Raw genomic sequence first — 72,089 nt, 5'->3', positions numbered from 1 at the left:
TCTACATCGTGATCTCCTGAACTTAGGTCATCCCTCTCTATTGCGCTAATACCATCATTAATTAACAGAGCTACCCCACCACCTTTTCCAAGCTTCCTGTCCTTCCTAAATGCCATGTAACCTCCAATATTCACATCCCAATCGATGTCGCCCTGCAGCCAGATCTCTGTAATGACTATCAGATCGTACTTATTTATTCTATTTGTGCTCTCAGTTCATCTGTTTTGTTTCGAATGCTCCATGCATTCAGATACAGAGCATTTAGTTTTGTCCTTTTATTATTTTTGTAACCTCTAGCCTTATCTGTTGATTTACTCTTAGATTTGTCTGCTCTGTCCCTTCCTGTCACAGTCTGTTTATCATTTCACATATTTATACCTTTCTCTCTTGCCTTGTCTCTCCTCCTTGATTCACCATATCTTCCCAAATTTGATTCCTTGCCCCCACGATTCAGTTGAAAACTGTCTCTACTTCCCTCGTTATGTGGCTCGCTAGAACACCGGCACCAGCACGGTTCAGGTGTAGACCGTCCCAACGGTACAGCCACCACTTTCCCCAGTACTGGTGCCAATGTCCCACGAACCAGAACCCACTACTACCACACCAGTCTTTGAGCCACGCATTAATTTCTCTAATCTTATTTGTCCTATGCCAATTTGCACATGGCTCAGGTAATAATCCAGAGATGATTAACTTTGAGGTTCTGCTACTTAATTTGCTGCCTAGTTCCTCATACTGATTTTGCAGAACCTCTAACCTTGTCCTGCCCATATCATTGGTACCGACATGGACCACGACGACTGGATCCTCCCCCTCCCATTGTATGTTTCTCTCCAGCCCTGAGCAGACGTCCTGAATCCTGGCACCGGCAGGCAACACAGCCGTCTGGACTCTTGCTCTTTGCTGCAGAGAACAGAGTCAATCCACCTGACCATACTGTCCCCCACTTCCACTACATTCCTTTTTTCTCACTCTTTGATCCGCGAACTTTTTTTTTATTTCCAAAATATACTTTATTCATAAAAACCTGTAACAATTACATTGTCAAACAGTTCAAAACAGCATCAAAAAATACAAACATTTCAAGGGAGATCAGTTTCCTTCAATACTGTCATGAGTTTCTTCCCAACCCTTCCATTTCACAATTGTCATGTCAATTGCAGTTTTACATTTACAGCAATTGAGAATATTAACGATACAGTTCGAGGGGTTTCCCATGGATCCAGCCCCTCAGTCCAGCTTGGTGGGGGAACATTACACTGTGGTCTTTCCCCATTGAGCCTTTGCTGCGGCTGCGCCAAGCTTTAGTGCGTCCCTCAGCACGTAGTCCTGGACCTTGGAATGTGCCAGTCTGCAACATTCGGTGGTGGACAACTCTTTGCGCTGGAAGACCAGCAAGTTTCAGGCAGACCAAAGGGCGTCTTTCACCGAATTGATAGTCCTCCAGCAGCAGTTGATGTTTGTCTCGGTGTGCGTCCCTGGGAACAGCCCGGAGAGCACAGACTCCTGTGCTACAGAGCTGCTTGGGATGAACCTTGACAAAAACCAGTGCATCTCCTTCCACACCTGCTTTGCAAAGGCACATTCCAGGAGGAGGTGGGCGACCGTCTCTTCCCAACACAGCCAACGCGGGGGCACTGTGCGGAGGGGGCGAGACTTCGGGTGTGCATGAAGGATCTGACGGGGAGGGCCCTTCTCACCACCAGCCAAGCTACGTCTTGGTGCTTGTTTGAATGTTCTGGTGAGCCGCAAACTTTTTTTTTTTATTTCCAAAATATACTTTATTCAGAAAAATATGTAAAAATTACATTGCCAAACAGTTTCCAAACAGCACCAAAAAATACAAACATTGCAAGGGAGATCAGTTTCCTTCAATACTGTCATGAGTTTCTTCCCAACCCTTCCGTTTCACAATTGTCATGTCAATTGCAGTTTTACATTTACAGCAATTGAGAATATTAACGATACAGTTCGAGGGGTTTCCCATGGATCCAGCCCCTCAGTCCAGCTTGGTGGGGGGACCTTACACTGTGGTCTTTCCCCATTGAGCCTTTGCTGCGGCTGCCCCAAGCCTTGGTGCGTCCCTCAGCACGTAGTCCTGGACCTTGGAATGTGCCAGTCTGCAACATTCGGTGGTGGACAACTCTGCGCTGGAAGACCAGCAAGTTTCGGGCAGACCAAAGGGCGTCTTTCACCGAATTGATAGTCCTCCAGCAGCAGTTGATGCTTGTCTCGGTGTGCATCCCTGGGAACAGCCCATAGAGCACAGACTCCTGTGTTACAGAGCTGCTTGGGATGAACCTTGACAAAAACCACTGCATCTCTTTCCACACCTGCTTTGCAAAGGCACATTCCAGGAGGAGGTGGGCGACCGTCTCTTCCCCAACACAGCCAATGCGGGGGCACTGTGCGGAGGGGGCGAGACTTCGGGTGTGCATGAAGGATCTGACGGGGAGGGCCCTTCTCACCGCCAGCCAAGCTACGTCTTGGTGCTTGTTTGAAAGTTCTGGTGATGAGGCATTCCGCCAAATGACTTTGACGGTCTGCTCGGGGAACCATCCGACAGGATCCACCGTTTCCTTTTCCCGTAGGGCCTTGAGGACATTCCGTGCAGACCACTGCCTGATGGACCGGTGGTCAAAGGTGTTTTCCCGCAGAAACTGCTCCACGAAGGATAGGTGGTACGGCACCGCCCAACTGCATGGAGCGTTCCGCGGCAATGTGACCAGGCCCATCCTTCGCAACACCGGGGACAGATGGAACCTCAGCACGTAGTGACACTTGGAGTTTGCGTACTGGGGATCTACACATAGCTTGATGCAGCTGCACACGAAGGTGGTCATCAGGATGAGGGCCACGTTGGGTACATTTTTCCCGCCCTTGTCCAGAGATTTGAACATCGTGTCCCTCCGGACCCGGTCCATTTTAGATCCCCAGACGAAGCGGAAAATGGCTCGGGTGACAGCCACGGCGCAGGAGTGGGGTGTGGGCCAGACCTGCGCCATGTAGAGCAACAACATGAGCGCCTCGCACCCGATGACCAGGTTCTTACCCACAATGGAGAGAGATCGCTGCCCCCACATGCCCAACTTTTGTCGTACCTTGGCTACTCGCTCCTCCCATGTTTTGGTGCACGCCCCGGCCCTTCCGAACCATCTCCCCAGCACCTTCAGGTAGTCTGACCTGACGGTGAAGGGGACAAAGGATCGGTCAGCCCAGTTGCCAAAGAACATGGCCTCGCTCTTGCCGTGGTTAACTTTGGCTCCCGAGGCCAGTTCGAACTGGTCGCAGATGCTCATCAGTCTGCGCACGGACAGCGGATTCGAGCAGAAAACGGCGACATCATCCATGTACAGGGAGGTTTTGACCTGAGTGCCTCCGCTGCCTGTGATTGTCACCCCTCTTATGCTCGCATCCTTCCTAATATACTCAGCAAAGGGTTCAATACAGCAAACAAACAAGACCGGGGACAGAGGGCAGCCCTGTCTGACTCCAGATTTGATCGGGAAACTTTCAGATTCCCACCCGTTGATTGAGACTGCGCTACTGATGTTTGTGTAGAGCAGTTGGATCCAATTGCAGATTCCCTCCCCAAACCCCATTTTGGAAAGCACGTCCATCATGTAGGTGTGCGATATCCTGTCAAAAGCCTTCTCCTGGTCCAGGCTGATGAGGCAGGTGTCCACCCTCCTGTCCCGTACGTAGGCGATCGTATCCCTGAGTAGCGCGAGACTATCAGAGATCTTCCTGCCGGGTACAGTACAGGTCTGATCATGGTGGATCACCAACTCCAGAGCAGACTTGACTCGACTGGCTATGACTTTGGACAGAATCTTGTAATCAACATTAAGCAGTGAGATGGGCCGCCAATTTCTGATTTCTGCCCTCTCCCCCTTCTGCTTGTAAATGAGGTTGATGATGCCTTTTCTCATGGATTCTGACATGCTGCCGGCCAGGAGCATACTCTCGTATACTTCCAGCAGGTCCGGGCCGACCCAGTCCCACAGGGCCGAGTACAACTCGACCGGTAAGCCGTCGCTCCCGGGAGTTTTACTCGTCTCGAAAGACTCGACGGCCTTTGTCAGCTCGTCCAGAGTTAACGGCTTGTCCAGTCTCTCCCTCCTGCTGTCATCTAAGACCTCTGTGATAGATGACAGGAAGGACTGGGAGGCTCTGCTGTCTGTGGGCTTCGCGTCATACAGCCCAGCATAAAAGGATTTGCTGATCCTTAGTATGTCGGACTGCGAAGACGTTACCGAGCCATCTTCTTCCTTCAGGCTGCTGATAACAGAGCTCTCTCTGTGTACCTTTTGGAAGAAGTAACGCGAGCACGTCTCATCCTGCTCGATGGAGCGGACTCTGGACCGGAAGATGATCTTGGAGGCCTCCTTGGCAAAGAACGAGGCCTGCTGGCTCTTCACCTCTTGGAGGTCCTCCTTGACCTCGACCCCCATTGACTGCAACCGGAGTAGATTTTGCATAATTTTCTGGAGTCGGGACACTTCCCTCTGTCTCTCTCTCGCCTTCTGAACACCTTTGTGGATGAAGAACCTCTTGATGTTCTCCTTAATCGCTTCCCACCAGTGAACTGGAGACTCAAACAGGGGTTTCACGGTCCTCCAACCATTGTAATCCCTTTTGAGTTCCTCAACGTTCTCTGGGGTCAGCAGTGTCGCATTGAGCTTCCACGTCCCTCTGCCAACCCGCTGGTCGTCCTGTAAGTGACAGTCGGCCAGTAAGAGGCAGTGGTCGGAGAAGAACACCGGCTTGACGTCGGTGGATCCGACCGTGACAGCACGGGACACAAACAGGAAGTCAATCCTGGAACGGGCAGACCCGTCCGATCTTGACCATGTGTATCTGCGCTGCGCTCCGTCTGCAGGTTTGCTGAAGACGTCGTGTAGTTTGGCATCTTTAACTGTTTCTATTAGGAATCTGGACGTAGCGTCCAGTTTGCTGTCGTCACTGCCGGATCGTCCAGCCGCATCGATGATGCAGTTGAAGTCACCGCCTAGGATGACCGGCCTGGACGTCGCCAGCAGCAGTGGGAGCTGCTGGAAGACGGTCAGCCGCTCGCTGCGTTGCACCGGGGCGGACACGTTGATCAACCAGAGCGGAGCTTTGTTGTACATCACGTCTGCTACGAGGAGGCGGCCGCCCACCAACTCCTTAACTTCGGAGATGGTGAAGTTACCTCCCCGCAGCAGAATACCCAGGCCGGAGGAACGGCAGTCATTACCCCCCGACCAGATCGATGGCCCGTGGGACCACCATCGCGACCACTGCCTGTAGGTGCTGAGGTGTGGTATTCCACACTCCTGCAGAAACAGTAGGTCAGCTTTGACCTTGGCAAGGTAATCCAAGGTTGAAATACATCGCGTAGTAGATTTAATGCTACGCACATTAATGGAAGCAATTCTTACACCCATTTTTTACTAAAAATTAGTTGTTGCTTCCCATACCGTTTGTCCTCGCTAGTCCCAGTCCTTCCCCTTCGGGATGTTCCTGCATACCCATCGTATGCGCAAGCAGTTTCACGTTGGTTGGGCTCAGAAACCCCTCCTGATTTTTCATGCAGGGTTTGTGCCGCTCGGGTGACATCGGGGGGGTCTTGTAGGCAGAGAGGATTGGATTGTCCTCAGCTGCTTCCATCTGTTCCTCCTCGAAAACATCACAGCTCCCGGTCTCCAACAGCTCAGGTGCGCCAGACGTGTCTTTGCTCCCGGTGTCCCGGAGCTGAGATGCGTTGGACACGTCGTTAGGTGTGGGGCATTGGGGTTGGGGCACGCCGGGCCCATCACAGCTTCCAGTGCCCGGGGGCTGGGATGCTCCATCATCCATCTCGGAGTTCTGCCGCCTCTTTTGAAGGGGCTGTCGCTCCAGCATTTCCCCGTCCAGTGAAGAGGAGTTGTTGCAGTCTGATTCAGAAGAGAGCCTCCTCTTGCCACTGGTTTGGGTGGTGGCTTTGGGATGTTTTTTCTTTGTGGTTTTCCTCTGGACCACTTGCCACTGACCTGTTTGTCCATCTGCTGCCTCCTCCTCCATTGATTCTGTCTGTGGAGGAGGGGTTTCCGGGCGCTGGATAGGTGCTGGGTCGTTGGTTTCAGCTGCCTCCCCTTCCTTCTCAAGTTGAAGTTCCTCGCTGCGGAGAAGGTTGCTGGTCTCCTTTCGAACAGCGGACGCCTTCGTCGAACCTTCTCCCGGCCTTTCCTTGGACCTTGCCGCCTGAGCATAGCTGAGGCAACGTTTGGGGCAGGTCTTGTAGAGATGGCCTGCCGCACCGCACAAGTTGCAACACTTAGTCTGCTTACAGTCCTTGGTCTGATGGCCTTCCTCCTTGCAGTTCTTGCAAACAACCGTGCTGCAGTTGACTGCCATGTGACCAGATTTGCGACAGGTGCGGCAAACTCTGGGCTGCCCAGCGTCGACCAAGAAGCCTCGACTTCCCCCGATAGCGAAGGTGGAGGGAGGGTGGATGATGGCTCCTCTGGGATCTACCTTCAAGGTCACCTTGACCTGCCGCTTGCTGGTCCAGTTCCCAAAGGGGTCCTTGACATCAGTGCTGCTGCCGGCCACCTCGACGTACCTGGCGAGAAAGGTGAGTACATCCACCACCGGAACATGGGGGTTGTAGAGGTGAATCGTCACCACCCGGTCCCGTTGTGACGGAAGCGTGAAGAGCGGCTCCGCCGTGAGGATCGACAGTGGCGCCCGGTCCCCTTTCTCCTTGAACGCCTTCAGAAACTTGATGCATCCCGCCACGTTCCGGAACGTCACGTCGAAGTATCCACTGCTGGGGAATTCCTGCAGGCAGAAGACGTCCGTCGCTTGAAATCCGCAGCAATCGAAGAGAATTTTCTTGATGAAGAAGGTGCGATCGACCGGTGCATCTCCTTCCTTGTCCTTCACGACCACCCGAACAGTGTTGCGCACTCCCTGGCCCGAAACGCGAAAATTGGTTATAGCCATTTCAATCAAAGTTCCCCCAGGATCAAAAGGCATTGATCATGGTCTCTTCTCAATCAAATAAGCACTGATAAGAACAGATACTACACTTGCTGCAGATGTGTTTGCTCTGGATCACACTGGCATCCAGGAGCTCCCACATGCTGCAGCTGTGACACATCACCTGTCCTGTCATCCTGAACGTGTTTCAATTAACTACTTAATTATTTTATTCAATTGTTTATTTTATTGTATATTTTATTAAGCTTACTACTAGTTTGTTTACTATTTTAAACATTAGGACTAAAATGGACCTTAATCACTTACCAGATACTCATCAAACATGCAGCTTTTTCCAAACCAATCAACTACCTGCTTGCCTGTGATGTCACAGCTTACCAGATCCTCACCAAACAGCTCCTTCCACTGCACCGAAGCAAGAACCAAATCCTGTAAACTCACCCCAGCGGCTCTCTGTTTCCCTGCTCTCACTCTCCATTGTGATGTCACTCCTTGATTTTTTTTACCCCTGCTCTGCTCCTCTCTCTCTCGCTCTGTCTCTGAGTCGGTGCTTTTAACACACTTGTGAACTCTCTGTTCCGTTGTGCTCTTCTGTGACTGGTCCAAAATCTGACTCTGGTGGGATTTGAACCCATAACCTTTGAATGCCTTGTTTATCATTATTTCGAAGTCCAACACGCTATCCATTGCGCCACAGAGCCGCACTTATTGTGAACAACATCACCAAGGCCTTTGATCTTGTCAGCAGAGACGGACTCTTCAAACTGCGATGGAAACTCGGCTGCCCTCCTGAACTCTTGGGCATCATCTCTTCTTTTCACGAGAACATGCACAGTTCCATCAGTTACAATGGAGCAACATCAGACACTTTCAAGATCAGCAGTGGGGTAAAGCAGGGCTGCGCGCTGGCGCCAACTCTCTTAGGAACAGAGGAACATAGGAGTAGGCCATTCAGCCCGTCGAGCCTGTTCTGCCATTCAATTCGATCATGGCTGATCATCTACCTCTATCTGCCCCTTTCCCGTGCTATCCCCATATCCCTTGATTTCCTGAGTATCAAGATTTCTAACAATTTCTGTCTTGGACATGCTCAATGATTGAACTGCCACAGCTCTCTGGGGTAGAGAATTCCAGTGATTCACCACCGTCTGAGTGTAGAAATTCAACCGTATCTCAGTTTTAAATGGCCTACTCCTTATTCTGAGACTTGGTCCCCTGATTTTAGACTCACCAACCAGGGCAAATATCCTATCTACATCCACACTGTCACACCCTGTAAGAATTTTATCAGTTTCAATGAGATCACCTCTCATTCTTCGAAACTTTAAGGAATACAGGCCCAGTTTCAGTCCCACCATCCCAGGGATTAGTCTGGTGACCCTCTGTTTCACTCCCTCTATGGCAAGTATATCCTTCCTTAGATGAGGAGACCAAACTAAACAAAATACTCCAGCGCGGTTTCACCAAGGCTCTATACAATGGCAACAAGACATCTTTACTCCCGTACTCAAGACCCCTCGTGTGAAGGCCAACATACCATTTGCCTTCCTAATTGATTGCTGCACCTGCACAAGAGCTTTTAGTGTCTCATGAACAAGGACACCCAGGTCCCTTTGGGCATCAACACTTCGCAACCTCTCACCATTTAAGAAATACTCTGTCTTTCTGTTTATTCCACCAAAGTGGAGAACTTCACACTTATTCACATTATATTCCATCTGCCATGTTCTTTCCCATTCACTTAGCCTCTCCAGGTTCCCTGGAAACCTCTCTGCATCATTCTCACAGCTCACACTTCACCTAGCTTTATGTCATCTGCAAACTTGGAAATATTACATTTAATCCCCACATCCAAATCATTTATTTCGGTTGTTAACAGCTGTGGCTCCAACACTGATCCTTGCAGTACCCCAATAGTAACAGCCTGCCATCCTGAGGAGGACCCGTTATTCCTGCTCTCTGTTTTCGGTCTGTTAACCAATTCTCAATCCACACCAGTATATTATTCCCAATCCTATGTGCTCTAATTTTGTTTACTCACCTCCTGTGTGGGACATTACCAAAGCATCCACTGGTTCTCCTTTATCTGTTCTACAGGTAACATCCTCAAAAAACTCAACGGGTTTTTTCAAGCCTGTTTTCCTTTTCATAAATCTATGTTGACTCTGCCCAATCATATCATTATTTTCTAACTGTCTAGTTATCACATCCTTTATAATTGGTGTATTCTTCTCCATGCTGCTATTGTACACAGATGGGGGTGTTCACCTGTATATCAGAGCTGACGACAAGCTGTTCATCTTGGCAAGACTCCAGTTGGACGTAGAGACTTGGACGTAGAGACTCCACTTTCCATCAACATTGACAACCTCACTTTGGAGGTTGTCAACAGTTCACATACCTTGGATCAACAATCACCAGCAATCTGTCCCTTGATGCTGAAATCAGCACCAGGATTGCCAATGCTGCAGCTGTCATGTCAAAGTTGAGAAGATGGGTGTGAACCGACAGCAAACTGACCGAAAATACAAAACTCCATGTGTACCAGGCTTGTGTTCTCAGCACCCTCCTTTATAGTAGAGAAGCATCAACAACTGATACAAGCCAAGAAAAGCAGCTGAACAGCTTCCACCTCCACTGCCTCAGATGGATATTGGGCATCTCCTGGCAGGACAGAGTGCCGAATGAGGAAGTACACCAGCGTGCAGGGATCCGCAGCATGTTTGCCCTTTTGAGTCAGAGGCGGCTCTGTTGACTGGGCCAAATGAATGACAGTCACATTGCCAAATACATGCTCTGTGGTGAGCTTGCTATAAGCACAAGACCAACAGGTCAGGGAAAAAATCAAGTCATTTGGAGAGGTTTGAGTTAATTAAGGAGAGTGGGCATGGATTTATAAATGGAAGTTCATGCTTGATGAATCTAACTGCATTTTTTGATAAACTATCTGAGAAAGTTGATGAAGGGAATGCAGTGGATGTTGTTTATATGGATTTTACAAAAGCATTTTATAAAGTACCACATAAAAGGGTGGTTAACAAAATTGAGGTTCATGGATTAGGAGGGTCAGTGTCCATTTGGATAGGAAATTGGTTTAAGGACAGAAAACAGCGAGTCATATGAAATGGTTCTTGGTCAGACCGGAGGATAGTCGACAGTGGTGTTCCCCAAGGGTCAGTGCTAGAACCATTGCTTTTTTTTGCAACAGATTAATGACTTGGATCTTGGAATATCGAGTAGAATCTCAAAATATGCCGATGACACCAAACTTGGAGGAGTGGCAAACAGTGAGGATGATATGAACTGCCTGAAACAGGATAGTTATCCGCTAGTAGGATGGGCAGACAGGTGGCAGATGGAATCTAATAGTGACAAGTGTGAGGTGATGCATTTTAGCAGAAGAAATAGGGAGAGGCAATATATACTCAATGCTACAGTTCTGAAGAGTGTGCTGGAATAGAGGGACCTGGAGTACATGTCCATCATTCTTTGAAGTTGGCAAGACATATTGCGAGAGTGGTTAGCAAAGCATGTGGGATCTTGGGCTTTATAAATAGAGACATTGAGTACAAAAGCAGGGTTGTTATGCTGAACTCTGGTTAGGCCCCAATTGGAGTGTTGCATCCAGATCTGCTCACCAATCTTTAGAAAGGATGTGCGGATTCTTGAGAGGGTGCAGAGGAGATTTACCAGAATAGTTCCAGGGATGGAGGGTTTTAGTTTCAAGGTTAGGTTAGAAAAACAGGGTTTTTTCTGGCTGTCTCAAAGGAGATTGAGGGGAGAATGGATAGAGGTGTCGAAGGCTATGACAGTTTTAGATAAGTTGGCAAGGAAAAATTGTTCCCATTAACTATTGGTACAAGGACTAGGGGATTCAGATTGAAGGTTTTGGACAAGAGACGCAGGGGGAATGTGCGGAAGAGTTTTTTTACACAGTGATTGGTAATGATCTGTAACTCGCTGCCCCCGAGGGTGGAGGAAGTGGAGACAATCGTTGGTTACAAAAGGAATTTCGATGGGCATTTGAAGGAAATAAATTTACAGGGCTAGGGGGATCGAGCAGACGAGTGGGACTGACTGGATCGCTCCATGGAGAGCTGGCCTGTTCTTGATGGAGCGAATGGCCTCCTTCTATACCACAAATGACCCAATGACTCGATGAGTCTATGTCACTCTCAGAATCAAGACAACAGAGTGACAGATTTAACACAACATTATAACATATGTTTGGTTTGACAAATTCAGTAATAACTCGTCTCCACTCCTAGTATTTCTAAATCCCACACATTCACTACAATGTCAACAATTATTTCCTGTTGTGTCTCTCTCACATTTGTAAACTTCACGATATTGGAGTGAGGTGACATCTACTGGCGGGAAGCAAGAACTGCAATCAAGCAGCAGAAACTCCACAGTCTGTCAGGGTTAAAGAAACATTGCAATATGAGGAAATAGTGAAGGGGTTTGATCGGGTTGATGGAAACATGATTCCACTTGTGGTATTGTATGAAGCAAGGGCCGGAAATATAAAATTGTCATTAATAAAAGAAATGAGGACTTCATGAAAAATGCATTTGCTTAGAGAATGGTTATAGAGATATACAGCACTGATATAGGCCCTTTGGCCCACTGAGTCTGCACTGACCATCAACCACCCATTTATACTAATCCTATGTTAACCCAGAATTCCCTACCACATCCCCACATTTCTCCTATCACCTACCCTGGGGCCAATTTACAACAGTCAATTTATCTATCAACCCACAAGTCTTTCGTTGTGGGAGGAAACCAGAGTACCTTGTGAAGCCCACATAAACAACTTGCAAACTCCACACAGGCAGTATACAGAACTGAATTGGGGTCATTGAAGTTGTGAAGCTACAGTGCTCACCAGTGCACCACCCTTAGAATGTGGATAGAGTAAAAAGTGAGATTGGATGGACAGAAGCAGTCTGAAAAGATGGCTCAAACAAAAGGTGAAAACCCTGAAATGTTAACTCTGTTTCTCTCTCCACAGATGCTGTCAGAGGTGCTGAGTATTTCCAGCACTTTCTGTTTTTATTTCAGCTTTGTAGGATATTGTTTTGATCTGAAAAAAATGCATGATCGGCTGTGGGTGCCAGTGAAATTCCACAGGAGCGAATAAAAACCATGCCAACGGTGGCTCGTTGATCTAGGGGTATGATTCTCGCTTTGGGGATATAAGTGATTATTATGTGAGAGGTCCTGGGTTCAAATCCCAGACGAGCCCTTCTCTGTTGCCATTTTTAGTTTAAGGTCATCGATTGCTTTCAGCCTTCCAGAAAGCGGAATCGATTTCCAAACTGAGCCTGCTTGAGGACCGGGGAACTGGATTCAAAGAGCTTGTCGACAAAATTGAAATGAACAAAGTATACAGATTGTCAAGTGGGAATATAAGGTTGCAACAGTAACTAAAGGCCTGCTCGGGTCAGCAAATGAAACCCGACCCAAGCCTGACAGCACCACATCCGACCTGGTCCGAGTCCTTTCATTTTTTTCCCGTGCCCGAACTGACCACCAGAATGTTCAGTTAAACTTGCTTCCGTTTTTCACTTTTTAAGCTTGTGCAGGTAAGGCAACAAAAACTGTAACTGGACTTGAAAGGTTGTTTAAATGTGCATTAAGATTAGAGCTACGTACCGGAGTTGATGAGCTGAAGATTGTTACCATAGAAGTTAGTGATTGTGAGGTCACTAGTTAAAGAGAAAGTCATGGAGTTGTGCCCAGACAGGTTGTCCCACACTGTATTGATTAAAATATTGCCCGAAGGCTAGAAAATATCATTATACATTCCCTAGACTCCTGCTTTACAGGTTGAAATACTTTCTGCAAGTTTATCCAGAAAGCAGCTGAGATGCAGAGACCAGGAAGGTCTTGAGTGATTAATTATTATAAAATATACATTCTTATATTAAAGAGATTGTGCTCTACCTTCGATGGAATCGCTCACTGCAGACTAGTGCGGAGTGTTTCCCGCCTTGACGTCCTGGCTGTCACTGGATCTTGAGTCCAGGCCTCTGGATTACTGGTCCAGTAATCTTTGAAATTTCTCCCTTGATCTAATATTTTAATCTGGTAAGTCAGATTTTACAAAAAAAAATTAAATGATTTAAGACTGCTTCATGTTCAGCAGTGCCAAATGAATAAAGAAATTCAAATATATTCAAAATTATATATCAACTATTAAATACTAATGCCCAGCTTTGAATACAAAAATGCCTCTAATTGTGTTCTGGTCTGGAATGGAATTCTTCAGTGTTTCTGTTTAGCTTGGATTGACTCATCGATTTTCTTGTTTTTCACTTTGTCGATGCCTTTGAATAATTGTGGATCCTTCTTCAGGGAGTCTTCTTTCACCAGGTAGTTCTGACCTCTGATGATGTTGATCGTAATCAGCTTCAATTTGCTGATAGTTTTGGAAGTGAGCAGATTTCCTTTGCTTGAGTTTACAACATGGAACTTAGTCTGACGTGTGGACCCATGGGAGGATTTGAAAGCTGCCCTTGCATTGGATCATACAGTTGCATCCATCCAAACAGAGGTACAGTAGAAGTGACATATTCAGTTCAGTCTGTCGATCATGGGGCTTTCAATCTCAGGGTTGTGAGTTTGAGCGCCATTTAGTTTTTCCATTTTTTAGGCTTCATTAGCAGAGAGTACAAGGAGTGTTTGAAATGAAATTCAACAACAGTATGAGAAACGCTCTCTTTCATTCGGGACTCTTAACTCTCTGCAGCATCTCGCTGTGAAAGATTGAACTTTATCTCATTTCTTTTTCAGCTGGGAGTCAGTGCGGCTCAGTGGGACTTCTGGCTGTCTCCCACCTCACAATCCATCAGTGCTGAGAAAGCAATGGGAAATATTACTCATGGCTGAGTAAGCAGAGGACACCGATTTAAGGTGAATGGGAAAAGAATCAAAGGCAACATGAGGAAAAACCTTTTTTATGCAGCAAATGGTTAAGATCTGATATGTACTGCCTGAGAGTGTGACGGAGGAAGATTCAACCATAGCTTTCAAAAGGATATATGATAATTATCTGAAGGGAAAAATAATTCAGGTTTTCATGGAATACATGAGGATGTGGCATGAGCTGAGTTGCTTGTGCAGAGAGGCAGCACAAGCACGATGAGCTGAATCCCTCCTTTTGTGCTGTAAGTATTCTGTGATCTATGATTCTATACAAAGTGAAACCAACACTCACATATGAGAAACTGACAGGTACAGTGTAAACCCCACACTAACAAACCAGCAAATGCCAGGGACAGAGTAAAACCAACAGTCCCAGACATGAAACTGACAGATACTGTGTGAAACCCAAAAATCACTTCTCAGGATTTGGCAGTTAATGTGTAAAAACCTCTCTTCAATATCCATACTGCAAGATACAAAGAAAATTAGGTACAAACCCAGGCTCATACTTCGAAGACTGAGAGATAAAGAGCAAAACACAGACTCACCTACAAGAGGCTGACAAGTACAGAGAATAAAATAGAGGGGGTGCAGATTCAAAACACATGCATGTAACGGATACTGATAGGGATAGAATCAAACCCTTTCTCACACATGACACGAAAATTGGTGGTGTCGTAAATAGTGAGGAGGAACGCCTTAGATTACAGGCCAATATAGATCGTCCGAGGCAGAGAATATAAGAGCAGGGAGGTTATGACGGAGCTGTATAAAATGCTAGTTAGGCCACAGCTGGAGTACTGTGTACTGTTCTGGGTACCACACTATAGGAAGGATGTGATTGCACTGGAGAGGGTACAGAAGAGAGTCACCAGGATGTTGCCTGGGCTGGAGCATTTCAGCTATGAAGAGAGACTGAAAAGGCTAGCGTTGTTTTCCTTAGAGCAGAGAAGGCTGAGGGGAGATAAGATTGAGGTTTACAAAATTATGAGGGGCATTGATGGGTTAGATAGGAAGAAACATTTTACCTTAGCGGAGGGGTCAATAACCAGGTGGCATAGATTTAAGGTAAGGGGCAGGAGGTTTAGATGGGATTTGAGGAAAAAAATTTTACCCAGAGGGTGGTTGGAATCTGGAACGCACTCCCTGAAGAGGTGGTAGAGGCCGGAACCCTCACAACATTTAAGAAGTATTTACATGAGCACTTGAAATGCTACAGCAGACAAGGCTACGGGCCAAATACTGGAAAATGGGATTAGAATAGTTAGGTGCTTGATGGCCAGCACAGACACAGTGGGCTGAAGGGCCTGTTTCTGTACTGTATAACTCTATGACTCTATATCAGAAACTGATAGATCTGGACAAAAGCTGATGTTCACATACAAGTTGTTGAAAGATATGTGTTGAAACTCACATTTTTTTTTATTTCCAAAATATACTTTATTCATAAAAATCTGTAAAAATTACATTCCCAAACAGTTTAAAACAGCATCAAGTCAAAAAATACAAACAGTGCAAAGGTGATCAGTTACCTTCTGTACAATCATGAGTTGCCTCACAACCCTTCCATTTCATTGTCATGCCATATACATTTTTACATTTACAGCGCACAAAATTTCTCCGATACAGTTCGAGGGATTTCCCATGGATCCAGCCCCTCAGTTCTGCTTGGTGGGGGGACCTTACACTGTGGTCTTTCCCCATTGAGCCATTGCTGCGGCTGCCCCAAGCCTTGGTGCGTCCCTCAGCACGTAGTCCTGGACCTTGGAATGTGCCAGTCTGCAACATTCGGTGGTGGACAACTCTTTTCGCTGGAAGACCAGCAAGTTTCAGGCAGACCAAAGGGCGTCTTTCACCGAATAGATAGTCCTCCAGCAGCAGTTGATGTTTGTCTCGGTGTGCGTCCCTGGGAATAGCCCGTAGAGCACAGACTCCTGTGTTCCCGAGCTGCTTGGGATGAAGATCAACAAAAACCACTGCATCTCTTTCCACAAAGTTAACTCACATAGCAATAGCAGAAACAGTCACAAACCAAAAACTGAAACATACAGAGTAAAAACCCACATTCTCACACCAGAAATTCACGGCTACAAAGTGAAACTGACTCTCTCCTCCCAGGCACTGACAGGTACAAAAGAAAACACGCACGAACATACCAGGAAATGAAATGTAGGAAATAAAACCTGATTATCATGTCAGAGATTGGCATTAATGACAGTTGTGGTACCCAGAATGCTCTGCGCTCCAGAATTTGCCTTGTCTCTGATAAGGAGCAGGCGCGGTAGTGCCTGAGCTCCATCTGCAGCTGGAGCGGAATATTCACAAAGTGCAGGGAGACCGCGCCCGTAGCGGGTGCACACAGCTGGAGCAGGGCATCAAGGCCACAATAGGATGGAACAATCCCGTTTGTGTCCCTGCGGGTGGCGGTGAAGCTTTTCCCTGTGAGGCTTCCCAAAACTGCCCGCCAGCAAGGTCAACTGGTCAGAGAGCGTCTGTAAATGGATAGGAATTGGGGATTGAGCAGGGAGCGTCTCTAAATGAATAAGATTTGGGGACTGGGCAAGGAGCCTCTGTAAATGGATAAGAATTGGGGATTTGGCAGGGAGCGTTTTTTTATCCATTCGTGGGATGTGGGTGTCGCTGGCTCGATCTCAGCTGCAGTAATGTGTCCAGTTCTGGGCACCAGGTTTCAGAAAGGACATCAAAGCTTTTGAGACAGTTCGGAGGAGATTTACGAGAATGATACCAGAGATGAGGGGTTTCAGTTCTCTGGACAGGGTGGTGAAGCTGGGATTGTTGGCCAAAAATGTCAAGGGGAGATGAGGAGAGATCTTTTTACCCAGTAACTGATTCGGATTTGGAATGAATTGTCTGACAGGGTGCTGGAAACAGATTCAATTATAACTTTCATAAAGGAATTGGACAAATATTTCAAAGTGAATTTCTCCAGGACTATGGGGAAATAGGCAGGGGGTTGGACTAATTGCATCATTTTTTTCACAGATTCAGCACAGGCACAAAAGACCGATTGGCCTCCTTCTGTGCTGTATGATTCTATGAAATAGTGACAGTCAGGGCAAGTCTGTATAAGAAGGAGAAATGGAGACAGGTCAGGGAGAGCACATCACCAAAACTGGGGGATACTACATTGGACAGGGAGGGTCGGAGGGGGAGAGAGCATGTACATACAGTCAGAATCAGCACCTTCAGGGGAGGAGAGAGAGAGGAACCAGTGAGTGTAGAACTGAACCCAGCCAGAGTCAACCTGCTGAAACACCAGTGAGTTCACACTGGGGAGAGATCATTTACCTGCTCCGTGTGTGGGAAGGGGTTCACTCAGTCATCCAACCTCACTGAATATCAACTTGTTCACACTGATCAGAGACCTTTTCAATGTCCTGACTGTGAAAAGAGCTTGAAAAGCGGTAATGATCTGCTGAAACACCAACACATTCACTCTGGGGAGAGGCCATTCCCCTGCCATGTGTGTGGGAAGGGATTCACTCAGTCATTCAATCTGCTGCAACGTCAGCAAGTTCACATGTAACTGCAGGGGTTGGATTCTGCTGTTGTTGCTGCTATTCATCACTTTCAGAGACAAAGTTGGGTCTTACTTTATAGCCAGTGTAGTCCAGAGCAAAGGCGTCTTCTTAATGTTGAGATAAACGGGAGAAGAAACCGGGAAGTGGCGGCGAGGATGGGGGAGGTGCTGCACCATCACTTTAATGGTGCACCCTCCCTCCCCCGGGATCCTTGCTGCACGTCCGCCAGGCCTGGCGGCTCTGATTGGGGTCGTGAGAGCCCCTGAGACTCGGTGCAGCTGAGGCTGCGCTCACTCCCGCTCAGCTCTGTTGTGATATTTAAAATACGAAAGGCCTGTTGGACTGAGAGCTGATCTGGAATTTAGAAAGCAGCATTACTGGAGGCTCATTGCTGCTCAGCACAATCTCACCCCCGATCCTGGGAATTGTTGATTCTACACCCTGCAGTTCAGTTCTTCACTTAACTAGAGGGGGAGATGTGTGAGAAGAAAAACAGAGCAAATTAAAAAACACAGCTGGACAGATGTGCAACAGGTCAATCCACTGTTACAATAACTCGATCACTGACTCCCTCCTGACAATAACCAGCCCTTTCACAGAGACTGTGGGTGGCTCTGAAAAGAGCCTTTGGTTTATTAGATGTCATTTTGGCCGCTTTACTTTTTCTGGGAGCTCTGAGCGCTGGTTTGCTTGGGCAGCAGCAAGGCCTGGATATTAGGCAGCACCCCGCCCTGAGCGATGGTCACGTCTGACAGCAGCTTGATGAGCTCCTCGTTGTTGCGGACGGCCAGCTGCAGGTGTCTGGGGATGATGCGGGTCTTCATGTTGTCCCGGGCCGCGTTACCGGCCAGCTCGAGGATTTCAGCGGTCAGATACTCGAGCATTTTGCAGCGCCAACATCATCACATTTCCGCAACAAATCCATCTTCGTGCATGCGTGATAAAGCATCATTGGGTATCTAGCCACCCCATCCCCCCACCACTTGGCTGGAGGAAGTGGCTGAATGGGAGATTTTGAAGCTGTCGCTCTCCCCCCTCGGCAACTCACTCCAGGCCTCGACGAATCCCCCCCTCAGCCGCTCGCTCCAGACCTCGCTGCTCCCCCACCCCCCCACACCCCTGGCCAGTTGTTCCTCGCTTCGCACCACCCCACTCTCTGGCCACTCGCTCCAGGCCGTGCCACTTCCCTCCTCTCAGCCACTCACTCCTCCGTCGCCCTGTCACTCCTTGCGGCCCTCCTGCTTCTATAGGGGGTGCCTGGTGAAGAAATGTGGGAGCGAGTGTCACGGCCAGAGCTAGCAGCTGTGGGCTGGGCTGGGACAGGGTGGGGGGTGGGGGTGCGGAGAGCGAACAGCCAGAGTGCGGAATTTCACCAGTAGGGAGGAGGGGGAGAAAGCGAGTTGCAGAGAGGGGGAGAGCGGTCAGTGGGGTGGGAGCTAGTAGCTGCGTTCGGGTGAAGTCAATCCTGGTCAGTTATATAAACAAATCACAATAACGAATTGGCAGCACATTTTATCCTCTGCCCGATTTTCCTTTCCATCGATCGGGGTGCTAATTCACTATCTTCCAATGGAAATTCAATCATAAAATTCCTTTTGTATTTAATAGGATTACTGAAATGTTAAATGGATCTGAGGATGACAGTTAGTATTAGCAAACGCACCCGAGTGAATTAGCACCCCAATCGATGGAAAGGAAAATCGGGGAATGTAGAGAATGTGCTGCCAATTCGTTTTTGAGATTCGTTGAGTAATTCGATTCTGCCCAACACTGAAATTGGCGGCCTTTTTGATTTCAACCTTTCTGCCAGGACGACAATTTAAGCCAATGATTTGCTGTATTTTCTAATTCGAGGCTCGGCAATTGGTTAAGACATGCGAATGGGAAGAGGGTGACCAATCAGAAGTGGGCTCTGGATAGCGCGGGCTCAAACTGCGGGAATTCCAGGTCCCTGAATGAATGAACTGAAACTGATCAGTTTCACAAACCCTGTCAGTTTCAGTGCAGGAAACACCGTCTCGGGGGAAATAACATCACAAGTGGGTCTGGTTCCAGTGACCGATTTAACGGCTGCTGCAAAACTCCCGGATTCCCTCATTGCAGCGAAATCATTTTGAAATTCTAGGAAAACAATGAGTGATTCTGGAGGAGTGATGTGGCTTTTCACTGAGGGCATGTGTCGACTGGGGAAATAACTAACTGTAGAGCCTCGGGCACTGTTTACACAGCCCGTTTAGAAAATCAAATCCACTGCACATCCTTGCTGCAAATGAAATGTCAAATTTGGGGATTCTAGTTTTGTATCTCGAACACAGCACAGATTTATTCCAGGCAGTTCTAAACAGCCTATCCCAGCTCCCGTTTCTAGGTCACTGCTCTCTCTGTGAGGCGGTGGGTGGCTCTTAGAAGAGCCTTTGTTGTGTTTGCAGGAAAGGGTCGAGTTTTTCAGCCGCTGAATCCGTAGAGAGTGCGGCCCTGCCGTTTCAGAGCGTACACCACATCCATGGCAGTGACCGTCTTGCGCTTGGCGTGTTCAGTGTAGGTGACCGCATCCCTGATCACATTCTCCAGGAAAACCTTCAACACCCCGCCAGTCTCCTCATAGATCAAACCCGAGATCCGCTTGACCCCGCCACGGCGAGCCAGGCGGCGGATTGCTGGTTTGGTGATGCCCTGGATATTATCACGAAGCACTTTGCGGTGCCGCTTTGCTCCGTCTTTGCCCAGTCCTTTCCCTCCTTTACCTCTGCCAGACTTTCTTTTATTAATTTCCAAAATATACTTTATTCATAAAAATCTGGAAAAAATAAATACATTACAAAACAGTTCCAAAAAGCACCAAGTCAAACAATACAAAGAATGCAAAGGAGATCAGTTTCCTTCAATACAGGAGTGAGTTGCCTCACAACCCTTCCATTTCATTGTCATGCCATGTACATTTTACAGCAAACAAATATTTTCTGGCTACAGTTCGAGTGGTTTCCCATGGATCCAGCTCCTCAGTTCAGCGTGGTGAGGGGAGCTTACACTGTGGTCTTTCCACATTGAGCCTTTGCTGCGGCTGCCCCAAGTTTTAGTGCGTCCCTCAGCACGTAGTCCTGGACCTTGGAATGTGCCAGTCTGCAACATTCGGTCATGGACAACTCTTTGCGCTGGAAGACCAGCAAGTTTCGGGCAGACCAAAGAGCGTCTTTCAATGAATTGATAGTCCTCCAGCAGCAGTTGATGTTTATCTCGGTGTGCGTCCCTGGGAACAGCCCATAGAGCACAGACTCCTGTGCTACAGAGCTGCTTGGTATGAACCTCGACAAAAACCACTGCATCTCTTCCACACCTGCTTTGCAAAGACACATTCCAGAAAGAGGTGGGCAACGTCTCTTTTCCACCACAGCCACCTCGAGGGCCGCGTGTGGATGGGGTGAGACTTCGGGTGTGCAGGAAGGAACTGACAGGGAGGGCTCTTCTTGCCATCAGCCAGGCTACAACTTGGTGCTTTTTGAAAGTTCTGGTGATGAGGCATTCTGCCAAATGACTTTGGACTTCTGCTCAGGGGACCATCCGACAGGATCCACCATCTCCTTTTCCCGTAGGGCCTTGAGGATATTCCGTGCAGACCACTGCCTGATGGATTGGTGGTCAAAGGTGTTTTTCCACAGAAATTTTTCCATGAAGGATAGGCAGTACGGCACAGTCCACCTTGATGGAGCATTCCGCGGCAATATGACCAGGCCCATCCTTTGCAACACTGGGGACAGATAGAACCTCAGCACGTAGTGACACTTGAAGTTTGCAAACTGGGGATCTACACACAGCTTGATGCAGCCGCACACAAAGGTAGCCATAAGGATGAAGGCGACGTTGGGTACATTTCTCCCGCCCTTATCCAGAGGTTTGAACATCGTGTCCCTCCGGACTCGGATCATTTTGGATCCCCAGATGAAGCGGAAAATGGCTCAGGTGATCGCCACAGCGCAGGAATGCGGTTTGGGCCAGACCTGCACCACGTACAGCAATGTGAGCGCCTCGCACCTGATGACCAGGTTCTTACCCATAATGGAGAGAGATCGCTGCTCCCACATGCTCAGCTTATGTTGTACCCTGGCTACTCGCTCCTTCCAGGTTTTGGTGCACGTCCCAGCCCTACCAAACCATATTCCCAGCACCTTCAGGTAGTCTGACCTAACGGTGAAGGGGACAAAGGATCGGTCAGCCGAGTTCCCAAAGAACATGGCCTCGCTCTTGCCGTGTTTAACATTGGCTCCCAAGGCCATTTCGAGCTGGTCGCAGATGCTCATCACTTTGCGCACAGACAGTGGATCCGAGCATAAAACGGCGACGTCATCCATGTACAGGGAGGTTTTAACCTGAGTGCCTCCGCTGCCTGGGATTGTCACCCCTCTGATGCTCGCATTCTTCCTAATAGACTCAGCAAAGGGTTCAATACTGCAAACAAACAAGACAGGGGAGAGAGGACAGCCCTGTCTGACTCCAGATTGGATCGGGAAACTTTCTGATTCCCACCCATTGATTGAGACTGCACTACTGATGTTTGTGTAGACTAGTTTGATCCAATTGCAGATTCCCTCCCCAAACCCCATTTTGGAATGCACATCCATCATGTAAGTGTGCGATGTCCTGTCAAAAGCCTTCTCCTGGTCCAGGCTGATGAGGCAGGTGTCCACCCTCCTGTCCCGTACATAGGTGATCATATCCCTGAGTAGCGCAAAGCTATCAGAGATTGTCCTGCCTGGTATAGTATAGGTCTGATCAGGGTGAATCACCAACTCCAGAGCAGACTTGAATCGACTGGCTATGTCTTTTGACAGAATCTTGTAGTCAGCATTAAGCAGAAATTGGGCCACCAATTTCTGATTTCTGTCCTCTCCCCCTTCTGCTTGTCAATGAGGGTGATGATGCCTTTCCTCATGGATTCTAACATGCTGCCAGCCTGGAGCATACTCTTGTTTACTGGCAGACATGTTGATTCTTTCCTCAAATCAGTGCACAATAAAAGAGACTGATTCTGTCAGGCTCCTTTTTATACAGGCCACCTGGACCTGGCTGAGAAAGGCAGAGTGAGAGCAGGGAGGGGAAGAGACAAGAGTGAAGATTAAACAGAGAGCTCGATGGAGGAGACACCCAGAGTGACAGACAGAGAGAGAATGGCCCCTCATCTTTCAGCTCCGCCTCCAGTTTCCCCCGGGCTGCCAATTTCAAACCCTTTATTAACAGCAGAACCGAAACCCAGCTCTCCACACAAACCCTTCCAGACTCGGCCTTCATAGTCAAGGCTTTCCAGAAAGCCGGAGCTTTTAAATATGGTCCCGATGCAATTAACACTCAGTAATATTCCCACCAAAACATAGTCCATTCTATACTCAGAAACCTCCTCAGTAACATCACCATTTCCACACACATCAACTTCCAGCAGTTTACAGCACCTTACTGCAGCTGTTTGGGGAATCTCCTGTGTTAAGATTGGAGTTGGAAAGCGGCCTTTACCCGGCAGTGTTATTGTCTCACACTGAATCTGCCAGACATCCTGTTCTCTTTATTGTGAGAGAGACAGCACGGATTTACGAAATGTTCATTTGAAATGATCTCTATTGAGAACGAGCCCGGCCGTGGGACAGGTATTCCAGTGCAAAGAGCTGTCCATGACCGAGTGTTGCGGACTGGCACATTGCAACGTCCAAGACTATGTGCTGTGGGACGGCATTAAAGCTTGGGGAAGCCACCATGGAGACTCAATGGGGAAAGGCTGCAGTCGAAGGCCCGAGTAGGCCACAGTACAGTGAGGGGCTGGAACCCGTGTAAAACCCCTCGGGCTGTTTGCACCAGAGAATGTTTGATGTGTAATGTAAATACTGTAAATATAACCTGTGCAGGCAGGGATAGTGAGATACATCATGTACATTATTGAAGGAAACTGATCTGTATTGTACCTTATGTAATATTAAATTTGAACTGCTTTGCAATGTAATTGCACAAATTATATGAATAAAATACATATTGTGCAAAAGAAAGCAGCTTTCCTGTCAACACACACCTTGTCTCAGGGCACAACCTTCCTGTGATCTTGTCATACCCAACTTCGCTCTATATCTTCTGACACACACACTTTACAGTCTGTCATTTCCAAAAACAAGCATTCTAAAATCAAAAGACCTTTTGTTTATTTCTCCTTTCTTTTCATTTCTCCTCTATTCTTCTCAATCACTCCCTTCAACAGTCCTGTTCAGATCAAGGTGGAATGTGAATCGTGTCACAACTCACCTGACACTATTATTACCCTTCTTTTCTCTTGTCTCATTCAATGGGAAAGTTTTATTCACCAGTCTGTTGCTGTTTTACACTCTTGCCATACCATCTGGTATTGCATCCATCTGAATTCTGTGCTTTCATGGCCTTATATTTCTTTTCCACTTCTGGGTGATTTGTTTTCTTCAGTTTCATTCAACCAGGCTGGACCACAGGGAAGTTTAGAACCTTTGCCTTGGACGGGTCCACGTTGATCCATTGCATTCAGAATCACCTCCTTGAAATAACTCCATAGTACAACTACAGTAACCACACAGCATCTGCTTCAAACACTCCTCCACATTTTATCTGTTCTGACCGTCAACACCTCCAGCTCTTTTGTTTAAGTGGAACCCATCAGGTGTGTATAGGCTCCTTCTATTCTGAAAGCTGTAGCACTGGTTCAGGGAATTCAGCCCTGTTTCTCTACTCGAAAGGATCAGCCATGCTTGATCTGCCTCGTATTTTGCTTTTATTGCAACGTTACAAGACCTCCAATCCTCTGGCACCACACCTGTATCCAGTGAGGGATTGGAAAATGATGGTCAGACCTTCCACTATTTCTTCCCTGGCTTCTTTCAACAGCCTGGGGTACATTTCATCTGGTCCTGGTGATTTTTCCACATTCAAGGATGCTCATCCCATTTATACTTCCTCTCTCCTTAAGTTATCACGTCCAATACTTCACACTCCTCCTCCTTCATAACAATATCTGCATCACCCTCTCATTCGGGAAAACAGTAAAGTATTCATTCAGGATATTGGCAACATCTTCCACCCCGATACAAAGGTTACATTTTTGATCTTTTATGTGCCCTGCTGTTTGCTTCGTTGCCTCGAACTCTCATGTTTTGTTGCAACATCTTTGGGTCCATTGTTCGTCCATGTTCTTTCCTGCTTTCTCTTTGCTTTTCACCGCTGCTCCCAAACGCCTCCAGTGCAGTCAAAACACAAGGCGTCAGACGTAGAATTCGAACCCACGCCTCCAATGGAGACTGCGACCTGAACGCAGCGCTTTAGACCGCTCGGCCATCCTGACTACCTGCGACATGCTATCAATGCTAAGGAAATTATTCATTCTTTGTGAAAGTATTTGTGAGATTGTGGAAATGTCTGGAGGAGGAAAGACCAGCGGGAAAGCTCGAGCCAAGGCCAAGTCTCGCTCCTCCCGGGCTGGACTGCAGTTCCCGGTGGGCCGTGTTCACAGGCTCCTGAGAAAGGGTAACTATGCTGAGCGTGTGGGTGCCGGAGCCCCGGTCTATCTGGCTGCTGTGCTCGAGTATCTGACCGCTGAAATCCTCGAGCTGGCCGGGAACGCAGCCCGGGACAACAAGAAGACCCGCAACAACCTCAGACACCTGCAGCTGGCCGTCCGCAACGACGAGGAGCTCAGCAAGCTGCTGGGAGGAGTGACTATCGCTCAGGGCAGGGTGCTGCCTAATATCCAGGCCGTGCTGCTGCCCAAGAAAACCAGCGCTCAGAGCTCCCAGAAAGAGTAAAGCGGCCAAAATGTCATCAAATAAACCAAAGGCTCTTTTCAGAGCCACCCACAGTCTCTGTGAAAGGACTGGTTACTGTCAGGAGGGAGTCAGTGATGGAGTTATTGGAACAGTGGATTGACCTGTTTCACATCTGTCCAGGTGTGTTTTCAGTTCCCTCTCTGGATTTCGCTCTGTTTCTCTGCTCACACATCTCCCCCTCTCGTTAAGTGAAGAAGTGAACTACAGGGTGTCAGAATCAACAATTTAATAAATCCCGCTGCCTTCGATTTTATAAATCCCGAGATTATCCCGGTACATTAACGGGAACTGGTTCGGAGCTGATGAATTAATTTAATAATGGAAGTGTCTGGGTTAATTCTCTGTTTTTCATTTGGACAGTTTGAATTGTGTTTTTTTTTCTCTCTCCGGTGATCTGAGCGCCGCTTCTCAATGAGAATCTGCTCCCGGAACAGAGTAAATGCAGGAAGGAAGAGGCCATTCTCGGGCTGTGTGTTTCTCTCCTAACCTGATCAGTTTAGACCGCACTGTTCCCAGAGGACGGAATCAGTGAGAGTTGTGCACACACAGGAGCTGAGTCCATTGCAGCGCTTTCAGGTGTGCCTTCCCCCCGGCCCTCCCTATTCTGCGGACACAGAGCTGTCTGTTTCCCCCGGCGGCGGGATAGAGTCGGGGATTCTCTCCCCGCAGTGTCAGGGTCTGCAGCCCCGGGGAACTGGCGGTTTCAGTCAGAGTGACCGAGCTGCCTTACATATCCTGTGTACTGATCTCCAATGGATTCAAATATTAGTGAACTCATTGGGTAATGTTTGTAAATAACCCTCATGTGAACGGACCCGGCTCCATTAATGCCTTCCAAATAAAACTGGGATCCATTTCTTTTCCCCAAATGCCAGCTAACGGATCCCAGGAGCGGGGTTGAGATTGTGCTGAGCAGCAATGAGTCTCCGGTAATGCTGCTTTCTAAATTCCAGATCAGCTCTCAGTCCGACAGGCCTTTCGGGGAAGTGATGTGACAAAACAGAAACCATGTGGCCGCCCCTCCAATCTAATGGGTTTGATGATGAACAGAGATGGCAGCTCTTTCCTTTGCTGATTTGGTGGCTCTGAAAAGAGCCCTTGTTACACTTGTTACTGAAGCTGGGTTTTAGGTGCGTTCCCCGCGGATGCGGCGGGCCAGCTGGATGTCTTTGGCCATGATGGACCGGGATCATTCTGGTGAATCTGCTAATTTTCCGGCAGAAGCATCAGTCGCTGTTTGAACTGTTTAAAGTCAGGGATGTATTAGCAGCCAGAAAGTGAAGGTCAGTTCATTGCTCCCTGCAGCATTATCCGCCTCTTTCAGGAGAAAAGATCAGAAACCGCTCGTTTCTGTCAGTCCCCGAGAAGCCTGTGAGAAGCGGTTAGTCGCTAATTTGTTCCTTTTACAGAGTGGAAGCTGATATTTGTCCCGTTTTAAATTGCTGAACCGGACCATCCTCCCGCCGCTTACAGTTAACAGATTGACAAATGAAAACGATTCCTAAAATCGCGTCAGGATTTTGTGACGGTAAATACAGTAAAACAGAACAGAAAATGAGAGGTTTTAAAATTGTTGCCTGAAAATTGAAATTTTCCATCACTTCAATTCCTTCCTGCTCTGGAATTGCCAGGCTTTTTCCAATTGGAAAATCTAAGCCAATGAGAACTTCTATTTACTGATATGTGATTCTCCTATTGGTTAAGAATTGGATTGAGAAGCGGGTGACCAATCAGAGACAGAGTCAAACTGCGGGGATTCCAGGCCCCCAGTAACTGAGCTGAAACTGTTCAGATTGACAAACCCTGTCAGTAGCTTCACACATTGGACACTTCACACTGAGTCATTCAAGGGCTGGTGTGAGAAAAGCTTCAGATCCTGTCATTACTCTCTGAATCATTATTCATCTCGAACCAAACAATTAATAAATTTGAAGCAGTGAAGAGACTTTTCACTCTCACTGCAGAATGTGTCATCTGGGGAAATAAGGAACTATTATTTTGGGAGATTCCAGGTACGTTCCTCCCTGAACAAATCCATTCCTAACATTCCCGATCACAGCCTATCCCAGCTCCTGTTTTCACCCGACTCCAGCTGAATTGGAGAAACTCATGTGTTGGGGTTTGAGTTGTGAGGTGGGGTGTCTCCGCCAGTGTTACTGTCTTACAAACTCTCCCCCTGAATTTGTGAACTGAGACTGCACCGAACACATCCCCAGTTAGAGTGAGGGCCGGACATCCCTCTGTTTTATGACAGAGAGTGGGGAAAGGGCTGGGTGGAGGGGAGTCACCAGGGATCCTGGATTTACTCCAAATCATTTCCATGTGGAATCTGCAGGCGGGGCCTGGACAGGGATCATTTGATCAGGGGATCAGCTCTTTCCTGAGAGATGTGGGTGGCTCTGAGAAGAGCCTTTGTGTTCAGATGTTTACAAGTTTCCCGCGCTTTCACTTCTTTCCAGACCCTGCTTTCTGAGGCTTCGGTGCTTTCGGCTTGACCTTGCTCTTCCATGTCTGCACTTTCTTCAGCGCCTTTCCACCCGCCGCACTCTTGCCTTTTTTGACCTTCTTCGCAGGAGACTTTTTCTGAAGCGCTGCTTTCTTCACCGCCTTATTTGGCGTTGCCGCCGCCTTGCTGCTCGTTTTCTTGGCTGTTACTTTCTTTGTTGTCACTTTCTTGTCTGCTGGTTTCTTCACTAAAGATTTCTTGTCTGCTGGTTTCTTCACTGAAGATTTCTTGTCTGCTGGTTTCTTCACTAAAGATTTCTTGGCTGCTGGTTTCTTCACCTTCTTTCCCACTTTACCCTGGGTTTTCCTTCTTGCTGATTTTGAAGGAGCGGGAGGCGCCCTGTCCCTTGTTCTGCACCAGGGAGCCTTTGTTCACATTCCTCTTGATACTTTGCTTGATCTGGGTCTTGAGCTTCTCCTGAGCGGTGGCAGACCTGCAAGGAATCAACTACCAGCGAGCGTATAAAGCGAGACCAAGGCTCAGGGCCTTCAGTTACCTGGAGGGGAGTCGGAGAGGCAGCGAATCCTGTGAGGAACCACAATCCAGGAAGGATGAGAAGGTCATTGTCAGGGTACAGAGGAGATTAAGTTAAAGATTTACCAGTTTATAAGCAAGCGCAGAGCCAAGGAACGGTGCTGGGGCAGATCAAATAATAGGAAGCTGTGATCAGTTGGAAGGCAAGAGTGATTAAATGACAGAAGAGATGATGGTGCAAGGCAAAAGTCAGGGAAATAAAAAGTAACATTTTGTAAGCACAGATACCAGGAGTGGGGTTTGAACCCACATAGACATTTGTCTATTGGATTTTAAGTCCAACGCCTTAACCACTCGGCCATCCTGGTACATTAGCCCACCACTGAAAATGAAATTTAATGTGATCCGGGTGCCATCTGGCCTTTTCCAATATAAAGTTATGACTCCTCTCCCATGCTAAATTGGACTCTTCATTATTTATGAACCTCAATCGGATCACCCCTCATTCTAGGTTTCTCTAAGGTGTAGGGTCCCAACTCTTTTAGTCTAACTTGATAACCAAGATGTCTTATGCTGGGAATTCGTCGAATGTCTCTCCTCTGTACCCTTTCCAAAGCCTCAATATCACCCATCATGTGAGGAGACCAAGACTGGATACAATATTCCAAGTGAGTCCTGACCAAGGTTTCATAAAAGGACAAATTCGGGACATCTCAGATACTGAAGGAGTCCGTGTCCAGAAGCAGCAAGACCTGGACAACATTCAGACTTGGGCTGCTAAGTGGCAAGTAACATTCACATCACATAAGTACCAGGCAATGACCATCTCCAACAAGAGAGAATGTAACCATCTCCCTTTGACGATCAACAGCATTACCATCGCTGAATCCCCCCACCATCAACATCCTGGGGGTTACCATTGACAAAAGCTTAACTGGACCATTCATATACATACTCTGGCTACAAGAGTAAATCAGATAGTGGGAATTCTGTGATGAGCAACTCAGCTCAAGGCACGTGGTGAAATGCTCATTAGGAGAGCTGGAGAAATGGACTGGTCAGGTGGGCAGAAAAGTGGCAAATGGAACTCAACTTGGAGAAGTGTGAGGTGATGCCTTTGGTGAGGTCAAACACAGCAAAGGAATACACAATTAATGGGTGAATGCTGAGAGGTGTAGAGGAAGTGAGGGACCTTGAAGTGAATGTCCACAAATCCCTGAAAGTAGCAGGACAGGTTGATAAGTTGGTTGAGAAGGCTTATGGAATCCTTTCCTTTATTAGCCGATGTATAGAATATCAGAGCAGGGAGGTTATGCTGGAACTGTATCAATCATTAGTTAGGCCACAACTTGAGTTCTGTGTGCAGTTCTGGTCACCTCATTCCAGAAAGGATGTAATTGCACTAGAGAGGTTACAGAGGAGATTTACGAGGATGTTGCCAGCTCTGGAAAAATGCAGCGATGAGGAAAGATTGGATCAGCTGGGGTTGAATAGAGGAGGCTGAGGGGAGATTTGATTGAAATGTACAAAATTGTGAGGGTCTGGATAGAATGGATGGGAAGGGTCTATTTACCTTAGTAGGGAGGTCAGTGACTAGGGGGCATAGATTTAAATTGATGTGTTGAACAATTAGAGGGGAGATGAGGAAAGGTTTTTTCACCCAGAGGGCTGTGGGAGTCTGGAACTCACTGCCTGTAAGGGTAGCTGAGGCAGAAACCCTCAACTCATTTAAAAGGTGTCTGGATGTGCACCTCAAGTACCTGAACCTGCAGGGCTACGGTCCAAATGCTGGGCAATGGGATTCAGCTGGGCGGCTCGTTTTTCGGCCTGCCTGTGCTGTAAACTTTCTATGTTCTATAATTCTATGCAGACACAATGGGCCGAATGGCCTCCTTCTGCACTGCAATAATTTTGTGATTTTTGAATCTCCAAAACTTGTCAACCATCTACAGGCACAAACCAGGATGAGTGCAGCACCAACAATACTCTGGAAACCCGACACTGTCCAGGACAAAGCAGCCGCCTTGATTGTCACCCCATTCACCACCTTAAACATTCACTCCCTTCATCACTGACACACAGTGGCAGTAGTGTGTACCATCTACCAGATGCACTGCTGCAACTCACCAAGGCTCCGCAGACAGCACCTTCCAAACCGAAGACCTCCACCACCTTGAAGGACAAGGGCTGCAGATGCATGGAAACACCACCATGTGCAAGCTCCCCTCCAAGTCACACACCATCTGATCTGCAAATATATCGCTGTTCATGCACTGATGCTGGGTCAAAATTCTGGATCTCCCTTCCTAACAGCACTGTGGGTGTACCTACACCACATGGAGTGCAGCAATTCAAGAAGGGAGCTCACCGCCACCTTGTCAAGGACAATTAGGGATGGGTAACAAATTCTGGCCTTGCCAGTGTCGCTCACATCCCATGAAAGAATATGCCTCATTTTATACTCAATTGTCCTCTGAATGCAGCCCAACCCTCTATTTGCTCCAACTATCACTTCACAGCATTGCTGCTGTAACTTTAGAGATCTGTGCACTAGAACATTCAGATCTCTGCTCAAAATTATTTTCTTTCTCCATCTGCTTTAATGTTTTTCCCTGAAGGGTGTATGAATGTTGAGCATTCGCCCTGTCCACATGAATAACACTGCATTTACCCAAATTAAACATCATTTACCAGTCATGAACCCAATCTCCCAACACATTAAGATCAGCCTGAAACAGTCGAGTATCGTCTACAGTCTAAACACTCGCACAGATCTTCAAATCATCTGTCAATTTACAGATGGTGCGCCCTACACCTACATCCAGATCATTAATAAAAATAGTAAAGAGCAACAGTCCCAACACCGATCCCTGTGGGACACCACTGGTAACTGGTCTCCAAACAGATCCAGATCCATCTGTAACTACTTTCTGCCTACGTCTGCCGGTCAGTTCCCAATCCAGATCAATATATTACCACTGATACCAGGGCCTTTAATCTTATCGAGAAGCCTCTTGTGTGGAACCTTATCAAAATCTTTTGGCTGAGATCTGCTAATTGAACACAGGCCGGGGATGAGGCCTAGGCCTGTCCTGCTTTGTGTGTGGGTCTCAGGACCACACAAGGTGAGATCAGCTCACTGAGCACAGGCCCATCCTGCTCTATATGGTGCTCAGTACCTCACCAAATGAGAATAACTAACACACCACAGGCCATGGAGCCTCGGCCCATCCTTCCCTGATTGCGGTTCAGTGCCAACCAGGTCAGATCAGCTAATTCAGCACAGGCCGGAGATGGAAGCTGGATCTTTCCTGCTCTGGGGACTCCGTACCATACCAGGTGCGATGAAGTAAAATACCACAGGCCGGGGATGGAGCCTGTGATTTCCCTGTTCTGTGTGGGGCTCTGGACAACAACGTGTGAGAAGAACTATCATCCCTCAGGCTGAGGAAGGAGCCTGGGCCCAGTCTGTTCTGTGTGGCTCCGACCACACTGAGTGGGATCAGTTAACACAACACAGTCCATGACTACAACCAGGCCCTTTCCTGCTCCGTGTGGCTCAGTATCACACCAGGTGGCATCAGCTAACACAGCACAGGCTGGGGCTGGGGCTGGAGCCTGGGCTCGCCCTGCTCTGTGGGCTCAGTAACAACCCGTGAGATGAACTTTTTTCAAAAGACTTCAGTGTATTTATCTCTGTCCAACACTCTGAGGCAGCTTTCTGTGTTTATAAAGAGTGTAATTTATTGACTATTCTCTTGGATCAAACAGGGTAACAGACAGAGGTCTGTGTGCAGAGGGTTTGGGGGTGAGCTCTGATTCCTAACCCTTTCTGGATTGTGAGGAATAAACAATGAATGAGAGAGAGGGAATGTGGGAGAAGGGATGATGGAAGAATTTGTCCGTGAACCTGATTAAAAGTGGCTCAAACGCAAGATAATATTAAGATATCAAGAGCAGAACATTAACATAATCTGAGTTCCGCGCTCTGGTCTGGTCCCATTCCCCTGAAGTGAGGAATGAACGGGTGGGGAAATTCCGCCTGGTGTTATATTTGTCTCCAATGAAGATGAGTTCACAGTGAGGCTGGAATAGCTCAGTTGGGAGAACACTAGATTGAAGAACCAGGATACAATCCCTGGTTTCATCAGTTTTAATTTGGTGTCTCCTTCATTTTAAGTAGAGAGAATCAGAGGGGAGATTTTCCACTCTTGACCCCATGGGCTGAATTTTAAACTAACGGTGCGGATCTCGGCAGAGGCACCGGAAGTGGGTGTCGTCACCACACGAGTGAAATGTGGCCGACCGACCCCGATCACGGAGCAGCCGACCAATTAATGAAGGGGAGGCGTGGGGCCCATGTAAACAAGGACCAGAGGTAGGGAACGAGGCACCGATGGCACCGACATCTGACACAACGGCAGGTGCTGGCACCATATTGAAAGGGCTGCCAGACCTGCATTCACTGCTGCCTGGTTTAAAGGAGTGTCTTCCTGAGAGCCCTCTGCTGCCCCAGGTCCCGTTCTGCTTCCTCTGATGCCCCAGGACCCATTCTGCTGCCTCTGCTGTCCCAGAACCCGTTCTGCTGCCTCTGCTGTCCCAGAACCCGTTCTGCTGCCTCTGCTGCCCCAGGTCCCGTTCTGCTGTCCCAGGACCCGTTCTGCTGCCCCAAGACCCGTTCTGCTGCCTCTGATGCCCCAGGACCCGTTCTGCTGCCTCTGCTGCTCCAGGACCCGTTCTGCTGCATCTGCTGCCCTAGGATCCGTTCTGCTGCCCCAAGACCCGTTCTGCTGCCTCTGATGTCCCAGGACCCGTTCTGCTGCCCCAGGACCCGTTCTGCTCCCTCTGCTGCTCCAGGACACATTCTGCTGCCCCAGGACCCGTTCTGCTGCCTCTGATGCCCCAGGACCCGTTCTGCCGCCCCAGGACCCGTTCTGCTGCCTCTGCTGCTCCAGGACCCGTTCTGCTGCCCCAGGACCCGTTCTGCTGCCTCTGCTGCCCCAGGACCCGTTCTGCTGCATCTGCTGCCCTAGGATCCGTTCTGCTGCTCCAAGACCCGTTCTGCTGCCTCTGATGCCCCAGGACCCGTTCTGCTGCCCCAGGACCCGTTCTGCTGCCTCTGCTGCTCCAGGACCCATTCTGCTGCCCCAGGACCCGTTCTGCTGCCTCTGATGCCCCAGGACCCGTTCTGCCGCCCCAGGACCCGTTCTCCTGCCTCTGCTGCTCCAGGACCCGTTCTGCTGCCCCAGGACCCGTTCTGCTGCCTCTGCTGCCCCAGGACCCGTTCTGCTGCCTCTGATGCCGCAGGACCCGTTCTGCTGCCCCAGGACCCGTTCTGCTGCCTCTGCTGCTCCAGGACCCGTTCTGCTGCCCCAGGACCCGTTCTGCTGCCTCTGCTGCCCCAGGACCCGTTCTGCTGCCTCTGCTGCTCCAGGACTCATTCTGCTGCATCTGCTGCCCCAGAACCTGTTCTGCTGCCTCCGCTGCCCCAGGACTTGTTCTGCTGCATCTGCTGCCCCAGGACCTGTTCTGCTGCCTCTGCTGCCCCAGGACCCGTTCTGCTGCATCTGCTGCCCCAAGACCAGTTCTGCTGCATCTGCTGCCCCAGGACCTGTTCTGCTGCCTCTGCTGCCCCAGACCAGTTCTGCTGCATCTGCTGCCCCAGGACCTGTTCAGCTGCCTCCGTTGCCCCAGGACCTGTTCTGCTGCCTCTGCTGCCCCAGGACCTGTTCTGCTGCCTCTGCTGCCCCAGGACCTGTTCTGCTGCATCTGCTGCCCCAGGACCTGTTCTGCTGCATCTGCTGCCCCAGGACCTGTTCTGCTGCCTCCGTTGCCCCAGGACCTGTTCTGCTGCCTCTGCTGCCCCAGGACCCGTTCTGCTGCCTCCGTTGCCCCAGGACCTGTTCTGCTGCCTCTGCTGCCCCAGGACCAGTTCTGCTGCATCTGCTGCCCCAGGACCTGTTCTGCTGCCTCTGCTGCCCCAGGACCTGTTCTGATGCATCTGCTGCCCCAGGACCTGTTCTGCTGCCTCCGTTGCCCCAGGACCTGTTCTGCTGCCTCTGCTGCCCCAGGACCTGTTCTGCTGCCTCTGATGCCCAGGACCCGTTCTGCTGTCACTGATGCCCCAGGACCCGTTCTGCTGTCACTGATGCCCCAGGACCCGTTCTGCTGTCTCTGCTGCCTGATAGGTAAGGGGCTGAATGCGAGCCTGCAGTGACCATGGTCCAATGGTTTGGCGATGCCTTCCTGCAGGTTTGCCTCCAGGTGACAACAGATAGGTGGAAGATCCTCTTCCCCAGGGATGGGAGGTGGTCACCTGTCCACCTGACCAAGCAAAGCTGCTTTGAGATAGTAGGTGAAGTCAGCAGCCGTGGGGTCACCCCCAAGACATGGATCCAGTGCACGAAGTGGGTCAATGACCGGATCCGGGCTGCTCAGGCGCAAACTCAAAACACTTTGGACCCTTTGGACATTGCGCATGGCAGAGTGAGAGGGAGTGTTTGGTGGAAAGGGAGTGACCACCCAGTCATGTGTATTGGGGAAGTACAGCAAGACATGCTGCCTGAGGCTTGGCTGCATCTCGGTGGGAGGTGCACATCAGTCATTGTATAAACTCACACAGTCCCTCGAGAGGTGCCACATGCAGGAGGAATCTGTGTGTCCACATCATGGACTGCTGGACTATCACCATCAGAGATATTGGGTTTGTCCCCGCTGGGAGACTAACTTTGTTGATCATAGTGGCTGCAGGAGAAGTCAGGCCACAATCGGAAAGAGCATGTCAAGACTGGCAGTGGATGCCTTATCTCCATGTCCTCATCCCGATGGAGGAGGAGGCCATGGAACAGGGCGGGCAGCAAAGCAGCTGCTCCATAGCTGATGGAGAGACAGGGACACCTACCTAAGAGAGTGAGTGAACATCTCCTGGGGCACAAGGGAGCATCCGCTGCAAAGGAGCCATACTGCTCATCTGTTCACCACTGCATCAATGGAGCTGCACAGTAGGGGTGGTTGGAATGTCACGATGGGCAGACCCTAACCCTTCAATGTCCCTGTTTTCACATGCAGGCTAGGATGAACGACAAGAGCGAAGAGCTGGAGAGACTGTGGGACAGCCAGACACCTCTGAGGAGGAGGAGGGAGCCTCAGAGGGTGCACCATCACCTCATTCCCCTGCACCCTCCACCAGCACAGAAACCCTCACTCGGTGGGTATCCACTTGCTGTTAGATTTGGGCACACAAGCTGGTGAGCACGTCACAGACAGGCCCGGGCAGCTGACGGAGGCTGTGACAGCCGAGGCCACTGGCAGTTGGAAGTCTGTGGGAGGCCAGGCCCATGCTGAGTCCCAGGCTGATGACGTGCCTCTGGTGTCACCAGCAACACGGGAAATACTGCAGCTGCAGCAAGAGGTCAGGCAACATCTGGCAGAGTTGCCAGAGGTTATGTGTACCCAAGTTCGGATGATGGAGGAGTCCATCCAGGCCTTCCATGCTGCACTGTCTCTGATGGGGGGGTGTCTGGCTTCCTTCCTTGAGAGATTGGTGACTCTGATGGAGAGCCAGATCCAGCCGACCAATCAGTGGCTGCCGGAGATGCGCGCAGACCTGCACTCCAACGCTTTGTCCATGAGATCCATCCAGCGGTGACAAGGTGAGAGGGGGGACGAGGCACCTGAACTCTTCACCAGGTCCACATCCCTCTCAGGTCAGCAGCGAGGTACAAGTGTGTCTTATAAGGGGGAGGAGCAGCTGGCTGCTACATCTGGGGTCTCCTCTCAGGGTGCTCCTGGTGTGGACAGTAGCTCCAAAGCCCCTCTGCCAGTGACACAAGTGATGCCAGTGCCTGCCTCCATCATCCTTGATGACAGAGGGGGGTCCCTGTACCTGTGCAGGAGGCCCTCAGTGTGCCGGGGCCCTCCAGGCCTCAGGCAGTAAGAGGACGGCCACCAATGTCATCCCAAGCCATGGGGCAGCAAGGTCAGCAGCCTGTCTCCATCTCAGCTGACAGAGCAGGGGGAGCACCACGTAGGAGCACCCGGAAAAGATTTAAGAAGAGCACCTAGATTCACTGAGGGGTTCACGGGTGAATGTACATTCCAGATGGATAGGGTTGTGTTTGGTGTCACACGGCATAAAGAAATGATGTTCTCTCACTATGTCTCCTTCTTATTGTTGATACCCTTTGGGACTTCATTTAAACCCTTCCTCCCAAGGGGCTGGAAGTGAGGGACCAAGCCCTGAGTTTACAAAGCTTCGGCCTTGTCACTGTGCGATGTGTACCTGGACGCTGCAGAACAGAAGGAAGGAGGTGACAACAGGGCTGCTTAAAGCTAAGACTTTATTGCTGTGGTTCCAGAAGGTGGTAAGGCTCAAAGGAAACTTGAATGTATAAGGGTGTCTCATGTCTCCCTTGTGTGTATCTCATGGCCCCTTTCCTACTGTGCCTGAGGTTCTTCATCTGGCACTGCTTGGGCAGCATCCTCCTCCACATCCCCATCATCAGAGGAGACATCACACTCCACGATATCCTCACTAGTCAACACCTCACCTCTCTGTAATGCCAGATTGTGCTGTGCACAGCAAACCACCACGATATGCGAGACCTTCGCAGGGACATACTGAAGGGCTCCACTGGATCGATCTAGGCACCTGAATCTCATCTTCAGGAGACCAATGGCCTCCTTGACGGTCGCTCGGGTTGACCCGCAGCAGGTGTTGTACCTCTCCTCTGCATCCGTGCGTGGGTTCCTCACAGACGTCAGTAGTCATGTCCTCAGTGGGTAGCCCTTGTCTCCAAGGATCCATCTCTGAAAGCGGATGGGGCCGCGAAAAGGTTCTGGCACCTGGGAGTGCCTTGGTATGCAGGCGTTGTGGCTGCTTCCCGGGATTTGTGCACACACCTGTGGGATCCATTTGCAGTGGTCGCAGACCAATTGCACACTGAGCAAGTGGAAGCCCTTCCTGTTGAAGGCTGCTGGCTGGTCTGCAGGAGCCTTGATGGTCACATGGGTGCAGTCAATGACACCCTACACCTGGTGGAATCCAGCGATGGCCCCGAATCCTATCGCTCTCTCAGCTTGACTGTTTGGATCAATGTGCACATAGTCACCGGCCCTCCTGAACAGGACATTGGTGACCTCCTTGATGCACTGATTCACTACAGACTGTGAGATTCCACACATATCTCCAGTGGATCCCCGCAATGATCTGGTGGTGAAGAAGTTCAGTGGCACGGTGACCTTCAGTGACACTGGCATCAGGTGCCCACCAAGTCGCATGGGGCACAGCTGCATCATGGCAGAGCGATCAGTGACGACCTCCGTGGAGAGGTGCAGTCTGCGGAGACACTGTCACTCGGACATCTGCAGGTCGTTGAACCTCGGCTGAGGTGTTCCTCTGCCTCCTTCTCCAGCCTCCTGTTCGAGGCTGGCCTTCCTGTGGGCCCCCAAGCTGCTGTGGTGCCCCTGCTGGTGCCTGCACCTCCCTCCCTTCCTCTCTACTTCTCCTCCTCCTCCTCAATGGGAGCCTCGAATCCAATGAGAGCCTCGAATGAGGCCCATGACAGGTTGCCCCTCCCTGAGTGCAAGGCCTTCACAGTAAACAACACCCAGCCACATTTACCTCACTTGTCACCCTCAATGAAGTGGCACTGCCCCAATGGCACCCTGGTGTTGTTCCCTCTGCAGAGCTGGCACATTGGCCCCCACTCCTGACAGTGTTTCCCGATGCCCTTTCCCCCTCCACCCTTGCTGCCAAGTTTTGCTGCCTCACCCGATAGCTTCCCAGTGAAGACAACACTCAGCTCCCACCTCCCAGTCACCTCCTTTAACCAGGCGAGGCTCTGAAGCCCCGTGGTTCCCGTGTGCTATTAGTTCAATTGGATCCAGTGAATAAAATTGCTGACAATTGGACTCATAAATACTTTAAATGCCTTCTTGCCGAGTGGATGTGCGAAGTCTGCCCTCCATGTCAGCCGCCGACAGAAAAATCCGGTCCAACGTCTTCCATCCCTATTTTATACACCCCTCTCCCCCTCCCCGGCCTCCATTCCCGTCTCCAACGGTCCCTTAAAATTCTGGCGCATGTCTCTAAGACTAATGGGAGTGAAACCAGATCTGCTCCTTAGACTGAACAGGGAGAGCTGCTCTCTCTGTGTTTAAAGTGAATGAATCTGCTCTTTACCTTGTCTTACTGGAACGTTCACTGTCTGGAGATGTCTGTTTGAAAATGTTTTCCTGTTATATTAATGGAGCAGAGGAGCAGATGTGAGGTACTGTTGAACAGAGAGGTTTGGAAGTGGGTGAAGGGGTGGAGTGACGGTGTGAGTGAGAGGCGCAGTGAGTTGGCCATTCTCAATAGAGTGTCAGGAATGAAGGTCAGAGGAACAGACCAGGCAGGAAACACAGAAAGAGCGAGGAGAAGCTGGTGTGAAAAACAGAGATTAAACAACAGGCTTGTTCATTTGGTTTGGGTCTGGTGTTTAGAATACCCGGAATCTGGGTTCACTTCCCTTCCAACTCAGCGAATTGTATCAACATTATGTTCATAAAACCATAGAATGATACCCAAAGAAGGAGACCATTTGGTCCATTGTGTCAGTGCTGTCTCCTGTAATCTGTACATTTTTCCTTCCAGTATTTATCCCTATCGCTTTTCAAAGTTACTACTGAATCTGCTTTCAAGTCCTGATCAGACAGTGCATTCCAGATCACAACGCATCACTGTATAAAAAATCATTCCTCATTTCGCCTCTGGTCTTTTCTCAATCACCTGATAAATACCTCCTCTGGTTACTGACCCTTTTGCCACTGGAAACAATTTCTCCTTATTTAACTTATTGAAAACCTTCTTGAAGATGTCACATACTAGACTGCCAGTAAAACTGAAGCCCATGGAATAAAAGGGACAATGACAGCATGCATATGAAGTTTGCAGACTGATAGGAACATAGGAGCAGGAGTAGGCCATTCAGCCCATCGAGCCCACCCTGCCATTCAATATGATGATGACTGATCGTCCACTTCAATGCCTTTTTCCCACACTATCTCCATCTCCCCTATGTCATTTGTATTTAGAAATCTGTCAATCTCTGCTTTAAACATACTCAATGACTGAACTTCCACAGCCCTCTGAGGTAGAGAATTCCAAAGATTCACAACCCACTGAGTAAAGAAATTTCTCCTCATCGCTGTCCTAAGTGGCTTTCCCCTTACGTTGAAATTGTGTCCCCTGGTTCTAGACTCCTCAACCGGGGGAAACATCTTAGCTTCATCTACCTGTCTATCCCTTTAAATATTTTGTAAGTTTCAATGAGATCACCTCTCATTCTTCAAAACTCTAGAGAATACAGGCCCAGTTTCCCCAATCTCTCTTCATTTGACAGTCCCGCCATCCCGGGAACAAGTCTGGTGAACCTTCGTTGCAGTCCCTCGATGGCAATGATATCCTTCCTAATGTAAGGGGAACAAAACTTCACACAGTATTCCAAAGTGCAGTCCAACCAAGGTTATATACAATTGAAGCAAGACTTCACTACTCCTATACTCAAATCCTCTTGCGATAGGGGCGAACATATCATTCGTCTTCTGAATTGCTTGCTGCACCTGCATGTTAGCTTTCAGTCACTTATTGACAAGGACACCCAGGCCCCTTTGTACATTCACACTCTTACCATTTAACAAATAATCTGCACATCTGTTTCTCCTGCCAAAGTGGATAACCTCACATTTTTACACATTATATTTCATGTGCCACTTTCTTGTCCACTCACTAAGTCTGTCCAAATTCCCTTGAAGCCGCTTTGCATTTTCCTCACAACACACATTCCCACCTAGTTTTGTGTCATCTGCAAACTTTGAAATACTACATTTGGTCCCCACATCCAAATCATGTGAACAGCTGGGTCACAGTGTGGTGGTGAACAGTTGTATTTCTGTCTGGAGCAAGGTTTACAGTGGGTTCCCCATGGTTCCTCATAACATCAGTTATGTGCAGAGACTGGAAAAGCTGGGGTTGTTCTCCTTGGAGCAGAGCAAGTTCAGAACAACTTTGACAGAGTTAGAATCAAGGAATCAAATGGTTACAATACAGAAGGAGACCATTCAGTCAATCATGTCCATGACAGCTCTTTGCAAGAGCAGATCAGCGAATTCCACTCCTCTGCCCTTTCATTGTAGCCCTGCAAATTTTCTCTATTCAGGTGATTATCCAATTCCCTTTTGAAAGCCACGATTGAATCTGCCTCCAGCACACTCTCAGGCAGTGTATTCCAGATCCGAACCACTCACTCTGTCCCACACCCCTGGTACCATTGCAGAACATCTTTTCTGTTCATTTCATCCCTCATAAATAATTGAAATGAAATGTTTATTAGGAAATGCACAACATAAAAAGGAGAGAGAAATAAATGCTGAGTAAAATAGAAGTCAATGTTTGGAAGGTAAAAAGAGCAAAAGATGTAACTTTTATTCTGGATGAATGAGAGGAATATATCACACTTTGGGGATTTTGTAAGAGGATTTACTGATAAACCTGGGATTTGAAAGGAAGCTGGTTCATGGTTTACAGAACAAATTCAGCCCCTGGGGTGGAGCCAACAGCTGCACCGTCCAATAACAGACAGGCCGGGGACACTGTCTCAGGCCTAGTGAGCTCAGTCGATGAAAGCATGAAACTCTGAATCTCAAGTTTTTGAGTTTGAGCCCACAGTGGGTGTTTTCTATTTCCTTTTTAGGCTGATTTTACAGGCGTTATCCAGCTCTGAATTCCTCGGCAGGGAGTTCAAGGAGTGTTTGAAATGAGATTCAACAGCAGTATGAGAAAGTCTCTCCTTGATTCAGGACTCTTACCTCTCTGCAGGATCTCACTGCTGAAGACTGAACTTTATCTCATTTCATTCTCAGCTCAGGGTCAGTGTGGTTCACTGGGACTTCTGGCTGTCTCCCACTTCACAATCCATCAGTGCTGAGAAATCAATGGGGAATATTACTCACATGTTGTAATGTTTTATAAATACTTGAATGTATTTCACACTGTGTCTAACAGTGTGAATCTCCCCTGGTATATCAGCTCACCAACACTTCAACAGAACATTCACATCATGTGAGCTCTGAGATCTGTTCAGATCCCTTTCCCAAGACCTGGAAAGTGGGTTTGGGCTGGATCACTCTTTTTCAGCTGGCACAGACACGATTGCTAAATGGTCTCATTCTGTGCCATAAATTTTCTCCATTTTCTATGTTCTATGAAGTGAGGTGTGATTGGGAGGGGCAATTCCACCAGGGTTATATTTTCTACCAAAACAATGACACAAGGGATACTTCACTTTTTTATTCATTCATTCATGCGATGTGGGCATCGCTGGCTCGGCCAGCATTTATTGCCCATCCCTAGTTGCCCATGAGAAGGTGGTGGTGAACTGCCTTCTTGAACCGCTGCAGTCCATCTGGGGTAGGTACACCCACAGTGCTGTGAGGAAGGGAGTTCCAGGATTTTGACCCAGCGACAGTGAAGGAACGGCGATATAGTTCCAAGTCAGGATGGTGTGTGGCTTGGAGGGGAACTTGCAGGTGGTGGTATCCCCTGCATTTGCTGCCCTTGCCCTTCTCGGTGGTAAAGGTCGCTGGGTTTGGAAGGTGCTGTCTAAGGAGTCTTGGTGCATTGCTGCAGTGCATCTTGTAGACGGTACGCACTGCTGCCACTGAGTGCCAATGGTGGAGGGAGTGAATGTTTGTAGATGGGGTGCCAATCATGTGGGCTGCTTTGTCCTGGACGGTGTTGAGATTCTTGAGTTGGAATTGCACCCATCCAGGCAAGTGGAGAGTATTCCATCACACTCTTGACTTGTGCCTTGTGGATGGTGGACAGGCTTTGGGGAGTCAGGAGTCATGGTTGAGTGAGAGGAATATATCACACTTTGGGGCTTTTGTAAGAGGATTTATTGTTAAATCTGGGATTTGAGAGGAAGCTGCTTCATGGTTTACAGAACAAATTCAGCCCCTGGGGTGGAGCCAACAGCTGCACTGTAATTACTCGCCTCAGGATTCCAAGCCTCTGACCTGCTCTTGTAGTCACGTTATTTGTATGGCTCCCCATGGTAACCTCCATGATGTTGATAGTGGGGGATTCAGTGATTGTAATGCTATTGAATGTCAAGGGGAGATAGTTAGATTCTCTCTTGTTGCAGATGGTCATTGCCTGGCACTTGTGTGGTGCGAATGTTACTTGCCACTTATCATCCCAAGCCTGTGAGACTGAAATAGCTCAGTTGGGAGTGTGTGAGACTGAAGATCCCTGGTTCAATCTGGGGTTTTGGCAGTTCTCCTTTATTCTGCATCGCCCTTTGGTTTTGACTCTTGAGCTGCACAATTTACACTGAAATTATTTCCCCAACTCTGAAGGTTGGATTGGAATAGAGAGATATCAAGGATTGGAAATATTTACATTGTCTGCTTTAGCTTATTCTCTATCTCCTTGTGTCCTTTTCCCCAGTTTTTGAATCTTTCGGGGTCGGGTGAACATTTGATTTGCTGCATTTGTCCCAAACTGAAGCCTTTTCCACATCTCTGGGCGGTCAGACTCACTCTGTCTGTTTTTGCTGCTCGTGACCTTTAACGAGAACAGGCCACGAGTTCAATGTTTATCAGCAAACGGAAGATAACTGGAAAGAATTCTGTGTTACTCCAGACCAGTGACAAAGATGCAATGGATGTTATCCAAAATAAATTCCCTCTGACATTTTATGTAAACTTGTTTGCATCTAAAAGTTGGATTTTAAGTGTTACAAAAATGTGTCAAATTAATGACTGACCATGTGACAGCGCACATGGGGATCAAATCCACAACCTTGTTGTTATCAACACTGCGTCCTAACCAACTGAACTAAGCGGCCTATAGACAGAGCCAGGTATGGGTTTGAGCCGCACGCTGGGCGGTTTGTGTTTTATTTCTCACACTGGGTGACAGAGCGATTGTACAAACAATGGACACATCACATCCCTGAAACATTGTTCTGATATAAAACAGTGTGAAATAAGAACTGAGCATGGAAATGGAACGGTACCAGAAATCAGGACTTTAATCTATTGAAGTTGATCTTGAAATTCAACCATTCACTGAACATTCCAATCGATCGAACTCTCTTCTGATATAAAATCCAGGAACTTGAGCTGCTGTAAAACATAACTGAGACTGACGTGATCTGAATACACAATCTTCTGATCTGTAGTCAGACGCGCTACCATTATGCCACTAGCTCACAAATAAAATAAAGTGTTTCATTCCTGCCAGATTTACTTCTTGTTTAGATTCAGTGATTGAAATTAATTCAATCCTCATCTGATCTCCACTCTGTGAAGGCCTGCTACCCGACCTGAACCCGACGAGACCCGCGACCTGTGTCGGGTCCGGGTCATGTCGGGTCGCTCTTCCGGGTCTGGCTTTCGGGCTCAGGTCAGGTCGGGCCAGGTTCGGGTCGGGCTGGGTCCAGTTCGGGCTGTGTCCGGGTCGGAAACAGACAGGAAGTATTACATTTTGCTCTTCTGGGAAGTTGAGTTTAGTAAGTGTCAAAAGTTGAAAAGCCAACCTGAGCTGGGAGTCCGGGACATCAAGGAGGGAAACACTGAGTCTGCTCAGTGAGCAAGTGAGCATCTCAATGATGTCATTGCGCTCATGCTGCAGCTTCCTGTAGATTCGGAATCGGGAGGTAGGTAAAGTGAACATTCCGGTTGTCGGGTAAGGCTCGGGTCGGTTTGGGCGTGGGAATAAATGGAGATACTCGGGCCGGGTCGGGCTCGAGTCCAATGTGGTTCTGTCAGGTTCGGGTCGGGTTTTTTTTCCTGACCTGAGCAGGCCTTTACCGCTCTGTCAGTGCCTTATTTAAGCTATTACTTGGAGTTCTGTTTTACAGGGTCTCGGCTGTTTAAGTGTTTCCCAGACCCACTACTCTGATTAATCAGACATTTTGCTGCTAACTGCTGCTGCTACAATTGAAATGTAAAAAAGAATTTCCAGTGACCTGCAACCAATGGACAAATACATTTCAGAAAGATAAAGCTCATTCATCAATCCACAAATGTGTCTTTCTGCTTATATTTATAAACAACTCCTTCTCTCCACTATGAGAACTATACAATCACTACAGTTATTTGAAAGTTAGTATAAGATGTTCCAGTTCATCAATTTTAAAACTGCAGCAGGTATTTTCCAGAAAACTTCTCTGTTGGAACCTCAGTCCCATTTAGATTGAAAGTGGACAATTAATGTATTCACTTGTTCATTGTGGACAGGTGTCTGACTTGGAATAAATCTCATTAACTTTCAATGAGGTGGCAGTATTTCTGTGCTCCCATTTTACACAGTCTGTCCTGTTCATGCACCATGTTTTTATTCTCCTCTTCCCATTCTCCACAGGATACAGATTACAAGCATCATCAATCTAGTTGTTGAAAAGCATTGGAAGAATCTGGTCACACAGGTATTGAAACATTCATTATCTGCCATTTTACAAGTTGGTTGCTTTAAACACAATACAATGTGCAATCATCTTGAAAAGAGATTCTCTTCAATATCCAATACAAATTGAATTACAAACCTGACAGACAAACACAGGAGAACAAGTGACTAGTGAACACAAACCTCATGGTGCTCATTTTCAGATTTATTGCAGTCACTTACAAAACAAGTGAAAGAATATTACAGTGAAATGATTTGGAAAGTAGGTGTGACTTTTGTTGGTGCCTTTCTTTGCTCTGTTGGTGAAACTTTCTTGCACCTGACTCCTGTTCATGTCTCTGTTTCCGCTATTGAATGAGGAAGGAGGTATTTGATCAGAAATCAACTGGATTGTGTACCTTTGAGAGGGGATTTCAGCACCGTCAGGGCTGGAAACAGGAGTGAGTGAAAGACAATGTGTGGAGTTTGATTTTGTACAGAGGGAGAGCAAATCTAACAGGACTGTGAGATATTGGCCTGGATTTTGCAGCCCAATAGTGGTGAACTCTGAGACTTTCACTGCTATTGAGGTCTGAACAGCACTGCAACTGCCAGTACATGCACACACTAACACCAGCATCTGGAAGTTGTGGTGGTGAGAAATGTGCTTAGAAGGAGCCTCTGATCATAATCGCACCAGCCCACTCTTTAAAGTGACAGGGACCTGTAGTTCAGCAATTTGGGCTCATTGCCCACAACGTACCCTGATTTTTACCTGGGTTGGATTAGAGCCGGTACCAAAAGGCTCAGGGGTGCTCGGGAAGGACTTTTCTGTTGACACAACAGCTCCACTATTCCAGGAAGACACCGGCAGCAGCAGGGGTCAACTTTCAGAGGGAGTTCAGACATTTTAAATGTTGTATTTTGTTTCTTAATTGTATGTAACTTTTTAGCATCGCCTTATCAGAGTTCTTAAATTTACATCTGACTTTTTATGAACAAGATTGAAGTGCTTTTAAAAGATCTCTAAATATATATGACTTTTTATCGAGATTTATCTGGCTTCTTTGTAAAGACTCGAGTAAGATTGAAATGACTTTTAAAAACTACATCTTATCCTTTAAAATCCTGCTTACATGTCGATGACATTGGAAGATGGCTTCAGAATAACTTAGACTATCTTTCTAACAGGTACTGCAACAGCTTCAGTCCTACTTTCTGCAAAAGCTGGTGAATTACAAAGAAACAATGTATTGAGCATTTTATAATCTGTTGATGCAGATGGGATTCAAACTCATACATGTAAAACAGAAGGAATTAATAATCCATCATCTTAACCTCTCAAACACTTCATCACCCAGCTTTGTGCCAGCAACCCATCACATGTCTTTTTTGCCTCTATGGAAATTTGGGCAGGATGGTCACCTTCAGCTCAGATCCTGACTGTGCATCCAGATGTGCAATGATGGAAATGTAGCTTCTTTTAGTAAATGACATTTCCATCACATCAGGTCATGGCCTGTTGGGAATGGAGTGGTGTGAAACATTTCCAGACCATGTCCAACACGTTTCTACTCAGTGTGAAAATCCACCACGGAAAGACTGGAACATACAATCATTTGATCACATCATGATTAACATCACTCAGACACCTGAACCATTAGGTCACTGACGAAGTCATGATGACTTCGAATTTCTCATGAAATGACAACTGAACTAACTGACTGGAAGAATTGCTTTAACTCCACGTGATCAGAGAGGCACAGCCTCAGACCGACTTGGCAGATGAATATTGATTGAATAATTTCTGTGTGAGGAATGTTCCAGCATCATAAACCAGGGGAACGTGCTGACTGAGCTGTGTCTTCATCTCTTCTGGGCAGTCGGACAGTTCACCCTTCATTCTGCTCTGATTCACTTTCCCAAAGCGGATCTACAGATTCTCAAATCTGGAGACGGGGTTTTCTTATTTTGTTCCTTTTGATTTTTCATGCTCCTGAATGATAATATATTCTAAACCTCGGATCAACCCTCCCCTTTGCGTCGTCTTGGTTAAAATAGACACAAAATGGCACAAACACTCTGAAACATACAACACGGTCACACTTTCCTTCAGTGAGATTAATGTTGAGCTGTTTTCCAGGTTAAATGCAACTGCAAACACATTGCTCTCAAAGAAATTGTAGGGGATTGAGTTGCCGTTGTAATATTAGCACTGGACATCTGTACGAGCAGGAACAGCCATTTCAAACTCACATCCTTCACAAAGGCAACCACTGAGCTGTTTTCTTTTGTGAATGAAATTCATAAGAAAAGTTAAAGTTCACAAGAAAATGGATGTAAATGATTGATAGCTAAACTTTTGAAGCAAGGATATGAATCCAAGATTTTCTGATTAGAAGACAAACACTCGAACCAATTAAGCTACTGAGCCAGATCACAAGTGCTGTGACAACTAAGGGCAGAGGAGGGAACTCTTTATTCTCATCCCACTTCTCCACAGGTCACAACATCTATGTGAACTTTTCCCACATACTGATACAGTCAATCATGTACTCTATTTTTCCCAGAATAGAAGACACTGACCAGGTTTCTTCAATGAACAACAAAATTATCCATTTATTGTCGAACAAGTTTTAACTAGTCATGAAGTAAAGCATAAACACACAGGTGGAAATTTTAAAAGTTCCTTTTTCACCTTTGCCAACTTTTAAAGTCCTTTTTTTTTATCTTCGAGCCACATGCACACACACACACACACACCGGATAGCTGAAAAAATAAAAGGGATTTTTAAAAAAATTCAGCACTCTGTTACAGACAAAAACAACCTCTTGGGCTGTTTATTTGCTCATTTTTGAAGAAATCATCAGATGAGATATGTTGCTCCAAAACTGGAATGCAGTCTAACTTCCGAGTATACGTAGACTGGTCACTAGGGTATTTTAGAACAGTTCTTTTCAGAAGGCATTGAGAATTAATTTTAGCAGGCCTTCTTCAAAGACATGCGACAAGATGAATTAACTCAGTGGACTTCTCAGGGTCTTTTAAAGATTTTCTGGAAAACAAACTGGGTTGTGGTCTTCTCTCCTTCGTTGACGATTCTTCAGGCTAACTTTATCAGCTGCTCACTCCAGCAGGTAAAACACACTGACTGCTACAACCAAAGGTTGTGAGTTTTCTGCTGTCTAAGGTTTGCGCTGCTGCTGCCAAGCTTGTCCAATCAAGGGGCATGACTGATTTCTCTGTCCACATTTCTCCCTGTTACCAGGGTTTCTGTTCTATACTTAACTTGAATCATGTGACAACCAGTAAACATAGTTGCCAAATTGGTTCTTTTGGTGCCCTCTTGAAAAAGAACTGGTCCTACACTTATTCAGTTTGATTATGACTTCTTCAAAAAATATTTTAACAAAAGAAACAGAATCCCTTCCATAACATCATGTACTTTCGCTGAGCTACAGGTTATTGCAAGTCTCTCTGGCAGTTTTTATTTTAGGTGATTTTGTACTCAGGTTCTTTTGGAATCCATGTGTTTGCAGATCTTTGTGAGTGAGAGATGTGGTAATATGTTTAAAAGATTTCCCCTGTAAATTATTCATATCTCCATCTTTCCCCGAACTTTGTACAACCACATTAATATGGGAATCACACACATCAGGCCGTCAAACCTGTCCGCTAAACATTGAAAGGTGACAGTGTTTATTGTGACGGGGTTCCATTTACGAAGACACATCTTGATGATTCACACATGTAAAAATTTGTATATTCTGTTCATGACATAATGACATAAATAAACATTTCCTTGCACTTGCCATGCTTGTTGAACATTTTCTCTGCTGATGCCCCTGAATATATTAGAGAACATGGTGACGAGGTTGAGATAAAAGTCTGTAAATATAGGCAGCAAACAGCAGCAGGGACAGCAGTGAACAAGATTTACGTGACATATTTGTGCTTATATTGGTGGGTGAAATAAGATACTAAACACACAAAATCCTACATTTGAGCTTGCGTAAAAGATTGCTCTGTCGATGGAGATAGCATCAAAGAATGCTCAGGAATTTTGTCCTATGCCAGTGACCGTAACACATTTCAGGAGAACTTAAAAAAAAATGGTAAAATGGGCTTTCACATAACAGATGAAATTTTACACAGAGAAGTGTGAAGTGATACAATTTGGAAGGAAGAATGCCATATAAATGAAAGGTTACAATTCTAAACTGGGTGCAGGAGCAGAGAGACAATGTACACCAATGTTAGAAGGATTGAAAAGGTTGCTTAGAGCAAACAGGACACTTGGCTTTATTAATAGAGGCATAGAGTAAAAACATATAAATTATGCTAAACCTTTATAAAATACTGGGAATGAATGGCCTCTTCCTTTACCTCCACAGAAAGCTTCCATTCCATGTTTGCAAACACTCGTCAGGATCACTCTCCACAGATCCTGCCACTCCAGGCTCGGACACCCACTTCAGGATCACTCTCCACAGATCCCGCCACTCCAGGCTCGGACACCCACTTCAGGATCACTCTCCACAGATCCCGCCATTCCAGGTTCGGACACCCACTTCAGGATCACTCTCCAAAGATCCCAGCACTACGGGCTTGGAGACCCTCTTCAGAGATCCTAAATCTCCAGACACGGGCATCCTTTGAGGAGCACTCTCCACAGATTCTGCCCTCCAGGCTCAGACACCCTCTTCAGAATCACTCTCCATACATCCCGCCGCTCCACGCACGGATATCTCCCTCAGGATCAGATCAAAGAATGTTGCTTGTCACTTATCAGCTCAAGCCTGAATGTTGTTCAGGTCTTGCTGCTTGCAGGCACAGACTGCTTCAGTATCTGAGGAGTTGTGAATCATCAGTGAACATTCCCAGTTCTCACTTATGTTGAAGAGAAAGCCATCAATGAAACAGCTGAGGATGTTTGGGCCTAGGACACTGCCCTGAGAAACTAGGTATCCAGTCATGAATGGTGGTCGACAATTAAATAACGAACCAGATGAGGAGGCTCCAAAAACATCCCTATCCTCAATGTTGGTGGAGCCGAGCACGTCAGTGCAAAAGATAAAGCTGAAGCATTTGAAACCGTCTTCAGTCAGAAATTGCTCAGTGGATGATTCAACTTGGCCCCTTGAGTTCCCCAGCATCACAGCTTCCAGTTTTCAGCCAATTTGCTTCACTCCACATAATGGCAAGAAACAGCTGCAGGCACTCGATACAGCAAAGACTATGGGCCCGAACATCATTCCGGCTCTAGTACTGAAGACTTGTGCTCCAGAACTCGCTGCGCCCTCAGCCAAGCTGTTCCAGTAGAGCGACAACACAGGCATCTACTTGCTGCCCCATCAGTCTACTATCAATCATCAGCAAAGCGATGGAAGATGTCACCAACAGTGCTATCAAGCACCACACACTTAGCAATAATCTGATCATCGATGCTCAATTTAGGTTCTGCCAGGGTCTCTCAGCTCCAGGAAATAATTTGGCAGATAGAGGAGAATGTGGGAAAATGTGAGGTTATCCACTTTGGTAGGAAGAATAGAAAAGGAAAATATTATTTAAATTGTGAGAGATTACAGAATGCTGCGGTGTAGAAGGATCTGGGTGTCCTCGTGCATGAATCACACAAAGTTACCATGCAGGTACAGCAAATAATTAGGAAGGCAAATGGAATGTTACCCTTTATTGCCAGGGGGATGGAGTATAAAAGTAGAGAAGTCTTGCTACAAATGTACATGGTGCTGGTGAAACCACACCTAGAGTACTGTGTACAGTTTTGGTCTCCTTATTTAAGGGGGGATATACTTGCATTGGAGGCAGTTGAGAGAAGGTTCATTGGATTGATTCCTGTGATGAAGGTGTTGTCTTATGAGGAAAGTTGAGCAGGTTGGACCGATACTCATTGGAGTTGAGAAAAATGAAAGGTGAACGTATTGAGACATACAAGATTCTGAGGGGGCTTGACAGGGTAGATGCTGAGAGGATGTTTCCTCTCGTGGTGGAATCTAGAGCGAGGGGACATCGTTTCAGATTTAGGGGTTTTTCATTTAAGAAGGAATTTCTTCTCTCAGAGGGTCATTAATCTTTGGAATTCTTTACCGCAGAGAGCAGTCATTGAATGTCTTCAAGATTTTTATCTACAAGAGAGCCAAGGGTTATGTGGGCAGGCAAGAAAGTGGGGTTGAGGTCATGATCAGGTCAGCCATGATCCTATTGAACGGCGGAGCAAGCTCGAGGGGCCAAATGGCCTACTCCTGCCTACTAGTTCTTCTGATCTTATGTTCGTATGATCTCATTGCAGCTTGGTCCAAACAGAGACGTAAGAGTGGAATTCCAGAGGAGAGGTGAGTGTGATTGCCCTTGAGTGAGTGTGGCATCAAGGATCCCCAGCAAAATTGAAGTCAATGGGAATCAGGGGGTAAACTCTCCACTTGTTGAAGTCATACCTCGCACAAAGCAAGATGTTGTGGTTAGCGGAGGCCAATCATCTCAGCCCAGGACATTGCCTCAGGAGTTTCTCAGGGTAGTGTCCTAGACACAAACATCCCAGCTGTTTCACTGACGACTTTCTCTTCAACATAAGTCAGAAGTGGGAATGTTAGATGATGATTCACAACTCTTCAGTCTGTGCCTGCAAGCAGCAAGACCTGAACAACATTCAGGCTTGAACTGATAAGTGACAAGCAACCTCCTGGCCACACAAGTGCCAAGCAGTGAACATCTCCAATGAGAGAGAAAAAAAATCTACCTTTTGATATTCAGAAGCATTATCATCGTTAAATCCCCCACCATCAACATCTTGACCAGAAACGTAACTAGACCAGTCACATCTATGCTGTGGCTATAAGCGCAGGTCAGAGATTACGAATTCTGCAGCAAGTATCTCACCTCCTGACACCCCAAATCCTGTCCACCATCTACAAGGCACAAGTCAGGAGTGTGATGGAATACATCCCACTCAACAACACTCAAGAAGCTCAACACCATCCAGGACAAAGCAGCGCACTTGATCGGCACCTAACCCACCACCTTAAACATTCAATCCCCCCACAACCAGTACACAGTGGCTGCAGTGTGTACCATTTCCATATGCACTGCAGCAACTCGCCAAATATCCTTCAACAGCACCTTCCAAACTCGTGACCACTACCACCTCGAAGGACAAGGGCAGCAGATGCATGGGAACTCACTACCTGCAGGTTCCCCTCCAAGACACTCACCATCCTGACTTGGAACGATATCGCCATTCCTTCACTGTTGTTGGGTCACAATCCTGGAACTCCCTCCCCAATAGCACTGTGGGTGTTCCTGCACCATATGGACTGCATCAGTTCAAGAAGGCAGCTCTCCACCACCTTCTCAACGGCAATAGGAATGGGTAATAAATGCTCGCCTTATCAGCGATACTCAAACCCAAGAATGAATAAAAACCAAATCACTCTCCACAGATTCCCCCACAATCTGGGCTTGGACATTTACTTCAGGACCACAGAGCTTTATATCACTGCAACATGAGTTCCAATCTTCATATTCTGTTCACTTTTCACATTATTTTCTACCAGTCCACTAGCTTTTATTAATTCAGTATTCGGGTCTCTGCTCCTCCGCCGTTTCTAACATCTCACCTCTTACAAAAAAACACTCTGATCGATCGTAGGTAGTAGATGACCCCTCATTTTAAACTCCATCTGCCAAAGCATTGCTCACTCACTTAATCTATCAAGAAGATTTGAAAATAAATTTCTTGCCAAAGGATAATTTTCTGCATCTGCTCCCTCGCCATTTGCTTTTCCCATTTGTCTTTCACTTGGTGCAAATCGAGAGAAAGTAAAGATGGAAGGAAGGAGGGGAGGAAAAATCCTGCTCTGTTTCGTGATCCCTATTTGATCTTCATTCCAGTGCAGTTTGGGTGAAGAATTCCAATTGTCTGTCTCAATTTTAATAAAGTATAACCAATTCTGGAATCACTGTCTGGACATTGACAAGAACAGGTTTCGAGGCTGACTTTAAACATCAACAATACACTAAACAGTTCATAAACTAGCGACAAGGATGGGATTCGAACCCACGTGTGCAGAGAACAATGGATTAACAGTCCATCGCCTTAACTTCTCGGCCACCTTGTCAGTTGCAGAAGCACAGCTGTCACATTCAGCACAGTTTCTGGCTGTGCAGCCAGTTGTGCAATGATGGAAATATATCTTCTGCAAGGAAATGAAGTTGGGAATGGAGCGGTGTGAAACATTTCCAGACCATGTCCAACACGTTTCTACTCGGTGTGAAAACCCACCACGGAAAGACTGGAACATACAATCATTTCAACACATCATGATTAACATCACTCAGACACCTGAACCATTAGGTCACTGACGAAGTCATGATGACCGAATTACTCATGAAATGACAACTGAACCAACTGACTGGAAGAATTGCTTAAACTCCACATGATCAGCGAGGCACAGCCTCAGGCCGACTTGTCGGGTAGTGTAAACAGATATCACTGCTTCTGATCTTCACCAGAACAGAGAGTGAGATGTAACATTGATCATCAAACAGACTGTGAAAGCATACAACAGAATAAAACACATGGAGAGACACTGTGGAATAACAAATAGATTTGTTTGGAATGTTGAAATTTTGATTGGAATGGATAAAACACCAGAAACAGCAGATTAAAGTGGGATTCTCATCATTATATTGATCTGGGACAGAAAAGAGAAACTGATGGAAAGAAGAGAAGAAGGAAGAAAAGAAAGGATGGAACTGTTCAATCTTTTCAGTTTTTTCACTCGCCCATCAAAGCTGATAAAAAAAAGTTGCAAATAACAGAGAATTTCACCAAAAAGGGAGATTAAATGTTGCTGAAACCTTGGATCGAAGGATGCTCCAACAGATCACCTGTTTAACTGTCTCCTCACTCGGGGATTTCAATCAGTCAGCAATATTATTCTCTACTTTTTTTGTTAATTGGTCCCAGAACTGTCACTTGGAATTAATATCTGTGTTCCGACTCCTGAATAATAAAATTGTGAGTTTCTCGATATTTTCTGGACACAGTTCCTGCTGAAAGAACTAAGAACTCTTTTCTAATTTACACAATACTCGATACACACTCATCAAGCCTGCTAAGCTAGCATCCTTGGTGCTGCTCTCTCTTCTCCCAAACTTCATCTCATGTGACAGTTACATCATCACTCTGACACTGGGAGGGGTTGATCCCACTATCTTCAGCATTAACCCTTTACATCCATGTACCACACTGTCTGTCCAAAGAAAATGGGTGGAGGGAACTTCCTTCATTTATCAAAACACCAACAGCAGCACAGTGGCACAATGGTTAGCACCGCAGCCTCACAGCTCCAGCGACCAGGATTCAGTTTTGGGTACTGCCTGTGTGGAGTTTGCAAGTTCTCCCTGTGTCTGTGTGGGTTTCCGCCGGGTGCTCTTGTTTCCTCCCACCTCCAAAAGACTTGCAGGTTGGTAGGTAAATTGGCCATTGTAAATTGTCCCCAGTGTAGGTACGTGGTTGGAGAATGGTGGGGATGTGGTAGAGAATATGGGATTAATGTAGGATTAGTATAAATGGGTGGTTGCTGGTTGGCACAGACTCGGTGGGCCGAAGGGCCTGTTTCAGTGCTGTATCTCTAAATAAGAAAAGTAAAATAAAAGCTACCAGTCGTAAATCAACTCAAACCCATCAGAAAGATAGAGGGGACTGTCAGAGAACTTCCTGCATCCAGTCCTGACCCTGTCACACTCAGCAGCTTCTCAACCAGACCCCACTCTCATCAACACTGAACATTGTTACCAAGACCCTTCAAATACTGTTTATAAAAGGTAGAAAAATTCAAACTTCATCACAGCTCGATTGAATAGAACAAAGTTTAATATCTTCTCGTCGTCACTCGGTAACCACATGAGACAGTCCTTAAATCAGTAGCATAAATTATCAGCTGTAAGAATGTTTGTCATTGGGTTGAATCATTTCTGTGTGAGGAATGTTCCAGCATCATAAACCAGGGGAACGTGTTGACTGAGCTGTGTCTTCATCTCTTCTGGACAGTTCACCCTTCATTCTGCTCTGATTCACTTTCCCAAAGCGAATCTACAGATTCTCAAATCCAGAGACTGGGTTTTCTTATTTTGTTCCTTTTGATTTTTCTTGCTCCTGAATGATAACATATTCCAACCTCGGATCAACCTTGCCCTGTGTCCCAGTCTCGCTTAAAAGCGACTAATAACGGCACCAACATTCTGAAACATACAACACGGTCACATTCTGCTTCAGTGAGATTAATGCTGAGGCAGTTTCCGTGTCGAATGCGATTGTGAACAAATTTCTCTCAAGGAAATTGTGAGTGATCGAGTATTTGCACTGAATTTCTGTGCGAGAAGGGACAGTTTCAAACAGCCATTCCCAAATCACTTCCTTCGCAAGACAAAGACTGTGCTGTCTTAACGTGTGAATCAACTTCACAAACAAATTTGAACTCGAAGTTCAGGAGAAGACAGAGATGTGAATGATGGACAGTGTAATCTTTAAATTATAATTTTCCGTTTCTTCGTTGAAGTGAGGCTCAACCCTAAGCCACTGGAGATCGCGGAAAGCTACAAACTTGGATCCAGAAATCAGAAAAGTAGTGAAACAGTTGGTGAGTACATTGTGACACTGAAGAATTTATCACCACATTGCAACATTGGCACATTCTTAGACCGTACATTATGAGACAGATTTGTGCTTATATTGGTGGATGAGGAAAGATGCTAAACACACAAAATCCCAATTTGAGCTAGTGTGTAAGATTGCTCTTTCCACAGAGATAGCATCAAAGAATGCTCGTGAATTGCGTCCTATGCCAGTGACAGTAACACACTTCAGAGGAACTTAATCACACTGGTAAAATGGGCTTTCACACAACAGATAAAATTTTACACAGAAAATTGTGAAGTGATACAGTTTGCGAGGAAGAATGAGACAATGGGCACCAATCTTTTTTGATCAAGGTTTGAAAAGGTTGCTAAGAGAAAACAGGACACTTGGCTTTATGAATAGAGGCATAGAGTAAAAGCAAATAAGTTATGCTAAACCTTTATAAAACACTGGGGCTGAATGACCTACTTCTGCACCTCCACGGAAAGCTTCCACTCCAGGCTCAGACACCCTCTTCAGGATCACTCTCCATACATCCTGCCATTCCACGCACGGATATCTCCCTCAGGATCAGATCACAGCTCCACAGTCCTGCCACATCCAGTCGTGAATGGTGGTGGATAATCAAATAACTAACAAGATGAGGAGGCTCCAAAAACATTCACATCCTCAATGATGGTGGTGCTGAGCACGTCAGTGCAAAAGATGAAGCTGAAGCATTTGCAACCATCTTCAGTCAGAAATATTAAGTGGATTTGATCTGTGCTAATTTCAGCTCCTCATGCTCGCTGGTGCCTTGGTTCTCTGGTGCTAATTTCAGAGTAAATCATGCAGCTTGACAATTGGAGCCAAAGAAAAAGACACAGGAGAGGTTGAAAGTGCCAAAACCTGGGATTGAACCAAGAACTGTTTAACTGTTAGTACAGCACGAACTGAACAAAGCTATTTCAACAATACACTAAAGCCACCATTTTGTCACGGCTTTGGAAGACAATATATACATTAAAGTGTTTGTAAAAAGTTACAGAACACAACATGTGAGTAATATTCCCCATTGTTTTCTCAGTACTGATGGATTGTGAAGTGGGACACAGCCAGAAGTCCCACTTTGCCACACTGACCCTGAGCTGTGAGTGAAATGAGATAAAGTTCAATCTTTAGCAGCGAGATTCTGGAGAGAGGTAAGAGTCCTGAATGAAGGAAAGACTTTCTGACACAATAAAAGCAAAATACTGCAGATGCTGGAAATCTGAAATAAAAACAAAAGGTGCTGGAAATACTCAATAGCTCTGGCAGCACCCGTGGAGAGAGAAACAAAGTTAACGTTTCTGGTCTGTGACCTTTCATCAGAACTGACACAGGTTAGAAAAGAATTAGGTTTTAAACAAGTGAAGGGGAGGGGCATGTGGGAGAGAACAAAAGGGAAGGTGTTTGATAGAGCAGAGGGCAGGAGAGATTAAATAACAAAGCTGTCCTGGGATAAAGGCAAAGAGTGTGTTAATGCTTGTGGTTGCCTGACACCAGTCATGCTCTGATGTTATTGAACACAATGTTCAATCCACAAGGCTGTAGGGTGCCGAATCAAAAGGTCGGGTGCTGCTCCTCGAGCTTGGGTTGATTTTCACTGGAACACTGGAGCAGGCCAAAGACAGAAATGTTGACATGAGAGCAGGGGGGAGTGTTGAAATGGCAAGCAACCAGAAGCTCAGGGTCATGATTTCGGCCTGAGCAGAGGTGTTCCACCTAATCTGCATTTGGTCTCCCCAGTTTAGAGGAGACCACATTGTGAGCAGTGAATCCAGTATACATAATTGAAAGAAGTACAAGTAAATCGCTGCTTCACCTAAAAGGAGTGTTTGGGGCTTTGGATAATGAGCAGAGAGGAGGGAAAAGGGCAGGTATTATAACTCCTGCGATTGCATGGGAAGGTGCCTTGGAAAGGGGATGAGGTATCAGGGGTAATGGAGGAGTGGACCAGGGTGTCGCGGAGGGAACAATCCCTTCAGAATGTTGACAGGGGAGGGGAGGATGCGTTTGGTGGTGGCATCATGCTGGAGGTGGTGGAAATGGTGGAGGATGATCCTTTGGATGTGGAGGCAGGTGGGGTGGTAAGTGAGGACAAGGGGAACCCTGTCGCAGTTCTGGGAGGGAGGGGAAGGGGGAAGGCAGAGGTTGAGAGTCCTGTCAACCACACTGGGAGGGGGTGGGGGCGGAGTAGTCAATTATATCTGAGGGAAGAAATGAACAGAACTGGCAGCTCAAAACTGGACATCCATGAGGCACTGTGGGCCATCAGCAGCAGCAGAATTGTATTTAAACACAATATGTTACCTCATGGCCTGACATATCCCTGACTCTGCCATTACCATCAAGCCAAGGGAGCAATGGTGCTTCAATGAAGTGTGCAGGAGGGCATGTCAGGAGCAGCACCAAGCAGACCTAAAAATGAGTGAAGCTACAACACAGGATTACTTGCATGTCATATAGCGGAAGCAGCATGCAATAGACAGAGCTGAGTGATCTCACAACCAACAGATCAGATCAAAGCTCTGCAGTCCTGCCACATCCAGTCCTGAATGGTGGTGGATAATTAAACAATTAACAGGAGGACGAGGCTCCACAAATATCCCCATCCTTAATGACAGGGGAGACCAGTATATCAGTGCAAAATACAAGGTTGAATCATTTGCAAACATCTTCAGCCAGAAGTGCCAAGTAGATGATCCATCTCGGCCTCCTCCTGAGATCCCCAGCATCACAGGTGCCAACCTTCAGCTAAATCCACTTCACTCCACATGATATCAAGAAATGGCTGAAGGCTCTGGATACTGAAAACATCCTGGCTGCAGTGCTGAAGACTTGTGCTCCAGAACTAGCCACGCCGCCTGCCAAGCTACACCACTGGCATCTACCCGGCAATGTGGAAAATTGCCCAGGTATGTCCTGTACACAAAAAGCTGGACAAATCCAACCCGGTCAATTACTGCCCCGTCAGCCTCCTCTTGATCATCAGTAAAGTGATGGAAGGTGTCGTTGACAGTGCGATCAAGCAGCACTTACACAGCAATAACCTGCTCACCGATGCTCATTTTGGTTTCCGCCAAGGCCACTCGGTTCCTGACCTCATTATGGCCTTGGTTCAAATATGGACAGAAGAGCTGAATTCAGGAGGTGAGGTGAGGTGACAGTGACTGCTCTTGCCAAGGGCCTCAAGGAGCCCTTGCAAAATTGAAGTAAATGGCAATCAAGGAGAAAAACCTCCACTGGTTGGAGGCATACCTCTCGCAAAGGAATATGGTGCTGGTTGTTGGTGGCCAATCATCTCAGTACCAGACATCGCTCAGGAGTTCCTCAGGGTAGTGTCCTAGGCCCCAACCGTCTTCAGTTGCTTCATCAATAAACTTCCTTCCATCATAAGGTCAGAAGTGGAAATGTTCACTGATGATTGCAAAATGTTCAGTTGCATTAGTAACTCCTCAGATACTGAAGCAGTCCGTGTCCAAATGTAGAGAGACCTGGGCAAGATTGGGCTTGGACTGATAAGTGGCAAGTAACATGCACGCCACAAAAATGCCAGGCAATGACCATTGCCAACAAGAGTGAATCTAACCATCTCCCCTTGACAGTCAATGACATTACCATTGCTGAATCCTTCACAATCAACATCCGGGGGGTTACCAATGAGCAGAAACTGAATTGGATCAGTCATATAAATACCGTAGCTACAAGAGCAGGTCAGAAGCTGGGAATTCTGCTGCAAGGAACTCACCTCCTGTCCACCATCTACAAGGCACAAGTCAGGAGTGTGATGCAATACTCCCCACTTGCCTGGATGAGTGGAGCTCCAACAACACCAAAGAAACTCAACACCATCCGGGACAAAGCAGATCGCTTGATCAGCACTCCATCGACTACTTTAAATATTCACTTCCTGCACCACCAGTGAACAGTGGCGGCAGTGTGTACCATCTACAAGATGCACTGCAGCAACTCACCAAGCCTCCTTCGACAGCACCTTCCAAACCCCCAACCTCGACCACCTAGAAGGATATTGGATGAATGGGAACACCACCATCTGCAAGCTCCCCTCCAAGTTACACACTGTCCTGACTGGGAACTATATCATCATTCCTTCACTGTCACTGGATCAAAATCTTGGAACTCCCTTCCTAACAGCACTGTGGGTTTACGTACAACACATGGACTGCAGCAGCTCCAAAAAGGCAGCTCACCACCACCTTCTCAAGGGCAATTAAGGATGGACAATGAAGGCTGCGTTTGCTGACAACGCAACCACTAGGTGGCACAACTCGCTTTCTCCCCCTGCTTTGCACCGGCCGATTCCACCCTCCACAGTCGCTCGCTCCAGACCTCACTGCTCCCCCCCCGCTACTTCCCTGGCCGATTGTCTCCCGATCATGTCACCCCATTCTCCAGTCGTTCGCTCACTCCCCACCCCCCTCCCCTCCAGCCGCTAGCTCTAGGCTGCGCTGCTTCCCTTCTCTCGGCCACTTGCTCCCACGTTTGTCCAGTCTCCACGCGCCGCCCGAAGAAGCAAGGTGGGCTGCAAAGTGTGACGTAGGAGTGAGTAGTGAGTGGCCTAGAGGAGGGAAGTGGCACGGCCTAGAGCTAGCGGCTGGAGCGGGGGTTGGGGGCAGAGAGCAAGCGGCCATAGAGCTGGATGACGCGAGTGGGGAACAATTGTCCAGGGGAGCATCGAGGTGTAGAGCGAGCAGCTGAGGGGAGGAAGCGTCGAGGCCTGGAGCGAGTTGCCGAGGGGGGAGAGCTCCAGCCTCAAAGTCTCCTATTCAGCCGCTTCCTCCAGCTGAGTGAGCGGCTGGATACCCGATGATGCTTTCGCGCCCGTGTGCGAAGATGGACCAGGCGCGGATATGCGATGATGTTGGCGCTGCGCAATGACATCATCCTAGGCATGTGCCACTTAATCCTGGCAAGATGTAGCTGTGCCGATGCACAGCTTGGCACAGTCCGATGATGTCAGCGGGCCGCTGCGTTGACAGGAATCACATTGTATCAGCAGTGCCCACATCCCATGAAAGAATAAAAAAGAGATTTGCCACAATGGTAGCAGGGTGAGGGATTTCAGTTATGTGGAGAGATTGGAGAAGCTGGGGTTGTTCTCCTTGCAGCAGAGAAAATTCAGAAGAGATTTGACACATTTGTTCAAAATCATGAAGTTCTTCAATAGTTTAAATAAGGAGAAACTGTTTCCAGTGGTAAAAGGGTCAGTAAGCAGAGGACACAGATATCAGGTGATTGGCAGAAGAACCATTTTTTACACAGCAATGTGTTGTGATAAAGAAAGAAAAGACTTGCATTTATATAGCACCTTTCAAGACCACTGGACATATCAAAGCACTTTGTAGACAATGAAATACTTTTGAAGTGCAATCACTGTTGTAATGTCAGAAATGCAGCAGCTAATACCCACAAACAGCAATGTGACAATGACCAACTGATCTGAATGAGAGGCAAATATTGATCACAACACCAGGGAGAATTGCTCTTCACTTGTTTGAAATTGCAGCATGGGATCTTTTACATTCATCCAAACATGCAGACCAGGTCTTGGTTTAACATCACACCTGAAAGGCAGCACCTTCAACACCCTCAGTGCTGTGCTGGAGTGTCAGCTGTGAAATCTGAACCCAGAAGCTTGTGATTTCGAGGTGAGTGTGACCAACTGAGCCACAGATTTTACCTGAGTCTCAATCCTTCTACCAACAGTTTCTATCGGGTCTGTCACGACCCCTCATGATTGTGAACACCTCCATCAAATCTCCTCTCCAAGGAGAACAACCCCAGCATCTCCAATCTATCCACATAACTGAAATGCTAACCACACGTTGCAGAAAGGAGTTTTTCCTCAAGTTCCTTCTGGTTTTGTGAGTCACCTTAAATCTATAACCTTCGGTTATTGACCTTTCAGCAGTTAGAAACAGTTCCTCAGTATTTACTCTACCTCAAACCTTCAAGGAAGCTCTGCAAAGTAACTGAAAATCAAGTTGTCAGAAGTGGGATTTAAACACATGCCTCCAGTGAAAGCTGCAACCTGAAAAGAGAAGCTGAAACCGCTCAGTCACCTCAACTGTTCAGACCTTTTTGACCTCGTCATCACTTCTGTACTTTGAAAGGTTCACTCAGTTCAGGAACTTGTTCAATGTGACTGGAATGCTCAGTGACTGGGATATTAACTCCCCCGGGTTTTCCTGAGCTTGTTCTCGGTGTATGGGGATGTTTGATGTTTGTCCTGGGCTGTGGAATCTTGCATCACTGTAATGGACATTAACCCACTGATTGAATCTGTATTCACTGCTTTCCACTGGTGCTGGGTAATTGCAGAGTGTGGGGCCGGAATGTTGCTGCTTGTCCCGGCCTCACTCACTCTGGGAAAGAGTGAATAATTGATGCGTCTGTTTCTGTATCTGAAATGTGACTTCGATCTGCTGTTATTAACCGAGGCAGCGCTGCAGAAGGATACGTTAATAATCTCTCACTAATCAACTGCAAACAGTCAGAATGTGTAACTTTGAGCAGCGCTTTCTGCACCGTCAGGGCTGGAAAGTTGAGGGAGGGAGAGACAGCGTCAGTATCTGAGTGTGTACAGCACTGTACAGAGAAAGAGCCAACATACCGGGGCTGAGAAACAGTGCATCTTTTCACATTTAATCACAATAATATCCACAGTCAGGAGCTGAAAATGATGAAAAACCAAATAGCAAGAGCAAAAATAAGAAAAGTAAGTAATTATAAATTAGCTGATCAGCTTTCACTGTGTTACCTGGTAGTCTGCAGTTTTATATTCAATGCTCTCTCCACTGTGGCCAGGGAATGATTTATTCTCAAAGGCTGAATATTAACAAAACTGCTTGTAATTTAAAATCTTTTAAAAGTAATTCCATGGAGCGAATGGGGCGAAGTCAAATAACTGCACCAATTATAGGAGAGCTGGTTGGTGATGACGTGGATGTGTCTGCAGTGTGCAGGACCAGACTGTTTCTGTAGATTCACAATGAATGTTCCATCTTTATTTATAACAGTAAAACTGATCGTGGACAATGGCTATTCTGGTTGCAGCAACCTGAAGCTTTAACTCATTAACACCCTACTTTAAGGTAATTTAGAAAGCACAACATGCAGCTCTGTCAGTTAGTGTGTTTGTTTGTTAACCCACAATTTGATGGTTCAAGCACATAAATGGATGAGGCTTTATTAACTTAAACTCTTCTACATCTGCTATATTACTCTTGCTGTTGATTTTTCAAAGATAAGGTTAATCAAGTCTTTCTTTATGAAATCCATGCTGACTGTGTTTTATTATTTTTCATTTCCATCTGTATTTTCTACTTTGGAGGATTACAGGATATTATCATTTTTTTTATTCATTCATGGGAGGTGGGTGTCGCTGGCTCGGCCAGCATTTATTATCCATCCCTAATTGCCTTGAGAAGGTGGTGCTGTGCTGCCTTCTTGAACCACTGCAGTCCATGTGCTGCTGTAATGAAGAGAGTTCCAGGATTTTGACCCAGCAACAGTGAAGGAACGGTGATACAGTTACAATTCAGGATGGTGTGTGGCTTGGAGGGGAACTTGCAGGTTGTGGTGTTCCCATGCATCTGCTGCCCTTGTCCTTCTCGGTGATAAAGGTCGCGGGTTTGGAAGGTGCTGTCTCAGGAGCCTTGGCGCATTGCTGCAGTGCATCTTGTGGATGGTACACACTGCTGCCACTGTGTGCCAGTGATGGAGGGCATGAATGTTGTAAATGGGGTGCCAATCAAGCGGGCTGCTTTGTCCTGTTGAGTTTCTTGAGTATTGTTGGAGCTGCACCCAGCCAGACAAGTGGAGAGTATTCCATCACACTCCTAACTTGTGGACAGGCTTTGGGGAGTCAGGAGGTGAGTTACTTGCCGCAGGATTCCTAGTCTCTGACCTGCTCTTGTAGCCATAATATTTATATGGCTACTGCAGTTCAGTTTCTGCTCAGTGGTAACCCCCAGGTTGTTGAGAGTGGGGGATTCAGCGATGGTAATGCCATTGAATGTCAAAGGGAGATGGTTAGATTCTCTCTTGTTTGGGATGGTCATTGTCTGGCAGTTGTGTGGTGAGAATCTTATACATCTTTATTGTAGGGTACTCTATTGTACTGTTGAGTGTCTACACTTGAAAAGTCCTTCCTTCATTGGCTGTAAAAGGCTTTGCAATGTCCTGTGGTCGTGAAATGCAAGTCTTGCTTTTTCCATTGCTTTCAGTGTCATTGTGATCAAAATATAGGATTCACGAGCACAAAGTTTAAATCAATTTTGATTAAAATAATGTAAAAGCATCTATATTTTAGCACTGCACTTAATAATCTCCATCTTCCTATCCTTACCAAGTACAATGTCTTTGACCCTGAAATTGATTCCACAATCGCAGTCCCTCAGACAATTTCAGCCCAGTTCTGATGAAAGGTCACAGATCTGAAACGTTAACTTTGTTTCTCTCTCCACAGATGCTGCCAGACCTGCTGAGTATTTCCAGCATTTTCTGTTTTTATTTCAGATTTCCAGTATCAGCATTATTTTGCTTCTGTGTTACTTTGAAAGTTAAAACTGACCCACCTGTCTACAATTCACACTGGGGTCTCCCATGAAATGATTCTGTATCATGTTGATGTAATGAATACAGACTCCGAGCACAGAGCTTCCTGTGGGGAATTGGGGATATGAAAACCAGCAGACTCTGCAGGAATTTCCACTGGGAGCACAAATTCACAAAATCTACCTTTTATATATCGATTCATTTTGATTGTCCTTCTGGAAAATTATTTTGAAGCAATTTAAGCACCAACCCACAGCTCCATGACTGGGTCAATTATGAGGTCATCCTCTGACAGGTCATGTGACAGCTGGAGCCACACGACATCAGAACCAGATTTGTGACTGGATTAAAACCCGGAATCCTGTCATAATGGCTTTTCAAATAAAGCTGTTGCTGTTTGAAAACACAGCAGTTAAACTTTCTGCCTGACCATGAGGGGAGCGAGGGAGAAATTTACAAAACCAAATCCTTTTACAAAATAGTTCAAAAACCATTCACTGAGAAATCATGAGAGGACTCATATGCAGTAGAGAAACAAGCAGAATACAGAAAGTGCAGAGGAGAGCTGAAAAAGGAAAAGAGATCAGCAAGCTGTATGAGAAAAGATTAGCAGGTCACATAACTGGGAACACTGAAGTCTTTTCCCAACATATGGACAGTCAATGAAAGGGTGGGTCATTTAGGAGATCCTGTGGAGGCAGAGGGTGTGGCTGAGGCACTAATTAAGTACATTTCATCTGTCACAAAACAAACGGGTGCTGCAAATGTCACAGTAAAGGAGGAGGAAGTGGAGAATTTGGAGGGGATGAAAATAGATAAAGAGGAGACAATTACAAGGTTAGCAATGCTCACAGTAGAAAGGTCACCCGGTCTGGATGGGCTGCATCCTGGGTTGCTGAGTGAAGTCAGGGTGGAAATAGCAGAGACTCGAACCACAATCTTTCAATCCTCCTTGAATATGGGAATGATGCCAGAGGACTGGAGGATGGAGGTAAGCTTGGGTAGTTCGATCTCAGTTTAACTTGACCATTTTTATCATGTATCCATTGTCATAACTAACAACGTTTAGAAAGCCATTTTATAATGAACACATGACCAAAGGAACCATTTTGTGTTCAGTACTAACGTTTATATCCTGTATAATTAATGAGTAGCTACCCATCATGAAACAGATGATTGTAAAAGTAATGAACCTTGATTGAGTTATAATTAATGAATCAATAAACATTTTAGAGAGAATGGGTTTTCATTTCAAGGTAGTTCAATCTAATTACTGTGAGTTTCTGTGTCTGTGTGGGAAAGGACAGTTTCAGCTAAATGTATTCAAACAATGGATCTTTCTCGGACCCCTGATAAAACCCATGGTATGGTACATCGTGACCTTCAAGAGTCTTGATTTAATGAACAGGAAACTTGTTTCAGATCAGATTGGGAGACAGTGTGAAACCACTCCATTGTACTCATGTCTGAGATTCTGAGGACAGGTGACTGTTAGTGGAAGACATTATTAAGAACTAATTAAATGTACCTAGTAACAGCTAGGACCAATTATTATTTTACATGGTGGTGTGATGGCCATCCAGGGGTTAAAAGTAGGGAGCTTGTAAGGTTTCAGTGTGCAGGAACACTAGAAGATCTCAGGGGTAAAGGCTCAGATCATCAACCAAGTTCTCCACCTGATGAGGGATCTCGACTGGACAAAGAGGACCGTGACACTCTGAGACCAAGCTCGACCAGTCCCCAGAGCTGTAAAGTTATATTCCCCAAGTTTGTTAAGTATAATTTTACTTTCAATTATTAAGTACTATTTTACTCTCAATAAAAGTTCTGGACTTATTAATCAAGTATCCTGTTGCTTTAATTGGTTAAAGTCATTCCCAAAGTGATTGTCTACAATAGACTTTCCAGAATTAAAAGATAAGTCTGCAAGGGTTGTGAATATTACAGCCCTGTTTAAAAAGAGAGATAAACCCAGGAACTACAGACCAATTAGTCTAATGTCGGTGGTGGGGAAACTTTTAGAGACAATTATCCAGGAGGAAATTAACTGTCACTTGGTAGAACATGGGCTAATAAATGACAGCCAGTACAGATTGGTGAACAGAAGATTGTGTCTGAAATAATTAATGAATTAATTTCTTTGATGAAGTTTCAGAGAGAGTTGACGAGGGTGGTGAGGTTAATGGTACGTGTCTGGACATCAAAATTGTGTTTGAAAAGGTACCATAAACTAGACTTGGGGCAGCACAATGGCACAGTGGTTGGCACTGCAACCTCACAGCTCTCGCAACCCAGGTTCAGTTCTGGGTACTGCCTGTGCAGAGTTTGCAAGTTCTCCCTGTGACTGTGTGTGTTTCTGTTGGGTGCTCCGGTTTCCTCCCACAAGCAAAGACTGCAGGTTAATAGGTAAATTGGCTGTTGTAAATTGTCCCTAGTGTAGGTAAGAGAATGGTGGGGATGTGGTAGGGAATATGGGATTATGGTGTAGGATTACTATAAATGGGTGGTGGTTGGTCAGCACAGACTCAGTGGGCCGGATGGCCTGTTTCAGTTTTGCATCTCTCTATGACTTGTTAACAAAATTCAAGCAGATGGGATTAAAGGGGCAGTGGCAGTGTGGATCCAAAATTGGCTGCAGGGTAACAAGTAGGGTGAATGCTTGTTTTTCAGAATGGAGGGAGTTATACAGTAATGTCCTTGTTGTTGCAACATGTTCAATGTCAGACCCCGAGCTGTCCGAGGGATGAGGCAATTTGTGACGTTCCTGTGGTTGCAATATTTGCACTACCTGCTACTCCGTCTGGTGGTCACCCATCTCTTTTCTGCCTGTGCAGCCATTACCTGCATTGTGACCACCTCACTAAACATGCTATCCACAACGTCCTCAGCATCGCGGATGCTCCACAGTGAATCCACCTGCAGCTCCAGTTCCGTAATGCGGGTAGTCACTAGCTGCAGCTGGATACTCTTCCTGCAGACATGGTCACCAGGGACACTGGAAGCGTCCCTGATTTCCCTCAAAGCGCAGGAGGAGCATATCATGGGGCTGAGCTCTCCTGTCATGACTTACCCTTAGGTTAATTAGTTACTACCTTCATTAAAAAATACTAATTATACTAGGGTAATTGTTCTACCCACTTCAATCTAAAGTCCTTAAAAAAAAACACTTTAGTAGTACTCACCTTATCACCAGAGGATTTTTTTTCCAACAAAAAAAAACAACTTTCCCCTTATTTTTTAAGATATTCAAACAGCTGCTACTTACCAAGCAATCGGCTTGCAGCTCTCCTCTGATGTCACTGTTTGCCTTTTTTGTTCAATATTCCGGCGCATTGGAAGAGGTTCGACTGCTCTCCGCTCCCGGAAGGGAAGAGACTGGACCTTGATCCTCGGGGTCAATTTACAGGCTCCGCTCCCGGTGTTCCCCCCACAGGTCCGCTCTGCTCCTCGCCTGTCCGCTCCCGGAAGGTAAGAGACTGGGCCTCGATCCTCGGGGTCGATTTACAGGCTCCGCTCCCGGTGTTCCCCCCACAGGTCCGCTCTGCTCCTCACCTCTCCACTCTTGGAAGGTAAGAGCAAATCTGGACACTGGGTTTTCTTATTTAGTACCTTTCGATTTTTCTTGCTCCTAAATGATAATATATTCCAACCTTGGATCAACCTTGCCCTGTCTCCCAGTCTCGGTTAAAAGTGACACATAACGGCACCAACACTCTGAAACATACAACATGGTCACACTCTGCTTCAGTGAGATTAATGCTGAAGCAATTTCCATGTCGAATGCGATTGTGAACAAATTTCTTTCGAGGAAATTGTGGCTGATTGAGTATTTGCACTGAATTTCTGTGCAAGAAGCGACAGTTTCAAACAGCCATTCCCAAATCACTTCCTTCACAAAGACAAAAACTGTGCTGTCTTAACGTGTGACTCAACTTCACAAACAAATCTGAACTCGAAGTTCAGGAGAAGACAGAGAAGTGAATAATTGACAGTGTAATCTTTGAATCATAATTTTCTGTTTCTTCGCTGAAGTGAGGCTCAACCCGAAGACATGCGAGATTATGGAAATCTACAAATTTGGAATGAGAAAGCATAAAGTAGTGAAACAGTTGGTGAGTACATTGTGGCACTGAAGAATTTATCACTACAGGGCAACTTTGACACATTCTTAGACCGTACATTATGAGACAGATTTGTGCTATCTTGGCGGATGAGAAAAGATACCAAACGCACAAAATCCCACATTTGAGCGAGCGTGTAAGATTGCGCTTTACATGGAGATAGCATCAAAGAATGCTCGTGAATTGCGTCCTATGCCAGTGACAGTAACACACTTCAGAGGAACTTAAACACACTGGTAAAATGGGCTTTCACATAACAGATAACATTTTACACAGAAGTGTGAAGTGATACAGTTTGGGAGGAAGAATGAGACAATGTACACCAATCTTTTTTGATCAAGGTTTGAAAAGGTTGCTCAGAGCAAACAGGACACTTGGCTTTATTAATAGAGGCATAGAGTAAAAGCAAATAAGTTATGCTAAACCTTTATAAAACACTGGGGCTGAATGGCCGACTCCTGCACCTCCACAGAAAGCTTCCACTCCAGTCTCAGACACCCTTGTCAGGATCACTTTCCAGACATCCCGCCACTCCACGCACGGATATCTCCCTCAGGATCAGATCACAGCTCCACAGTCCTGCCACATCCAGTCTTGAATGGTGGTGGATAATTAAATAACTAACAAGATGAGGAGGCTCCAAAAACATTCACATCCTCAATGATGGTGGTGCTGAGCACGTCAGTGCAAAAGATGAAGCTGAAGCATTTGCAACCATCTTCAGTCAGAAATATTAAGTGGATTTGATCTGTGCTAATTTCAGCTCCTCATGCTCGCTGGTGCCTTGGTTCTCTGGTGCTAATTTCAGAGTAAATCATGCAGCTTGACAATTGGAGCCAAAGAAAAAGACACAGGAGAGGTTGAAAGTGCCAAAACCTGGGATTGAATCAAGAACTGTTTAACTGTTAGTACAGCACGAACTCAACAAAGCTATTTCAACAACACACTAAAGCCACCATTCTGTCACTGCTTTGGAAGACAATATATACATTAAAGTGTTTGTAAAAAGTTACAGAACACAACATGTGAGTAATATTCCCCATTGTTATCTCAGTACTGATGGATTGTGAAGTGGGAGACAGCCAGAAGTCCCACTGAGCAGCACTGACCCTGAGCTGTGAGTGAAATGAGATAAAGTTCAATCTTTAGCAGAAAGATTCTGGAGAGAGGTAAGAGTCCTGAATCAAGGAAAGACTTTCTGACATAATAAAAGCCAAATACTGCAGATGCTGGAAATCTGAAATAAAAACAAAAAGTGCTCGAAATATTCAGTAGGTCTGGCAGCATCTGTGGAGAGAGAAACAGAGAAAAAATTTCAGGTCTGTGACCTTTCATCAGAACAGACAAAGGTTAAAAAAGAATTAGGTTTTAAACAAGTGAAGGGGAGGGGTGTGTGGGAGAGAACAAAGGGGAAGGTGTTTGATAGGGCAGAGGGCAGGAGAGATTAAATAACAAAGCTGTCCTGGGACAAAGGCAAAGAGTGTGTTAATGCTTGTGGTTGCCTGACACCAGTCATGCTCTGAAGTTATTGAACTCAATGTTCAGTCCACAAGGCTGTAGAGTGCTGAATCGAAAGCCAGGTGCTGCTCCTCGAGCTTGCGTTGATGTTCACTGGAACACTGGAACAGGCCAAAGACAGAAATGTTGACATGAGAACAGGGGGGAGTGTTGAAATGGCAAGCAACCAGAAGGTCAGGGTCATGCTTTCGCACTGAGCAGAGGTGTTCCACCTAATCTGCGTTTGGTCTCCCCAGTTTAGAGGAGACCGCATTGTGAGCAGTGAATCCAGTATACATAATTGAAAGAAGTACAAGTAAATCGCTGCTTCACCTGAAAAGAGTGTCTCGGGCTTTGGATAATGAGCAGAGAGGAGGGAAAAGGGCAGGTATTATATCTCCTGCGATTGCATGGGAAGGTGCCTTGGGAAGGGGACGAGGTGTTGGGGTAATGGAGGAGTGGACCAGGGTGTTGTGGAGGGAACAATCCCAGCAGAATGCTGACAGGGGAGGGGAGGATGCGTTTGGTGGTGGCATCACGCTGGAGGTGGCGGAAATGGTGGAGGATGATCCTTTGGATGTGTAGGCAGGTGGGGTGGAAAGTGAGGACAAAGGGGACCCTGTCGCAGTTCTGGGAGGGAGGGGAAGGCGGAGGGCAGATGTTGAGGGTCCTGTCAACTACACTGGGAGGGGGCCGGGGTGGGGGGGGGGGGGGTTGGTTGTTGAAATCTGATGAAGTTGTTGAATTTAATTTCAAACACTCCTTGAACTCTCTGCCGATGAAGTCTGAAAAAGGGAAGAACAACCACACAACAAGGGTCTCAAATCCAAGACCCTGAGATTAAAAGTCTCATGCTCTACCAACTGAGCTAACAAGACCTGATACAGTACTTCTACTCTGTCTGTTATTGGACGGATGCAGCTGTTGGCTCCACCCCAAGGGCGGGAGTTTGTTCCACCAACCATGAAGCAGCTTCCCATCAATTCCCCAGATTATCAGTAATCCACTTCCTGAAGCCCCAAAGTGTGATATATTCCTCTCACTCATCAATAATAAAACTGAAATCTTTTTACCTTCCAAATGCTGCCATCTATTTTGTCAGTATTTATTTCTCTCTCCTTTTTATTTAGTTCATGCATTCCTTAGGAATTTGTTTTCCAATTATTTCTGAGGGAAGAAATGAACAGATCTGGCAGCTCAAAACTGGGCATCCATGAGGCACTGTGGGCCATCAGCAGCAGTAGAATTGTATTTAAACACAATATGTTACCTCATGGCCTGACATATCCCTCACTCTACCATTACCATCAAGCCAAGGGAACAATAGTGGTTCAATGAAGTGTGCAGGAGGGCATGTCAGGAACAGCACCAAGCAGACCTAAAAATGAGGTGTCAACCTGGTGAAGCTACAACACAGGATTACTTGCATGTCAAACAGTGGAAGCAGCATGCAATAGACAGAGCTAAGCGATCTCACAACCAACAGATCAGATCAAAGCTCTGCAGTCCTGTCACATCCAGTCCTGAATGGTGGTGGATAATTAAACAATTAACAGGAGGTCAAGGCTCCACAAATATTCCCATCCTTAATGATAAGGGAGACCAGCATATCAGTGCAAAATACAAGGTTGAATCATTTGCAACCACCTTCAGCTAGAAGTGCCAAGTTGATGATCCATCTCGGCCTCTTCCTGAGGTCCCCAGCATCACAGATGCCAATCTTCAGCTAATCCAATTCACTCCACATGATATTTGCAGCGGTTCAAGAAGGCAGCTCACCACCACCTTCTCAAGGGCAATTAGGGATGGCGCCCATATCCCATGAATGAATAAAAAAAAATCAAGAAATGGCTGAAGGCTCTGGATACTGACAACATCCCGGCTGTAGTGCTGTAGACTTATGCTCCAGAACTAGCCGTGCCACCAGCCAAGCTGTTCCAGTACAGCTCCAACACTGGCATCTACCCGGCAATGTGGAATATTGCCCAGGTGTGTTCTGTACACAAAAAGCAGGACAAATCCAACCTGGTCAATTACTGCCCCATCAGCCTCCTCTTGATCATCAGTAAAGTGATGGAAGGTGTCGTTGACAGTGCTATCAAGCAGCACTTACTCAGCAATAACCTGCTCTTCATTGCTCATTTTGGGTTCAGCCAGGGCCACTCAGTTCCTGACCTCATTATGGCCTTGGCCCAAATATGGGCAGAAGAGTTGAATTCAGGAGGTGAGGTGAGGTGACAGTGACTGCTCTTGCCAAGAGCATCAAGGAGCCCTTGCAAAATTGAAGTCAATTTTAATCAGGGGAAAACTCTCCACTAGTTGGAGTCATACATCGCGCAAAGGAACATGGTGATGCTTGTTGGTGGTCAATCATCTCGGTCCAAGAACATCACTCAGGACTTCCTCAGGGTAGTGTCCTAGGCCCCAACCATCTTCAGCTGCTTCATCAATGACCTTCCCTCTGTAATAAGGTCAGAAGTGGGGATGTTCGCTGATGATTGCAAAATGTTCTGTCGCATTAACATCTCCTCAGATA

At 46.8% G+C, this 72,089-nt stretch overlaps 4 non-coding genes across 4 annotated transcripts; 1 reads left to right on the top strand and 3 right to left on the bottom strand.

Annotated features, from left to right (window-relative positions):
* Positions 1–7,576: 7,576 nt before the first annotated feature.
* On the bottom strand, positions 7,577–7,667 carry trnar-ucg (transfer RNA arginine (anticodon UCG)). The gene is given in 2 exon segments: positions 7,577–7,612; positions 7,631–7,667. It is a non-coding gene; the product is annotated as a tRNA-Arg (tRNA).
* A 4,461-nt stretch (positions 7,668–12,128) lies between these two features.
* trnap-ugg (transfer RNA proline (anticodon UGG)) lies at positions 12,129–12,217 on the top strand. The gene is given in 2 exon segments: positions 12,129–12,164; positions 12,182–12,217. It is a non-coding gene; the product is annotated as a tRNA-Pro (tRNA).
* Positions 12,218–28,526: 16,309 nt separating this feature from the next.
* On the bottom strand, positions 28,527–28,609 carry trnal-uaa (transfer RNA leucine (anticodon UAA)). The gene has a single exon. It is a non-coding gene; the product is annotated as a tRNA-Leu (tRNA).
* Positions 28,610–52,727: 24,118 nt separating this feature from the next.
* trnan-guu (transfer RNA asparagine (anticodon GUU)) lies at positions 52,728–52,809 on the bottom strand. Its single transcript has one exon. It is a non-coding gene; the product is annotated as a tRNA-Asn (tRNA).
* Positions 52,810–72,089: the final 19,280 nt, after the last annotated feature.

This window comes from Heterodontus francisci, unplaced genomic scaffold (assembly GCF_036365525.1).
Source record: "Heterodontus francisci isolate sHetFra1 unplaced genomic scaffold, sHetFra1.hap1 HAP1_SCAFFOLD_43, whole genome shotgun sequence".
In the NCBI taxonomy this organism is placed as follows: Eukaryota; Metazoa; Chordata; class Chondrichthyes; order Heterodontiformes; family Heterodontidae; genus Heterodontus; species Heterodontus francisci.
The sequence above is the reverse complement of the archived record's forward strand: the minus strand, read 5'-3'. Positions and strand labels throughout refer to the sequence as shown.